Source organism: Salmo salar, chromosome 04 (assembly GCF_965601325.2).
Source record: "Salmo salar chromosome 04, fSalSal1, whole genome shotgun sequence".
NCBI classification, from domain to species: domain Eukaryota; kingdom Metazoa; phylum Chordata; class Actinopteri; order Salmoniformes; family Salmonidae; genus Salmo; species Salmo salar.
In genome coordinates, this window is record NC_138294.1 from 12532200 (window position 1) to 12604288 (window position 72089).

Below are 72089 nucleotides of genomic sequence, written 5' to 3' on the forward strand. Positions count from 1 at the left end.
CAGAGAGGTGCCTGGTGCTCCCTTAATCCAAGTCCACGTCAACAGCGCCCGGGGAGCAGGTGTTGTTGGGGAGGTTAACTGCCTTGCTAAAGGGCAGAACGGCAGATGTTTCCACCTTGCCGGCTCTGGGATTCAAACAAGCAACCTTTCGGTTACGGTCCTAACGCTCTAACCGCTAGTGGCGTCCTGACTCGACACATTGATGACCTGCTTGAGCTGACCGCCTCAGGAGTCTGAACAGAGCTCAGCCTGGATCCTAGTGAGGAGGTCTGTCCTATAGACGACACATACATCTAACTGCCTTACTTGTTTTCATGTTGATGCATGCATTGACATTCATATCAAGTCGTGGACCACTAAGGGCTAGGATACCTAGGGCCGGTCTCCCAGATTTAAACCTAATCCTAGACTAAAAAGCATGTTCAACGCAGATTCTCCATTGAAAGTGTTTATTTTTTGTCCATTACTAAGATCTAGACATAGTAAGGCTACGTTCATCAGTCAGCTGACTAAGTGGTTTCCCTTGAGTAACCTCTTGCCCTCAACCTCACACCCGTAGGAACAGAAAACCCCCAGGGTCTGGAAGAGTTTTACTGCCATTGTTTTAATAATCTCTGCATGTTTCCCTCTGTCACGAGAGACTGGCTTCGTAATAACATACTCCTCTGTCATCCCTAGCTCTTTCCTGGAATCCAGAAATAAACAGCCTTTTTGACACCGGCTGATATCGACTAGAAATTCCTTCTTTCCTTGAACTATTGATCATGGTGTGCATGTGGTGGATAATAGAGAGAAAGAGGGGGTGATAGGGAGGGAGAGAAAGAAAGAGGGAGAGGGAGGGAGGGAAAGAGGGAGGGAGAGAGAGAGGGCATGGGAGAGAGAGAGGGCATGAGAGAGAGAGAGAGAGAGAGAGAGAGAGGGCATGAGAGGGAGAGAGAGAGAGAGAGAGAGAGAGAGAGAGAGAGAGAGAGAGAGAGAGAGAGAGAGAGAGAGAGAGAGAGTGAGAGAGAGAGAGAACCAAAAACATAGAGACCCAGAAAACCTGAGTTTACGCCTTCACTATGGTCAATCACTAAAACAATACAGAAATACACTACAGAAAAAGAAGGAACAGCACGTCAGAAATCAGCTCAATGTAATTGAAGAATCCATAGACTCTAACCACTTCTGGGAAAATTGGAAAACACTAAACAAACAACAACACAAAGTATTATCTATCCAAAATGGAGATGTATGGGTAAACCACTTCTCCAATCTTTTTGGCTCGATAACAAAGAACAAAGAGCAAAAACATATACATGATCATATACACATCTTAGAATCAACTATTAAAGACTACCAGAACCCACTGGATTCTCCAATTACCTTGAATGAGCTACAGGACAAATAAAAACCCTCCAACCAAAAAAGGCGTGTGGTGTTGATGGTATCCTTAACCTGTTGGGTCTAGGGGGCAGCATTTGCACGTCTGGATAAAAAAAATGTACCCGATTTAATCTGGTTACTAATCCTACCCAGTAACTAGAATATGCATATACTTATTATATATGGATAGAAAACACTCTAAAGTTTCCAAAACTGTTTGAATGGTGTCTGTGAGTATAACAGAACTCATTTGGCAGGCAAAACCCTGAGACATTTTCTGACAGGAAGTGGATACCTGATGTGTTGTATTGACTTTAAACCTATCCCATTGAAAAACACAGGGGTTTAGGAATATTTTGGCACTTCCTATTGCTTCCACTAGATGTCACCAGCCTTTACAAAGTGTTTTGAGTCTTCTGGAGGGAGATCTGACCGAACAAGAGCCATGGAACGATGATGTCCCATTAGACACCTGGCGCGCTAGTTCATGTTGGGTACCCTCGTTCCAATACGTTATAAAAGAGTATGCATTCGTCCACCTTGAATATTATTCATGTTCTGGTTAAAAAAGGCCCTAATGATTTATGCTATACAACGTTTGACATGTTTGAACGAACGGAAATATATTTTTTCCCCTCGTTCATGACGAGAAGTCCGGCTGGCTTACATCATGTGCTAACGAGACTGAGATTTTTGGACATAAATGATGAGCTTTTTTGAACAAAACTACATTCGTTATGGACCTGTGATACCTGGAAGTGACATCTGATGAAGAGAATCAAAGGTAATGGATTATTTACATAGTATTTTCGATTTTAGATCTCCCCAACATGACGTCTAGTCTGTATCGCAACGCGTATTTTTCTGGGCGCAGTGCTCAGATTATTGCAAAGTGTGATTTCCCAGTAAGGTTATTTTTAAATCTGGCAAGTTGATTGCGTTCAAGAGATGTAAATCTATAATTCTTTAAATGACAATATAATATTTTACCAATGTTTTCTAATTTTAATTATTTAATTTGTTACGCTGACTTGACTGCCGGTTATTGGAGGGAAACGATTTCCTCAACATCAATGCCATAGTAAAACGCTGTTTTTGGATATAAATATGAACTTGATAGAACTAAAAATGCATGCATTGTCTAACATAATGTCCTAGGAGTGTCATCTGATGGAGATTGTAAAAGGTTAGTGCATCATTTTAGCTGGTTTTATGGTTTTGGTGACCCTGTCTTTGACTTGACAAAACATTACACACAACTCTTGTAAATGTACTGTCCTAACATACTCTAAATTTATGCTTTCGCCGTAAAGCCTTTTTGAAATCGTAAAACGTGGTTAGATTAAGGAGATGTTTATCTTTCAAATGGTGTAACATAGTTGTATTTTTGAAAAATTTGAATTTTGACATTTATTTGGATTCAAATTTGCCGCTCTTGAAATGCACCTGCTGTTGATGGAGTGCACCACGGGTGGCACGCTAGCGTCCCACCTAGCCCCAAGAGGTTAATGAAATGATCAAATATACAGACAACAAATACCAATTGGCATTACTAAAACTCTTTAACATCATCCTTAGCTCTGGCATTTCCCCAATATTTGGAACCAAGGACTGATCACCCCTATCCACAAAAGTGGAGACACATTTGACCCCAATAACTACTGTGGGATATGCGTCAACAGCAACCTTGGGAAAATCCTCTGCATTATCATTAACAGCAGACTCGTACATTTCCTCAGTGAAAACAAAGTACTGAGCGAATGTCAAATTTGGCTTTTTACCAAATTACCGTACAACAGACCACGTATTCACCCTGCACACCCTAATTGACAAACAAACAAACCAAAACAAAGGTAAAGTCTTCTCATGCTTTGTTAATTTCAAAAAAGCCTTCGACTCAATTTGGCATGAGGGTCTGCTATACAAATTGATGGAAAGTGGTATTGGGGGTAAAACATACGACATTATAAAATCCATGTACACAAACAACAAGTGTGCGGTTAAAATAGGCAAAAAACACACACATTTCTTCCCACAGGGCCGTGGAGTGAGACAGGGATGCAGCTTTAGCCCCACCCTCTTCAACATATATATCAACAAATTGGCACGGGCACTAGAAAAGTCTGCAGCACCTGGCCTCACCCTACTAGAATCTGAAGTCAAATGTCTACTGTTTGCTGATGCTCTGGTGCTTCTGTCACCAACCAAGGAGGGCCTACAGCAGCACCTAGATATTCTGCACAGATTCTGCCAGACCTGGGCCCTGACAGTAAATATCAGTAAGACAAAAATAATGGTGTTCCAAAAAAGGTCCAGTCGCCAGGACCACAAATACAAATTCCATCTAGACACCGTTGCCCTAGAGCACACAAAAAACTATACATACCTTGGCCTAAACTTCAGTGCCACAGGTAACTTCCACAAAGCTGTGAACGATCTGAGAGACAAGGAAAGAAGGGCATTCTATGCCATCAAAAGGAACATAAACTTCAACATACCAGTTAGGATCTGGCAAAAAATACTTGAATCAGTCATAGAACCCATTGCCCTTTATGGTTGTGAGGTCTGGGGTCCGCTCACCAACCAAGATTTCACAAAATGGGACAAACACCAAATTGAGATTCTTCACGCAGAATTCTGCAAAATATCCTCCGTGTACAATGTAGAACACCAAATAATGCATGCAGATCAGAATTAGGCTGATACCCACTAATTATCAAAATCCAGAAAAGAGCTGTTAAATTCTACAACTCCCTAAAAGGAAGCGATTCCCAAACCTTCCATAACAAAGCCATCACCTACAGAGAGATGAACCTGGAGAAGAGTCCCCTAAGCAAGCTGGTCCTGGGGCTGACCCAACCAAATCATGAGAAAACTAAAAGATAATTACTTGACACATTGGAAAGAATTAACAAGAAAACAGAGCAAACTAGAATGCTATTTGGCCCTAAACAGAGAGAACACAGTGGCAGAATACCTGACCACTGTGACGGACCCAAACTTAAGGAAAGCTTTGACTATGTACAGACTCAGTGAGCATAGCCTTGCTATTGAGAAAGGCCGCCGTAGGCAGACATGGCTCTCAAGAGAAGACAGGCTATGTGCACACTGCCCACAAAATGAGGTGGAAACTGAGCTGCACTTCCTAACCTCCTGCCCAATGTATGACCATATTAGAGACACATATTTCCCTCAGATTACACAGATCCACAAAGAATTCGAAAACAAACCCAATTTTGATAAACTCCCATATCTACTAGGTGAAATACCACAGTGTGCCATCACAGCAGCAAGATGTGTGACCTGTTGCCACAAGAAAAGGGCAACCAGTGAAGAACAAACACCATTGTAAATACAACCCATATTTATGTTTATATTTATGCTTATTTATTTTCCCTTGTGTACTTTAACCATTTGTACATCGTTACAACATTGTATATATATTTGTAATGTCTTTATTCTTTTGGAACTTCTGTATGTGTAATGTTTACTGTTCATTTTTATTGTTTATTTCACTTTTGTATATTATCTACCTCACTTGCTTTGGCAATGTTACAGTTTTTCTCAATTGCTAAAACACTAAAACCCATTGGCTGAACAAAGTTCTCAGTTGCCTGGACTCATTTAGCTAATTATGCAGTCTGTTGTCAATAACTTAAACCATTTCACATGGTAAAACACAATTTGCAGATCTCACTTAGACTTTTCAGCAAAACTCTAAACACATTCTCATTCTCAAAACACATTCTGCACTCTAATGCACATGTCATCCATACTGGTAAACACAAGTGGCAACAATCAAATACAAATAGAGAACACATGTAATTGATTGAACACAACCACTCAAAATTGATTTAACCTGTTTCAAATGATGCGACACAACCAATATAAGCCAGTTCAGAGAGCAAACAGGTTGTTAAAGGTGTGAAGGAGAAAGTCTGAGAATGGATAGAAGAAACAATGTGACAGGACGAGGACGAGTGTGTATGCGAGGTGGGCGACGAGGAGGAAGAGGAGGAGGAGGGCAAGAAAGAGCAAGAGGAGGACGAAGAGGAAGAGGAAGAGAAAGAGTGGAAATTTCTGATGAAATTCGAGCAACAGTTATAGACCATGTTCTTGTCCATGGACTGACAATGAGGGAAGCAGGACTTAGAGTGCAACCCAATTTGAGCCGATTTTCTGTGTCCACCATAGTAAGGACATTCAGAGAAAAGAACAGGTACAGTATACTACTGTATTTTTGTAATTACAAATGTACTGTACTACACTATATGCAGCTGTTTCAATAGACATTTGTAAAGTTAATCACTGTATGTATTGTACTGCATGAATATGTTTTGTAACTGCACAACTACTTTTTGTAGAATTGCAAGGCTGCCACATGCAGGTGGAAAGACAGCTATATTCACTCGGGAGCAAGAGGCCGTTATAGTTGGCATGGTCCTTCAAGATAATGCAATACGAGAAATCCAAGAACGAGTGATATAAGACAACACACACTTCCAGGGAATCGACAGTGTGAGCATTTCCACAATTGACCGTGTCCTCCATCGTAACAGGATGTGAATGAAACAAGTATACAGAGTACGTTTAGAGCGCAACTCACCAAGGGTGAAAGAACTGCGAGCTCAGTATGTGCAAGTAAGTGTACATTCAGAAACATTTACTGTAATCCAGATTGTCTACAGTACTAACACATACTATGTGAATGACATTACTCTTCAGTACATACAATGTATGTGAATCAGAAGTGCATACAGTAGGCCTAATTGTACTCTACAGTATAGCACTGTCTCTGCATGACTTACAAAATCCTACATACAGTATATTGTATTTCTACACAGACAATATTTGACTTGGAATCCTTGGACAGACCCCATGAGTTCATCTTTGTCGATGAAGCAGGCTTCAATCTAACAAAGAGGAGAAGGAGAGGCCGAAACATGATTGGACAGGGGCCATTGTTGAAGTCCCTGGTCAACGAGGTGGCAATGTCACTTTTAGTATTGTATACTGTAGTACAGTGCATTGTAGGCTGTATACTGTACAATGGACATTGTTTATGATTTGAGAGCAGTGTTTGATTTTGAACACAGGTAAAACTGTTTTGAGGTGAATGTTTCATTTTGCGAGAGGAGTCAGAGGTTATGTAAATAGTGCTTGAAGATGAGGAGGAGAGGAGAGGAGAGGAGAGGAGAGGAGAGGAGAGGAGAGGAGAGGAGAGGAGAGGAGAGGAGAGGAGAGGAGAGGAGAGGAGAGGAGAGGAGAGGAGAGGAGGAGTCAGAGGTTATGTAAATAGTGCTTGAAGATGAGGTTTTGTGTTTAATGTTTTCAGGAAATGGAGCAAGGTTTCAGAAATTGTGTTTTAGCAATTGACAAAAACTGTAACACATTTTTCCAATGCCAATAAAGCCCATGGAATTGAATTGATTTGAGAGAGAGATAGAGAGAGAGAAAGAAAGAATTGAAATTGAATTGAGAGAGAGAGGATAATCTGTCCATGCTGGGTGAAAGCAGAGTGGAGTGAACATGGTTCTGTGTTGTGTTGACCTGGCTCGCCTCCACAGGGATTAGAGATTCCACTATCTGTCTGCCTGTGTCCTAAATGCCCCTATTCCCTCAATGGTGCACTACTTGCAGAGAGAAAGAGAAAGGAAGAGAGCACGAGAGGGGCGCAAGAGAGAGGTGGAGAGAGAGAGAGGCAGAGAGAGAGAGGCGGAGAGAGAGAGGCAGAGAGAGACAGAGAGGCGGAGAGAGCGAGGCGGAGACAGAGGCAGAGAGAGACAGAGTAGTGGAGAGAGAGAGGCAGGGAGAGAGAGGCAGAGAGAGACAGAGGGCGGATAGAGAGAGGCGGAGAGAGAGGCGGAGAGAGAGAGGCAGAGAGAGAGAGAGAGGCGGTGAGAGAGAGGCAGAGAGAGACAGAGAGGCGGAGAGAGAGGCGGGGAGAGAGAGGCGGAGAGAGAGAAGCAGAGAGAGACAGAGAGGCGGAGAGAGAGAGGCGGGGAGAGAGAGGCGGAGAGAGGGGTGGAGAGAGAGAGGCAGAGAGAGACAGAGAGGCGGAGAGAGAGAGGCGGGGAGAGAGAGGCGGAGAGAGAGAGGCGATAGTGTTGATGAAGAATCTATTGAACATAATGCAAAAATCCCCATCAAAATCTGACAGTTTTAACTACACATATCAGTGGTTTGGAATACGTCTCAATCCTGTACCGGCCTTTCACATCTGAGGTGGAAAATAGCAGAGCTACAGCGCTGTTTATCAGACTAGAAGACATCCCAAAAACCGGACTCTTTGCCAAATGTCTAAAGCTGTCATCAAGGCAAAGGGTGGCTACTTTGAAGAATCTCAAATTTAAAATATATTTTGATTTGTTTAACACTTTTTTGGTTACTAATCAAATTCAAATCAAATGTATTTATATATCCCTTCTTACATCAGCTGATATCTCAAAGTGCTGTACAGAAACCCAGCCTAAAACCCCAAACAGCAAGCAAAGCATGTGTAGAAGCACGGTTCCATGATTACATGTGTGTTATTTCATAGTTTTGATGTCTTAACTATTATTCTACAATGTAGAACATAGTAAAAATAAAGAAAAACCATGGAATGAGTATGTGTGTCCAAACATTTGGCTGGTACTGTATTTCCTGAGCTTTCTTATATCTCCTAGATATAGGACAGACACATTAAAACCTTCTGTTTTGACATGATGAATGTGTTATTTAATGTGTTTCTATTAGTTTTAGTAGTAAAGGCCAAATTCAATACTTTATCAAAACCTTTTTTACATTATTTTACATTACCTGAAAGAGCCCCCAATGCCTTAGACATTTAGAGGTTAAGCAGAAAGCAATTGCAGGATGAAACAGGTAGAAGCTAAAGAGGATCATATGTTTAATTCATCAAAACCAATGGTGCTGAAATGTGATGAAAGGGTCAGCTGTTTGAACTGAAAGTGTTGTTGCACTAGAGGTCTGGGATGTGACAGGTCCTACTTGTATGTATCTACTGCTCTCTGGGTGTGATAACATCACAGTCACTTTATTTGCCAAGAACATTAACACAAACCCAGAGTGTGACTTAGTGACCAGGTGCTGCCAGCAACAGACAACGCACAGACAGAGTACAGACACGCAGTCAACATAGTCAACAGCATCATACACAATATAAATACAGAAAACAGACAGCTCTGGAGAGTGAAACTGCTGATGTAAAAAGGGATTGATAATCAAATTCTGATGGATTCCTTTATTGATAGACAACTGCTTTCAAGAACACACACACACACAATATCCACCAAAATGATTTCAGAGAATTAACTCTTTGTGAAGTGCCAGATCATTTTGTTATCATATTAATATTCTATAAATGGTCACAAAAAAATCTAATTCAAGTTAAACAGAATCAACTAGTTAAAGACTGCCAGTTATTGAGGAGCAGTTAAACATTAGGACAGGATGTAGTAACATACAGCACAGGAAGCACTCCTGGATGCCAGCAGAACAACAGAGGTGATTCTTATTGTCTCAGTTGATGTCAACAACGTTTTCTCATTCAGAGTATATAGTCAGTTCAGAGTGTCCTCTCCTTGCTCCAGGTGTCCACAACTGGCTTTGAAGTTGTGGTTGATGGAGGCAGATGCAGAGAGTCTGGAGTCCCCAGACAGCTTGGTGACGATGATGAGTTCCCCCCCATGCTCCCCCTTCCCTTCCTCCTCCCCTTCCTGATACTCAACCCCAGCCCCCCCCCTCCTGCTCCACCCATCCCTCCCTCCTCCACCAGTCCTTCCATCAGCGACCCCAGACTCTGTCTGATCCGGATGCAGAAGTTGGGACAGCTGAACGCGTACAGCACTGGGTTTAACACCGGGTTCAGGAAGGCAAAGGTTGTCGCCATTGGCAACCCCACCTCCACCAACACGACCTTGTTCGGCCAGTACTGGGCGGCAACCTCAATGAGGCAGAACACGTGATAGGGCGCCCAGCAGAGGGCGAACGTCGCGATGACTGATGTCACCATTTTGGTGAATCCACGGGATAGGCCGGGCTCGGTCCGTCTAGAAGACAACTTGATGGAGGTGGAGGTAGGGGTGGAGACTTTTGGGTTGGGGGTGGAGCTTTTGGTGTTTGTGTTGGGTTTTGACTCTCTGCGTTCCACGTTGGTAACAGTCAATGCCCCGGTGAGTCTACTACTGCTGTCCTTCCTCCTCTTCCTCCTCTGGCTCAGGCTGATGCCAAAGAGGGCGTAGCTCCCTGCAATCACCACTAGGGGGAGTAGGAACGCCAGGAACGTCTTGGACACGGCGGTCGCCGCCTGCCGTACCCTACAGTCCCTCTCTAGTGTCCCTGGCGACGAGTACAATCCAAAATGGTGGTAGCAGAGCTTCCTTCCGTCCGTCTTCTCCGTCACCGCCCGGAACAGGAAGTAAGGGAAGGTGTTGGCCGCCGCCCACAACCAGCCCAAAGCACACACCTTGGAAGAAGAGAAAGAAGATTAGAAGATGACTTTATTGTTCAGTGCATGGATGTCTCGCAGAAACTTGTCTTCTGCTTTATGCACTTTAGACATAGCTATTGTTAAAGTGTCTACAATATTACCACTACGGGCAACACCCTATTGCAGATTAAACACGGAGACACTGTAAACACTCACAGGTCATCATAATACATTATATAATTACATCATCAATGTACGAAAACAGAACTAATGACGTTACAAAACTAATGATGTAACAGAACTAATGACATAACAGAACTAATGACGTAACAAAACTAATGACATAACAGAACTAATGACGTAACAGAACTAATGACATAACAGAACTAATGACGTAACAAAACTAATGACGTAACAGAACTAATGACATAACAGAACTAATGACGTAACAAAACTAATGATGTAACAGAACTAATGACATAACAGAACTAATGACGTAACAGAACTAATGACTTAACAGAACTAATGATGGAACAGAACTAATGACATAACAGAACTAATGACGTAACAAAACTAATGACGTAATAGAACTAATGACGTAACAAAACTTATGACGTAACAGAACTAATGACGTAACAAAACTAATGACGTAACAGAACTAATGACGTTATAAAACTAATGACGTAACAAAACTAATGACGTAACAGAACTAATGACATAACAGAACTAATGACGTAACAAAACTAATGACGTAACAGAACTAATGACGTAACAAAACTAATGACGTAACAGAACTAATGACATAACAGAACTAATGACGTAACAGAACTAATGACGTAACAAAACTAATGATGTAACAGAACTAATGACATAAGAAAACTAATGACGTAACAAAACTAATGACTTAACAGAACTAATGATGGAACAGAACTAATGACGTAACAGAACTAATGACGTAACAAAACTAATGACGTAACAGAACTAATGACATAACAGAACTAATGACTTAACAGAACTAATGACGTAACAGAACTAATGACGTAACAAAACTAATGACGTAACAAAACTAATGACGTAACAGAACTAATGACATAACAGAACTAATGACTTAACAGAACTAATGATGGAACAGAACTAATGACGTAACAGAACTAATGACGTAACAAAACTAATGACGTAACAGAACTAATGACATAACAGAACTAATGACTTAACAGAACTAATGATGTAACAGAACTAATGACGTAACAGAACTAATGACGTAACAGAACTAATGAGATAACAGAACTATTGACCTAACAGAACTAATGACGTAACAGAACTAATGACGTAACAGAACTAATGACGTAACAAAACAGAAAGCAAAACCTTCCAGGCGGCGCTAATGGAGCGGTGGTTCTGGCTCCAGACGGGCCGCGCCACCAGGAGACAGCGGTCCAGAGAAATGGCCGCCAGGAGGAAGGCTGACACAAACATGTTGAGGAAGAAGACTGAGGACTGGGCCGTACACAGCGGACCTAGAGGATAGGATCAAGTTTATTGTTCCCGAAGGGAAAACAGTGCTGCTGTATAGTAAACAACAATGGCGTATCTCATGTGGGGCCGAGTGGCGAAGCAGTCTAAGGCGTCACTACAGACCCGGGTTCAATCACGGGCTGTATCACAACCGGCCATGATCAGGAGTCCCATCGGGCGCCGCACAATTGGCCCTGCGTCGTCTGGGTTAGGTGAGGGTTTGGTCGGGGTAGGCCGTCATTGTAAATAAGAATTTGTTGTTAACTGACTTGCCTAGTTAAATACAGGTTAAATAAAAAATGTGACACATACACTATTATTTAGCATATCTATCTATACACTACATGACCAAAAGTATGTGGACACCTGCTCATCAAACATCTCATTCCAAAATCATGGACATCAATATGGAGTTGGTTCCCTATTTGCTGCTATAACATCCTCCACTCGCACGGGGGCATTGTCATGCTGATACAGCAAAGGGCCTTCCCCAAACTTTTTCCACAAAGTCAGAAGCACAGAATTGTCTAGAATGTAATTTTATGCTGTAGCGTTAAAATTTCCCTTCACTGGAACTAAGGGGCCCGAACCATGAAAAACAGCCCTAGACCATTATTCCTCCTCCACCAAACTTTACAGTTTGCACAATGCATTGGGGCAGGTAGTGTTCACCTTGCATCTGCCAAACCCAGCAGGGCAGAAATTTGACACTGACTTGTTGGAAAGGTGGCATCCTATGACATTGCCACGTTGAGCTCTTCAGTAAGGCCGTTCTAATGCAAATGTCTATGGAGATTCCATGGCTGTGTGCTTGATTTTATAAACCTGTCAGCAACGGGTGTGGCTGAAATAGCCAAATACACTCATTTGAAAGGGTGTCCACATACTTTTGTGTATGTAGTGTACATTACCAATACCCATGTCATACATATATTGTACATACCGTATACATATATATTTAATGCACACTCTGTCAGTGGCTTACTAGTTTAGCTCCTACGTTTTTCTGTTAATGTATTTCAATGTAGGCGTACCTATAGACACAACAATGGAGAGGCTGATGTCATAAAGCCCCTAGTCATCAGAATGGCAGAATTTGTCAGCCATTTTATCTGGGACCCGCTATTACTAGGACGTCACATAGAAGAATTCACATCTACCCAACGCAGCGGTTAGAAAAGAAAATGCCTGAGCGGAGTTCCAACCTCTGGATTTGAGCAGAGAAGGAAGTTAGGTTGAATTAGCTATATCCCGGAAAACCGGATGCACCTGGTTGTTGGCAACTGCGCTAACGGCGACTGATATATGGTCTATGGGCATACCTCCCAGCTCCCAGCTGTGAGAGGAGTGCAGGTAGTGTGTAAAGAGAGGGAGGGTCAGCGTAGCCAGGAAGTCTGACAGGGCCAGGTTGAGAACCCAGACAGAGGCCACGGTCCTGTGAAGAAAAAAGAAGGGAATTCACGTTATTCCCAATGTTACTCCTGTCCCTCCGGACACCACACACACTGTCTACGCAGAAAACACTACACTGAGACAACCTGTGAACCAGGGTAGGATTGAAAGCAGCCAATTCAGGAAGTAAACTAAAATTACAATTCAATAGTATAAAATAATTACATTCATTTTCAGTAACTTCTCAATAAACTGAAAAGCAGAAGCTATTTCTTTCAGATGTTTTTACATTTCTGCATTATTTATTCAAATCACTTCCTGAATTGACTGCCTTCATTTAGAATTGAGCCAAACCCTGCTGTGAACACACGCACACACACACACAGTAACCCCCCCACCCCCACCACACACACAAAGAAACCCCCCACCACATACATACACACAGCAACACCCCACCACACACACACACAGCACTCCCCCACCACACACACAGCACTCCCCCCACCACACACATACAGCACCACCCCACCACACACACACACAGCAACCCCCCCCCCACACACACACAGCACCCCTCCCACCACACACACACAGCACCCCCCCCACCACACACACACAGCACCCCCCCACCACACACACACAGCACCCCCCCACCACACACACACAGCACCCCCCCACCACACACACACAGCACCCCCCACCACACACACACAGCACCCCCCCCCCCCACCACACACACACAGCACCCCCCCACCACACACCACCAGCCAACCTACCGGCGGCGCAGGCGGAAGCCGAGCACCCAGAGGACCAGAGCGTTCTCCAGGATACCCAGACAGGAGACCAGCCCGTGGACACACACCACCACCAGGTTGACCCCCGTGTTGTTGTTTACAGAGTGGTCCAGCATGGTCTGGAGGAGAGGACAGACCGCAGAGGAGGAGGAGTTGAACATCCTGGAGGAGAGTGATGAGGAAGTGGAGGAGAGTTGGAAGTCTTGGCTCTGGAGGGAAAGAGAGAGGGAGGGAGGGATGAATGGGTTGTATATATGCTGTTGTAGAAAGGGCAGACCAGAGAGGAGGAGGAGTTAGACATTATGGCTCTGGAGAGAGTGAGAGAGAGGGGAGGGGAGAGAGAGAGAGAGGGAGGAGAGAGAGGGGAGAGAGAGACAGAGAGACACAGATAAGGACAAAGAGAGAGTGACAGAAAGAGAGAAATAGTGAGGGAGAGAGAGTGACAGAGAGGGGTGGGAAGAATTAGATGAGTGACATGTAATGTCATTGTGACATCTGGTGACATTAACCATGAGTCTGTTCCATGTACAGGCAGACAGACAGGTACCATACAGTACTGTGTGGGCAGAAATCCACTACTGGGCCTATATTTTTTCCATTAAATGAAATAATCCACTTATGGCTTGTAAATAGGGTACTCATGACTCATGACATTAACTGTGATTACACTCATCTACAGTATTAACAACTTTAAGATCTTCATCATTGATGTGGGGTGGTCCAAGTCTTTTCCTGTTTATGTGTTTTGGAACCCTTATTATCCTGCTTGCAAAACCTTACTGGGAAGAATACTGTACTAAACAATGGCAAGTATTGTAGTCCTTCATGGGAATGACTGTGCCAACTGATTGCTCACACCTGTTACTGTTACTGCAAGTTTGGATGGCTGTTTCTTAAGCTTACTGTATGTTTTACATCCAAAAAAGTTTTCGCGTATATTCTGAAAACATTTTGTGATGTCTTTATTAGTATTGGTCTTCGGCTGTTTGTGCACATACATTTTTTTCGTTAGGGTTAGGGTTAGGAAACTGAAGTCATTGGTGATTGGTCAGAAGTACTACTCCTAGTAGGAGTGGGGGAACATGAAGTGTTACGTAGATGTAAATTTGCGCAACTAAGACCTTTTCGGCTAAAACGTCCAAATTAATGACAGATTTCTTGATTTAGCTTAGATTAATTTTGAGGAAGTGTTTCTGGCTATGCTGTTTCTGGCTATTTCTGGCTATGCTGTTGCTACGGTGTCTCAAGAGGGACAAACAACAGTAATATTGCTGCTTTTTTCAAATTTTACAAGCGAAGGTCTTCAGGGAGTATGAGACAGCCGCTTCGCCTAGCCAAGTTCTGCTAGGAGCAAACCAAATATATGTATGTGGCCGCCTTTAGTCCTACTGGAATATCTTTGGGGTTTCATCATGTGGATTATTTATTTTGGACATCTGTATACTGACTGACCAGAACTGGTGACATCCATACTTTTACAAATTATTTGCTGCTGGAATCATTGGAATTTCAGTCCTGATGGATTTTGAACAGAATTGAATGTAACATTTTAATTCATTGGAAGACAGACATTGTTGCCTAATTGCACCAGTGAGTTGATTTAATTTAGTGAGTCAGTGACACAGACACAGTCATGCACATCTGCACGTCCGCACGCTCAGAGACAGACCCATAGTCAGAGAAGAAGACAGAGAGGAGCATGATCACACTTTGCTCTCGAGAACCCATGGCACTAACGAGGCATTCTGCCTTATCCCAAGGGTTGTCAGCTGTGAGCTCTCCTTATCCGTTTGAACTATAGAAACGTCCGTAATCATTGGTTCCGATACAGTTTTAACTATAGAAACGTCATTGGTTGCGATACGGTTTCAACTGTAGAAACGTCCATAATCATTGGTTGCGATACGGTTTTCGAAACATATGAAACTCATGTTCCATATCAGCAATAAATAATCCTTCAAATAAGGAAGAGACACTTAACGTAGCAGGTTAGCACAGATCCATACAGCTGTGTGCCTCCAGCCGGCCGACTACACTTCCTCTACACTTCCTCTACACTTCCTCTCCAGTTAGCTTACACACAGGTTTTGGAGCTAGAGGGCTAATTAACACAGGTGGTCGTCTGTCTTCCATCTGTCTTTCTGTAAACCAGCACTGTAACGTGGCGATGTGGCTGTGTGGGAACACTTACCGTAACACTGTGAAGTTTTTTTTCCTTTCTTTCTCCCGCTTGTGTCTATGAATGACTGTGATGGATAGACATATGGTGGTGGTGGTGGTCAGTGGAGTGGTCCTACACTATGATAGATAGATAGATAGATAGATAGATAGATAGATAGATAGATAGATAGATAGATAGATAGATAGATAGATAGATAGATAGATAGATAGATAGATAGATAGATAGATAGATAGATAGATAGATAGATAGATAGATAGATAGATAGATAGATAGATAGATAGATAGATAGATAGATAGATAGATAGATAGATAGATAGATAGATAGATAGATAGATAGATAGATAGATAGATAGATAGATAGATAGATAGATAGATAGATAGATAGATAGATAGATAGATAGATAGATAGATAGATAGATAGATAGATGGTGGTGGTGGTCAGCGGAGTGGTCCTACACTATGATAGATAGATGGTGGTGGTGGGGGTCAGCGGAGTGGTCCTACACTATGATAGATAGATGGTGGTGGTGGTCAGCGGAGTGGTCCTACACTATGATAGATCGATGGTGGTGGTGGTCAGCGGAGTGGTCCTACACTATGATAGATAGATGGTGGTGGTGGTGGTCAGCGGAGTGGTCCTACACTATGATAGATAGATGGTGGTGGTGGTGGTCAGTGGAGTGGTCCTACACTATGATAGATAGATGGTGGTGGTGGTCAGTGGAGTGGTCCTACACTATGATAGATAGATGGTGGTGGTGGTCAGTGGAGTGGTCCTACACTATGATAGATAGATGGTGGTGGTGGTCAGTGCAGTGGTCCTACACTATGATAGATAGATGGCGGTGGTGGTGGTCAGTGGAGTGGTCCTACACTATGATAGATAGATGGTGGTGGTGATTGGAGTGGTCCTACACTATGATAGATGGTGGTGGTGATTGGAGTGGTCCTACACTATGATAGATAGATGGATAGATAGATGGTGGTGGTGGTGGTGATTGGAGTGGTCCTACACTATGATAGATAGATGGTGGTGGTGATTGGAGTGGTCCTACACTATGATAGATGGTGGTGGTGATTGGAGTGGTCCTACACTATGATAGATGGTGGTGGTGATTGGAGTGGTCCTACACTATGATAGATAGATGGTGGTGGTGATTGGAGTGGTTCTACACTATGATAGATAGGTGGTGGTGGTGATTGGAGTGGTCCTACACTATGATAGATAGATGGTGGTGGTGATTGGAGTGGTCCTACACTATGATAGATAGATGGTGGTGGTGATTGGAGTGGTTCTACACTATGATAGATGGTGGTGGTGATTGGAGTGGTCCTACACTATGATAGATAGATGGTGGTGGTGATTGGAGTGGTCCTACACTATGATAGATGGTGGTGGTGATTGGAGTGGTCCTACACTATGATAGATGGTGGTGGTGATTGGAGTGGTCCTACACTATGATAGATGGTGGTGGTGATTGGAGTGGTCCTACACTATGATAGATAGATGGTGGTGGTGATTGGAGTGGTCCTACACTATGATAGATAGATGGTGGTGGTCAGTGGAGTGGTCCTACACTATGATAGATAGATGGTGGTGGTGATTGGAGTGGTCCTACACTATGATAGATAGATGGTGGTGGTGATTGGAGTGGTCCTACACTATGATAGATAGATGGTGGTGGTCAGTGGAGTGGTCCTACACTATGATAGATGGTGGTGGTGATTGGAGTGGTCCTACACTATGATAGATAGATGGTGGTGGTGATTGGAGTGGTCCTACACTATGATAGATAGATGGTGGTGGTGATTGGAGTGGTCCTACACTATGATAGATAGATGGTGGTGGTGATTGGAGTGGTCCTACACTATGATAGATAGATGGTGGTGGTGATTGGAGTGGTCCTACACTATGATAGATAGATGGTGGTGGTGATTGGAGTGGTCCTACACTATGATAGATAGATGGTGGTGGTGATTGGAGTGGTCCTACACTATGATAGATAGATGGTGGTGGTGATTGGAGTGGTCCTACACTATGATAGATAGATGGTGGTGGTGATTGGAGTGGTCCTACACTATGATAGATAGATGGTGGTGGTGATTGGAGTGGTCCTACACTATGATAGATAGATGGTGGTGGTGATTGGAGTGGTCCTACACTATGATAGATAGATGGTGGTGGTGATTGGAGTGGTCCTACACTATGATAGATAGATGGTGGTGGTGATTGGAGTGGTCCTACACTATGATAGATGGTGGTGGTGATTGGAGTGGTCCTACACTATGATAGATAGATGGTGGTGGTGATTGGAGTGGTCCTACACTATGATAGATGGTGGTGGTGATTGGAGTGGTCCTACACTATGATAGATAGATGGTGGTGGTGATTGGAGTGGTCCTACACTATGATAGATAGATGGTGGTGGTGATTGGAGTGGTCCTACACTATGATAGATAGATGGTGGTGGTCAGTGGAGTGGTCCTACACTATGATAGATAGATGGTGGTGGTGATTGGAGTGGTCCTACACTATGATAGATAGATGGTGGTGGTGATTGGAGTGGTCCTACACTATGATAGATAGATGGTGGTGGTGATTGGAGTGGTCCTACACTATGATAGATGGTGGTGGTGATTGGAGTGGTCCTACACTATGATAGATAGGTGGTGGTGGTGATTGGAGTGGTCCTACACTATGATAGATAGGTGGTGGTGGTGATTGGAGTGGTCCTACACTATGATAGATAGATGGTGGTGGTCAGTGGAGTGGTCCTACACTATGATAGATAGATGGTGGTGGTGATTGGAGTGGTCCTACACTATGATAGATAGATGGTGGTGGTGATTGGAGTGGTTCTACACTATGATAGATAGATGGTGGTGGTGATTGGAGTGGTCCTACACTATGATAGATAGATGGTGGTGGTGATTGGAGTGGTCCTACACTATGATAGATAGATGGTGGTGGTGATTGGAGTGGTCCTACACTATGATAGATGGTGGTGGTGATTGGAGTGGTTCTACACTATGATAGATAGATGGTGGTGGTGGTGGTGAGTGGAGTGGTTCTACACTATCACATAATTGAATTTCCAAGGGGAAATCAACAAGATCCATGATCTCACAATACTTTTGGACAGATGTTATTTTTTTTTAAATGCTCCGTAGTTTAGAATTTTAGTGGCACCCAGAGACCTAACAACTGGGGAGAGTTAACAGAGACCTAACAGCTGGGGAGAGTTAACAGAGAGCTAACAGCTGGGGAGAGTTAACAGAGACCTTACAGCTGGGGAGAGTTAACAGAGACCTAACAGCTGGGGAGAGTTAACAGAGACCTTACAGCTGGGGAGAGTTAACAGAGACCTAACAGCTGGGGAGAGTTAACAGAGACCTTACAGCTGGGGAGAGTTAACAGAGACCTAACAGCTGGGGAGAGTTAACAGAGACCTAACAGCTGGGGAGAGTTAACAGAGACCTAACAGCTGGGGAGAGTTAACAGAGACCTAACAGCTGGGGAGAGTTAACAGAGACCTTACAGCTGGGGAGAGTTAACAGAGACCTAACAGCTGGGGAGAGTTAACAGAGACCTAACAGCTGGGGAGAGTTAACAGAGACCTAACAGCTGGGGAGAGTTAACAGCACGTTTCATTTGCTGTGGGCATTACTGTCAGTCCTCAAAAGATGAAATGACTCTACTGTTTGAGATTGTTTGAAATTTTCATCATGTTTTCTCATCAAAGTAGATACAAAACACCCATAGTCAGTGGATGATCTGATCTCTGTCAAAACATTTGTTTTATTCTGTCCTTGAAAACATTTGATTTTGTCTCATAAACTTTGAGACGAATTGATTATATTTACACATCTCACACTCTCTATTCTACCAATCCTAAAGCCTTTCATTGAGGTTGGCTGTGTGGTGGGATGGAGGCAGAAGTGCGCGCACCCCTTTTGGTCCCCGGGACTAGGATTGAGAAACACTGCCTTTGTACAATGTAAAAATGTCCATGACCTTGAGTGTCCATGACCCATCTAACTGTCTGCAACTGTACCAAGTAACCTGAATATGTAAATCATGACCCATCTAACTGTCTGCAACTGTACCAAGTAACCTGAATATGTAAATCATGACCCATCTAACTGTCTGCAACTGTACCAAGTCACCTGAATATGTAAATCATAACCCATCTAACTGTCTGCAACTGTACCAAGTAACCTGAATATGTAAATCATAACCCATCTAACTGTCTGCAACTGTACCAAGTAACCTGAATATGTAAATCATAACCCATCTAACTGTCTGCAACTGTACCAAGTAACCTGAATATGTAAATCATAACCCATCTAACTGTCTGCAACTGTACCAAGTAACCTGAATATGTAAATCATAACCCATCTAACTGTCTGCAACTGTACCAAGTAACCTGAATATGTAAATCATGTAATAACCTGAAACATGAAATATGCAAACTGGAAAAAGATCTACTCAGACAAAGAAATCAACAGCAGTGTGACAGTAAAAGGTGATTCAAGTATTTTTCTTACTCTGTATCTCTCGGGCTATGACGTGACTTCTTACTGTTGGCTACCGAGGAAGCAGGGAAGGAGTGTGTGACATGTTTTGACATGTTGTCACAGTGGGGAAAACCAAATATTTAAAAAAAAACTCCTTAAAAAGGTATGTTTTGACAGAGATCAGATCATTCACTGACTGTGGGTGTTTTGTATCTACTTTGATGAGAAAACATGATGAAAATTTCAAACAATCTCAAACAGTAGAGTCATTTCATCTTTGAGTACTTACAGTAATGCCCACTGCAAATGAAACATGTGCTGTTAACTCTCCCCAGCTGTTAGGTCTCTGTTTACTCTGATGATGTAGAAGTAGAGAAAACATGAGGAGTGTGTGAATATGAATCCCACCCCTCTACTATATATAGCCTCTTACTACTGTTGAAGCGCCACTTCCTGTCTCTATATCCTCCTCATGTATTCTCTAGCACTTCATTAGGAGTAGAATATCAGTGGATGATCTGATCTCTGTCAAAACATTTGGTTTTCCCTCCTGTGGCAACAACATGTCAGAACTTGTTGCTGAAGTATATCCCCTAGCTGCGTACCAGACCAGGTCTTGGTATGACTGAGCACTTGTGCAATTCTGACAGACAGAGCGTGTTAAAAACACACAGGCATGCAAAAGCCAAAGTCAGGGGGTGAAAGCCAGTGGTTTAAAGATACCATTTAATGTTTAAATCAGACTATGAAATCAACATAACAACAGTAGAACCGTGTCATGGCAAGTTCATTTGGGGTGAGGTGGGGATGGGATGGGGGGGGTGCGCACGCGGTTAGAGGTTAGATGTCAGCCAATCAGCATTGAAGGCAGCGTATATATAAAAAAATCTCACTTAGATTAAAACATATGAATATTAATTCTGTCACACAAGTCTTTCATCTCTCTCACCCCTCCCCCCCCCCCCTCCCCCAACACACACACTCCTGTCAAATTGTGGTATAAAGTACCCAGACTAAATACATGTTAGTATGCCATGCCTGTACATGAACAGCTAGACATCCTGGTTAGTTGACTTAAATAAATCCACCCACTCTGCAGCAACATGACATCACCCCTCTGGAACAACAACAACATGACATCACCACTCTGGAACAACATCACATCACCACTCTGGAACAATAACAACATGACATCACTACTCTGGAACAACATGACATCACCACTATGGAACAACATCCCATCACCACTCTGGAACAATAACAACATGACATCACTACTCTGGAACAACATCCCATCACCACTCTGGAACAATAACAACATGACATCACTACTCTGGAACAACATGACATCACCACTCTGGAACAATAACAACATGACATCACTACTCTGGAACAACATGACATCACCACTATGGAACAAAGTGACATCACTACTCTGGAGCAAGAGGACATCACCACTCCTGAACAAAGTGACATCACTACTCTGGAACAAAATGACATCACCACTCTGGAACAAAATGACATCACCACTCTGGAACAACATCACATCACCACTCTGGAACAACATCACATCACCACTCTGGAACAACATCACATCACCACTCTGGAACAACATCACATCACCACTCTGGAACAACATGACATCACCACTCTGGAACAACATGACATCACTACTCTGGAACAACATGACATCACCACTCTGGAACAACATCACATCACCACTCTGGAACAACATCACATCACTACTCTGGAACAACATGACATCACCACTCTGGAACAACATCCCATCATCCACACTTCTCCTAACCTGGCAGCAGCGTTGGAGAAGCTACTCTGAAAGTATAGTTTTACCAAGCTACAAATTTCTTCACACTGGAAGAGGATAAGCTACGGTAAAGCTACCCTTAAGAATAATATATACTGAACAAAAATGTAAATGCAACATGAAACAATTTTAACAATTTTAATGAGTTGCAGTTCATATAAGGAAATCAGTCAGTTGAAATAATTCATTAGGCCCTAATCTATAGATTTCATGACTGGGCATGGGAGCCAAACCCAGCCAACCATAATGAGTTTCTCCCCACAAAAGGGCTTTATAACAGACAGAAATACTTCTCAGTTTCATCAGCTGTCCGGGTGGCTGGTCTCAGACGATCCAGCAGGTGACAAAGCCGGATGTGGAGGTCCTAGGCTGGCGTGGTTACACGTGGTCTGCGGTTGTGAGGTCGGTTGGACGTACTCCCAAATTCTTTAAAACAACATTGTTGCCAGGGAATTGAATGTTCATTTCTCTACCATAAGCCACTTTTTATCGCTTATTGTACCAGGTAAGTTGACTGAGAACACATTCTCATTTACAGCAACAACCTGGGGAATAGTTACAGGGGAGAGGGATGAATGAGCCAGTCATAAGCTGGGGGTGATAAGGTGACAGTGTGAGGGCCACATTGGGAATTTAGCCAGGACACCAGTGTTAATACCCCTACTGTTACAATAAGTGCCATGGGATCTTTAGTGACCACAGAGAGTCAGGACACCCATTTAAAGTCCCATTCAAAAAAACAGCACCCTGCAATGTCCCCAATCACTGCCCTGGGGCATTGGAATATTAATTTTAGAACAGAGGAAAGAGTGGCTCCTACCAGCCCACCAACACCACTTCCAGCAGCATCTGGTCTCCCATCCAGGGACTGACCAGGACCAACCCTACTTAGATTCAGAGGAAAGCCAGCAGTGGGATGCAGGGTGGTATGCTGCTGGCTACCAATGCCCCCCAAGTTGCACCTGTGTAACGACCATGCTGTTGAATCAGCTTCTTGATATGCTACATCTGTCAGGTGGATAGATGATCTTGATAAAAGAGATATGCTCACTAACAGGGGCGTAAGCTTTTTTGTTCATTTGGAAAATTTCTGGTATCTTCTATTCAGCGCATGAAACACGGGACCAACACTTTACATGTTGCGTTTATATTTTTTGTTCAGTATAGTTTACTTCACTGAAAAAGTAGTTCACTACATCCAAAATACTCAGCGAAAGATTATCATATGTAAATCTGAAATGTCATACTATACAAATTGCAAGAACAGAACCCTTTGAGATCATCTGTTAACAGAACATGTAATTTAGCCTAAATAACTAAAAAAAACATGATTCGAGTGAGAATTTTCCAGTTCTGAAAGGAAATTCTTGCCTACTTCACCCATAAAGCAATTAACTACTGAAAACACTAACTAGATTTTAATTTACTATTTTAACTACCACCAAGCTACTGCAAAATGTACACTGCCTGGCATCCCTAATGAACTTCAGATGACGGAATACAGCACTGTACATGGTGTAGTGAGATTACAATGGCAGGATTGTGAGTTTGATTCCCATGGCCACCCACACGTACGCCTTGGATAAAAGCATCTGCTAAATGGCAGATATTATTGCATCATGTAATAGTTATTACATAACATCATGGTTCTCATTACAATAGGGTTATATTCAGTAGTTTATCAACCAGTTCATAGAAGAGCAGCCGGGTATCTAACGGGCCAGGGTGGAAATGCTACCAGATTTATATTAAATATTTGTGTTTTCTATATCTACAGATTGTTTATATGTTGTTCTAAATAGGTAGAATGAAAGTGGTACAATTCAGATTAATACTTGCTTATTAACAACACCTTAACACTGCTCTCCATAATACTGCTCTCTGGGAACTAACTACTGTTGATACTGAGACCTGGAATAATAACTAGTGTAGTCATACTAACTACTGTTGATACTGAGACCTGGAATAATAACTAGTGTAGTCATACTAACTACTGTTGATACTGAGACCTGGAATAATAACTAGTGTAGTCATACTAACTACTGTTGATACTGAGACCTGGAATAATAACTAGAGTAGTCTCTGTAAATGTAGCTACTGATGATGAGTTATCTCTGGTTACACTCACCAAGTAAACTGTAGTATTCTCAGTTGTAGGAGTGTTGTGTTCCTTCAGTCATTCCAGTATTCAGGTGGTTTGATTAAAGTCGTCCCCCTCCTCAGTGCATGGTGATCCTGCCCGCTCTGTCACAGACATCTATGGTTCCTGCTCTGTCTCTTTCTACTCCTCTGTCTCTTTCTACTCCTCTGTCTCTTTCTACTCCTCTGTCTCTTTCTACTCCTCTGTCTCTTTCTACACCTCTGTCTCTTTCTACTCCTCTGTCTCTTTCTACACCTCTGTCTCTTTCTACACCTCTGTCTCTTTCTACACCTCTGTCTCTTTCTACTCCTCTGTCTCTTTCTACTCCTCTGTCTCTTTCTACACCTCTGTCTCTTTCTACTCCTCTGTCTCTTTCTACACCTCTGTCTCTTTCTACTCCTCTGTCTCTTTCTACACCTCTGTCTCTTTCTACACCTCTGTCTCTTTCTACTCCTCTGTCTCTTTCTACTCCTCTGTCTCTTTCTACTCCTCTGTCTCTTTCTACTCCTCTGTCTCTTTCTACACCTCTGTCTCTTTCTACTCCTCTGTCTCTTTCTACTCCTCTGTCTCTTTCTACTCCTCTGTCTCTTTCTACACCTCTGTCTCTTTCTACACCTCTGTCTCTTTCTACTCCTCTGTCTCTTTCTACACCTCTGTCTCTTTCTACTCCTCTGTCTCTTTCTACTCCTCTGTCTCTTTCTACTCCTCTGTCTCTTTCTACACCTCTGTCTCTTTCTACACCTCTGTCTCTTTCTACTCCTCTGTCTCTTTCTACACCTCTGTCTCTTTCTACACCTCTGTCTCTTTCTACTCCTCTGTCTCTTTCTACTCCTCTGTCTCTTTCTACACCTCTGTCTCTTTCTACTCCTCTGTCTCTTTCTCTTACCCCGTTTCACACAGACACTCACTCATTATCTCAGGGCTCGTCACCATAAGGGGTGGAGTGAGAGAGGGAAGGAGGGGGAGAAAGGAAAGGAGGGAGAGAGACCAATGAGAGAATGAGGGGGTGGGTGTGTGAAAAGGGGTGAGGGGTGGGTGTGTGAAAGAGGGGTGAGGGGTGGGTGTGTGAAAGAGGGGCTGTGGTATGTGTGAAAGAGGGGGCGTGGTCTGTGTGGTTGGGGATGGGTAGAGATTGAAGGGGTTTAGAGGAAGTAAAAGCGTGAAAAACAAGGTAAGGATGAATGTTTGTGCATTTTAAGATAGAAAATGAACATGCTTTAATTCTGACAGATGGTGTGTAACGTGCACATGTGTGAAGGAGGGTTTTCAGGTTTCATGTGTCTTTTGAAGGGAGAAATAAAGACCGTGTGAATAATTTCATTTTAATTGTGTTAGTTGATGCTCGTCACGCATTTTTGCAAATGCCAAAATCAATGTTGTAAATGAATGCCAAAGTGCACTGCAGTCATATGACTTCAGTCCTGTTGCTCTAGGACACATTACAGTACAGAAACAAAATACTGGGACAGTTTCATGAGATTAAAGAGGCAGTCTGCCATTGTAAAAACAAAAAAACATATTTAAAGTAATTCTCATGATGATGTACCAATCGCAGAATTTAGCTTTAAACTTACATTTTGTCCCCTTTTCAATGTTCTCATCTTTACATTATGGGAACAGTAATGTGTACACACACTGTTGTTATACTAAGCATGGAAAATAAGCAGAACAAATGTTTATTTGATGCAAGACCAGATCATATGAGGGTCAGGAGATTTGAAAATCAATACACAGGAAGAAATACGTTCGTCAACAGTTTAAGAGGTTAAAAGGATGCATTATGAATTAAACATATTATTTATATGTGTCATTTAGAAAGAAGCAGAAAATTCCCCCCAAAAAAAACAACCAAAAACATGCACCACCACGCCCAGAAAAATTATACAGAAAAATGTCCTCTCTGACTCCATCTAGTGGTGGTTATCAGTAGCTTCACTGTATCAACTGAAATGAAAAATGTCCTCTCTGACTCCATCTAGTGGTGATTATTAGTAGCTTCACTGTATCAACTGAATATACTGTTATCAGTTATCAGCTGCTATCCCTGACCCTGTGACCTCTGACCCTGTGACCTGCCCAACACCATCCCTTATAAAATCCCCTTTGAGTCCTACTATGTTACCATGACAACATAACAGATACACCTCACTCAGGGGGCAGAACCCTCTGATACTGTCACCGTCTGCCTTGTGAAGTAAAGGAAACCATATTACACCATAAAGTATCCACCATAAAGTTGGAACCATCCACTCCCTGGTCATCGGTCTCCTCTCCCAAGTCATCGGTCTCCACTCCCTGGTTGAAGAATGATGTTACCATCCAGAGTTAGTTTGGTCACCATCGTGACACACAAAAAAATATACCCTTCATAATCAATGTAATCACGTTTCTCTAAAATCAATGGTAATCTCATCAGACTTCCTGTGAAATTAAAACCATAAATGTACCTTATTATGGATTTACAGTTGAGTAACAGTGTGCAAAGCTGTCATCAAGGCAAAGGGTGGCTACTTTGAAGAATCTCAAAAATGAAATGATTTGTTCAACACTTTTTTGGTTACTACATGATTTTATATGTGTTATTTCATAGTTTTGATGTATTCACCATTATTCTACAATGTAGAAAACAGTAAAAATATATAATAAACGATTAGGTGTTAGACAACAGACAATAGACAACAGGTGGAAATTATAGGCAATTAGCAAGACACCCCCAATAAAGGAGTGGTTCTGCAGGTGGTGACCATAGAGCACTTCTCAGTTCCTATGCTTCCTGGCTGATGTTTTGGTCACTTTTGAATGCTGGCGGTGCTTTCACTCTAGTGGTAGCATGAGACGGAGTCTACAACCCACACAAGTGGCTCAGGTAGTGCAGCTCATCCAGGATGGCACATCAATGCGAGCTGTGGCAAGAAGGTTTGCTGTGTCTGTCAGCGTAGTGTCCAGAGCATGGAGGCGCTACCAGGAGACAGGCCAGTACATCAGGAGACGTGGAGGAGGCCGTAGGAGGGCAACAACCCAGCAGCAGGACCGCTACCTCCACCTTTGTGCAAGGAGGAGCAGGAGGAGCACTGCCAGAGCCCTGCAAAATGACCTCCAGCAGGCCACAAATGTGCATGTGTCTGCTCAAACGGTCAGAAACAGACTCCATGAGGGTGGTATGAGGGCCCGACGTCCACAGGTGGGGGTTGTGCTTACAGCCCAACACCGTGCAGGACGTTTGGCATTTGCCAGAGAACACCAAGATTAGCAAATTCGCCACTGGCGCCCTGTGCTCTTCACAGATGAAAGCAGGTTCACACTGAGCACGTGACAGACGTGACAGAGTCTGAAGATGCCGTGGAGAACGTTCTGCTGCCTGCAACATCCTCCAGCATGACCGGTTTGGCGGTGGGTCAGTCATGGTGTGGGGTGGCATTTCTTTGGGGGGCCGCACAGCCCTCCATGTGCTCGCCAGAGGTAGCCTGACTGCCATTAGGTACCGAGATGAGATCCTCAGACCCCTTGTGAGATCATATGCTGGTGCGGTTGGCCCTGGGTTCCTCCTAATGCAAGACAATGCTAGACCTCATGTGGCTGGAGTGTGTCAGCAGTTCCTGCAAGAGGAAGGCATTGATGCTATGGACTGGCCCGCCCGTTCCCCAGACCTGAATCCAATTGAGCACATCAGGGACATCATGTCTCACTCCATCCACCAACGCTACGTTGCACCACAGACTGTCCAGGAGTTGGCGGATGCTTTAGTCCAGGTCTGGGAGGAGATCCCTCAGGAGACCATCTGCCACCTCATCAGGAGCATGCCCAGGCATTGTAGGGAGGTCATACAGGCACGTGGAGGCCACACACACTACTGAGCCTCATTTTGACTTGTTTTAAGGACATTACATCAAAGTTGGATCAGCCTGTAGTGTGGTTTTCCACTTTAATTTTGAGTGTGACTCCAAATCCAGACCTCCATGGGTTGATAAATTGGATTTCCATTGATTATTTTTGTGTGATTTTGTTGTCAGCACATTCAACTATGTATTTAATAAGAATATTTAATTCATTCAGATCTAGGATGTGTTATTTTAGTGTTCCCTTTATTTTTTTGAGCAGTGTATATATCTACATACAGTGCATTCGAAAAGTATTCAGACCTCTTGACTTTTTCCACATTATGTTACATTATGTTACAGCCTTATTCTAAAATGTATTAAATAGTCCTCCCCCCCAATCAATCCATACACAATATCCCATAACGGCAAAGCAAAAACTGTTTTTATTAAAAATAAAAAACTTAAATATTACATTTACATAAGTATTCAGACACTTCACTCAGTACTTTGTTTAAGCACCTTTGGCAGCGATTACAGCCTTGAGTCTTCCTGGGTATGACACTACAAGCTTGGCAAACCAGTATTTGGGGAGTTTCTCCCATTCTTCTCTGCAGATCCTCTCAAGCTCTGTCAGGTTGGATGGGGAGCGTCGCTGCACAGCAATTTTCAGGTCTCTCTAGAGATGTTCGATCGGGTTCAAGTCCGTGAGGAACTAAAGGTGTTCAATAAATAGCTATTCAGCTAAAGGATATTCATAGAGTATACCAAACATTAGGAACACTAATATTGAGATTCCCTCAGAACAACCTTAATAAGTCAAGGTGTGTCCTTTGGGTGTTGGACCATTCTTGATACACACCAGAAACTGTTGAGCGTGAAAAATCCAGCAGCATTGCAGTTCTTGACACAAGCCGGCGCACCTGGCATCTACTACCATACCCTGTTCAAAGGCACTTTTTTTGTCTTGCCCATTCACCCTCTGAATGGCACACATACACAATCCATGTCTCAATTGTTTCAAGGCTTCTTTAACCTGTCTCCTCCCCTTCATCTACACTGATTGAAGTGGGGTAACAGGGAATGTATTATGTGCCAGGACTATGTGCCAGGACAGGGGCTAAAAACCGGTCTCTAATTAGGTATGCCAATGTATTATTATATTTTAATCATGTTTCGTGAAGATGCTTCTGTCTACTAACTTTATTATAGGGCATGTTGGGATGTGGCCTAGAGCTTTAACAACAGGGGCTGTGTCAGGGATTTCCTTACAGTTGTTGATAATGAAATCCCACTTCCTGATGATAATGATGATGATGGCAGTCTCTCTCTCTTACGTACCCCCCCCCCCCCCCTTCTCTCCAACACAGACTGATGATGTCACCAGTGCTGGGTATGTCCTTCTTGGCTCTGGTCCTATCAGGAGGAGCCTGGGCGTTTGCTCCCATCGGGGGCGGAGCCTCCACCCACGTCAGCATCACGGAAAAAGCCGTGCTACAGAAGGTCACAGAGGTGTGCCAAGCCATCACCGAGTCAGAGGGACGAGACTTCACCCCCACGGTAAGTGTGTGTGTGTGTATGTGTGTGCGTGTGAGTGTGAGTGTGAATGTGTGTGTGTGTGAGAGAGAGAGAGAGAGAGGGAAGAGTTTTGTGTCAGAATGAGTGTTAAGATTTTCTTTTATCTAAATGTGATTTTCTTTATCTACCTTTCCCTCAATTCTGATTGGCTGATTTCTAACCTCTACCCTTTGACCTATGACCTTTCCCTGTAGGGCAATTCTGCAGAGGAGCTGGTCCAGGCCTGCCTGGGACCCAAAGCAACAGGTGAAGTGTCAGCAGCTAAGTTCAAATCTGCCCTGAACGAGATCTACATACAGAACGGACAGGTGGACAGAGACTTTGTCAACAGGTTGGTGCTACATTGAAAGAGGATGAGGTCCCCTTATTATGTCAACAGGTTGGTGCTACATTGATAGAGGATGAGGTTCCCTTATTATGTCAACAGGTTGGTGCTACATTGATAGAGGATGAGGTTCCCTTATTATGTCAACAGGTTGGTGCTACATTGATAGAGGAGGAGGTTCCCTTATTATGTCAACAGGTTGGTGCTACATTGATAGAGGAGGAGGTTCACTTATTATGTCAACAGGTTGGTGCTACATTGATAGAGGATGAGGTTCCCTTACTATGTCAACAGGTTGGTGCTACATTGATAGAGGATGAGGTTCACTTATTATGTCAACAGGTTGGTGCTACATTGATAGAGGATGAGGTTCCCTTACTATGTCAACAGGTTGGTGCTCCATTGATAGAGGATGAGGTTCACTTATTATGTCAACAGGTTGGTGCTACATTGATAGAGGATGAGGTTCTCTTATTACGTCAACAGGTTGGTGCTACATTGATAGAGCATGAGGTTCTCTTAATATGTCAACAGGTTGGTGCTCCATTGATAGAGGATGAGGTTCACTTATTATGTCAACAGGTTGGTGCTACATTGATAGAGGATGAGGTTCCCTTATTATGTCAACAGGTTGGTGCTACATTGATAGAGCATGAGGTTCCCTTACTATGTCAACAGGTTGGTGCTACATTGATAGAGCATGAGGTTCCCTTAATATGTAAGTAGCAAAGGAAAAGCAACATAAACTCAGCAAAAAAAGAAACGTCCTCTCACTGTCAACTGCGTTTATTTTCAGCAAACGTGTAAATATTTGTATGAACATAACATTTTTCAACAACTGAGACATAAACTGAACAAGTTCCACAGACGTGATGAACAGAAATGTAATAATGTGTCAAAGCAGGGGTCAAAATCAAAAGTAACAGTCAGTATCTGGTGTGGCCACCAGCTGCATTAAGTACTGCAGTGCATCTCCTCCTCGTGGACTGCACCAGATTAGCCAGTTCTTGCTGTGAGATGTTACCCCACTCTTCCACCAAGGCACCTGAAAGTTCCCGGACATTTCTGGGGGGATTATTCTAGACCTCACAGTCCGATCCAACAGGTCCCAGACGTGCTCAATGGGATTGAGATCCGGGATCTTTGGTGGCCATGGCAGAACACTAATATCTTCCCTGTAACGCACAGCGTTGAGATTGCCTGCAATGACAACAAGCTCAGTCCGATGATGCTGTGACACACCGCCCCAGACCATGACGGACCCTCCCCATCCAAATCGATCCCACTCTAGAGTACCAGCCTTGGTGTAACGCGAATTCCATCGACGTTAAACACGAATCCAACCATCACCCCTGGCGAGACAAAACCACGACTTGTCAGTGAAGAGCACTTTTTGCCAGTCCTGTCTGGTCCAGCGATGGTGGGTTTGTGCCCATAGGCGGCGTTGTTGCCGGTGATGTCTGGTGAGGACCTGCCTTACAACAGGCCTACAAGCCCTCAGTCCAGCCTCTCTCAGCCTATTGCGGACAGTCTGAGCACCGATGGAGGGATTGTGCGTTCCTGGTGTAACTCGGGCAGGTGTTGTTGCCATCCTGTATCTGTCCCGCAGGTGTGATGTTCAGATGTACCGATCCTGTGCAGGTGTTGTTACACATGGTCTGCCACTGCGAGGATGATCAGCTGTCCGTCCTGTCTCACTGTAGCGCTGTCTTAGGCGTCTCACAGTATGGACATTGCAATTTATTGCCCTGGCTACATCTGCAGTCCTCATGCCTCCTTGCAGCATGCCTATGGCACATTCACGCAGATGAGCAGGGACCCTGGGCATCTTTCTTTTGGTTTTTTTCAGAGTCAGTAGAAAAGCCTCTTTAGTGTCCTAAGTTTTCCTTGCCTACCGTCTGTAAGCTGTTAGTGTCTTAACGACCGTTCCACAAGTGCATGTTCATTAATTGTTTATGGTTCATTGAGCAAGCATGGGAAACAGTGTTTAAACCCTTTACAATGAAGATCTGTGTAGTTATTTGGATTTTTACGAATTATCTTTGAAAGACAGGGTCCTGAAAAAGGGACGTTTCTTTTCTTGCTGAGTTTACGTTTTTTTAAATCTTAATTTAACTAGTTTAACTAGTATTCCTAAGCTCATTATTGTAAACATTTAGGATGTGCATCCCTCCTACACCCTTCTTCTAACGTATGTAATATATGAACTATTTAAACAATTAATCATTGTCATTATTGTGCCAGTCCAAGTGAACATTTGGTATATCACTCCTACAGCCGTTTTCTATATAAAAGAAATTGATCATAATCTTTATTATAACAGCCCAGCCCATCATTTTAACTCTGAGGCGTTTGCTCTGGGCCGACGCCTTATCACTGATGGGGTGGCCAGCATCAAGGCCAACATACAAAAGGAGAACTTCCTGGCTGCCAGAGAGACACTGGGGAGAGTACTACACACACTACAGGTAAGAGGAGCGAGAGGGGGAGAAGGGGGGGGGTGAAAGAGGGGATATGGGTATATGCAACAGTACTGTACACAGTACAGGTAGCTAGAGAGACACTGGGGAGAGGACAGTACACAGTACAGGTAGCTAGAGAGAGACCGGGGAGAGTACTGTACACAGTACAGGTAGCTAGAGAGACACTGAGAGAGGACTGTACACAGTACAGGTAGCTAGAGAGACACTGGGGAGAGTACTGTACACAGTACAGGTAGCTAGAGAGACACTGGGGAGAGGACTGTACACAGTACAGGTAGCTAGAGAGACACTGGGGAGAGGACTGTACACAGTACAGGTAGCTAGAGAGAGACACAGTACAGGTAAGAGGACAGAGAGAGGGAGGGGGGGTGTTAAGGGTTATGAAATATTCTGTGAATGAAGGGCGGGTGGGGGGTGGGCGGGGTGACTAAGGAGAAAACTGTACCATAAAAATGCCGTAAATGTGTAAATCGCATGAAATGTATATCTGCAGGTTACATTGTATACAGTCCTTTTAGCATGATATATTATGTTTCATATGTCCTTCATCCATTTGGTATGATGTGTTACAAATTACAATTCATATGATATGTTACGAATTTCAATTTGTTATTGCTAACGTTAGCTAGTGGGCTAATGTTAGCTAGGCTAGTGGTTAGGGTTAGGGGTTAGGGTTAAAGTTAGGGTTAAGGTTAGGAGTTATGTCAAAGGGTTAAGGTAAGGGTCAGGGATAAGGGAAGGGTTAGCTAAAAGGGTTAAGGTTAGGGTTATAAGGTTAGTTAACATGCTAAGTAGTTGCAAAGTAGCTACAAAGTAGTAAGTAGTTAAAAAATTGCTAATTAGCAAAGATGTTAAAGTTGTCCGTGATGAGATTCGAACACACAACCTTTGGGTGGCTAGATGTTTGCGTTATATGCCCGGCCAACCACTCTCTGTTCATTGTCGCCTTAAGTAAACTTCTGTCTCATGTAACCATACCAAATGTAATATGTGTTCATTGTGTTCATTTCAGTGTCCAGGATAAATGTTAAAATTTACGCCATTTAGCAGACACTCTTATCCAGAGCGACTTACAGGATGCCACGCCCTGACCTGAGAGAGCCTTTTTTATGTCTCTATTTAGGTTTGGTCAGGGTGTGATTTGGGTGGGCATTCTATGTCCGTTTTTCTATGCTTTGTATTTCTTTGTTTTGGCATGGTATGGCTCTCAATCAGGGACAGCTGTACATCATTGTCGCTGATTGGGAGTCATACTTAGGCAGCCTGTTTTCCTTTGGGGTTTGTGGGTAGTTAATTTCTGTTTAGTGTTTTGCACCTGACAGAACTGTTTGGCTTTCGGTTTCTTGTTTTTTTGTTTAAAGTGTTCTATCTTTAATAAATTCATGATGAGCACTAATCACGCTGCGTCTTGGTCTACTCTCTTCAACGACGGCCGTTACAGAACTACCCACCAACAGAAGACGAAGCAGCGTGGTTTGGAGCATCAGGGGGAAGGATGGACATGGGAGTTGGAACGTCAACTCTGGGAGGACAAGCGAAGGGAGCTATGGGAACCTGAGAGGCAGCCCACCAAAAAATGTTTGGGGGGGGCACACAGTTAGTTTGGCATGGCCAGGGTTGAACCCTAAGCCAACTCCCTGTGCTTACCAGAGGCAGCGTGGTACTGGTCAGGCCCCGTGCTATGGGGTGATGCGCACGGCGTCGAGGCCGAGTATCCACAGGCCGGTGTGCTCGGTGCCAGCGTCCTGCTTTTGCCGGGGGGAAGTGGGCACCCAGCCAGTACGGGCAGTGCCAGTCCTGCGCTCGAGACCGCCAGTGCGCCTCTACGGTCCAGTGTATCCTGCTCCCCACACTAGCCCTGAGGTGCGTGTCTACAGTCTGGTACCTCCAGTACCAGCCCCACGCATCAGGCCTCCAGTGCGTCAGCCCAGTCTGGTACGTCCTGTTCCCGCTCCTCGCACTAGCCTTGAGGTGCGTGTCTCCAGTCTGGTACCTCCAGTACCAGCCCCACGCACCAGGCCCTCAGTGCGTCAGCCCAGTCCAGCTCGTCCTGCTCCTGCTCCTCGCACTAGCCCAGTGGTGCGTGTCCCTAGTCTGGCGCTTCCTAAGCCAGCCCCACGCATCAGGCCTTCAGTGCGCAGTCCCCATCCAGAGTGTCCGGCAACAGTGCCTCGTCCAGAGTGTCCGGCGACAGTGCCTCGTCCAGAGTGTCCGGCGACAGTGCCTCGTCCAGAGTGTCCGGCGAAAGTGCCTCGTCCAGAGTGTCCGGCGACAGTGCCTCGTCCAGAGTGTCTGGCGACAGTGCCTCGTCCAGAGTGTCCGGCGACAGTGCCTCGTCCAGAGTGTCCGGCGACAGTGCCTCGTCCAGAGTGTCCGGCGACAGTGCCTCGTCCAGAGTGTCCGGCGACAGTGCCTCGTCCAGAGTGTCCGGCGACAGTGCCTCGTCCAGAGTGTCCGGCGACAGTGCCTCGTCCAGAGTGTCTGGCGACAGTGCCTCGTCCAGAGTGTCCGTTGACAGTGCCTCGTCCAGAGTGTCCGGCGACAGTGCCTCGTCCAGAGTGTCCAGTGACAGTGCCTCGTCCAGTGTGTCCGGCGACAGTGCCCCGTAGAGAGACGGCCCACAGTCCGGAACCGAGAGAGTCGCCCAACAGTCCGGAGCTCCCAGAGTCGCCCTACAGTCCGGAGCTCCCAGAGTCGCCCGCCTGTCCTCCGGCGCAGCCAGAGTCGCCCGCCTGTCCTCCGGCGCAGCCAGAGTCGCCCACCAGTCCGGGGTCCGCGGCGAGGGACCCCGCTCTAGAGGCGCCACCTAAGTGGGGTGAGCCAGTGGTGGAGCGGGGTCTGCGTCCCGCTCCAGAGCCGCCACCGTGGAGAAATGCCCACCCAGACCCTCCCCTATACTTTCAGGTTTTGCGGCCGGAGTCCGAACCTTTGGGGGGGGTACAGTCACGCCCTGACCTGAGAGAGCCTTTTTTATGTCTCTATTTAGGTTTGGTCAGAGTGTGATTTGGGTGGGCATTCTATGTCCGTTTTTCTATGCTTTGTATTTCTTTGTTTTGGCCTGGTATGGCCCTCAATCAGGGACAGCTGTACATTGTTGTCGCTGATTGGGAGTCATACTTAGGCAGCCTGTTTTCCTTTGGGTTTTGTGGGTAGTTCATTTCTGTTTAGTATTTTGCACCTGACAGAACTGTTTGGCTATCGGTTTGTTGTTTTTTTGTTTAAAGTGTTCTATCTTTAATAAATTCATGATGAGCACTAATCACGCTGCGCCTTGTTCTACTCTCTTCAACGACGGCCATTACACAGGAGCAATTTGGGTTAACTGCATTGCTCAAGGGCACATTACTATGTAAGTGGACATTATAAAGCGTCATATTTTTCAGAATAAAACTATGGCCAGTTTGGGTAGCAGTTGTATTCAGGTTTTTTTTTTTTGTTGGTAAAAACAAACAATAAGCTATGTATGTCTGGCTCGCAAATTCCTTTCGTTTTTTCAATACGGCCCATTTCCTGATTGACTTTGGCACCCCTGATGTAGAGCCATGACTACAGGAAAGGGAGAGAGAGAGGGAGCGGGAGAGAGAGAAAGGGAGAGAGAGAGAGAGGAGGATGGAAAGAAAAGAAGGGGGAAGTCCAACACTTTCAAGAATCAAGGGAGATAAGATCAGGAGCTGCAGACCAGCCACCAACACCCTGAGATAAATCAGACATTTCTTTAGACCTGCATCTGATGGCGCCTCACAGAGACTGGAGAACAGCCAGCAACACTGCCCCCCCACCACTTTTCCCTAATTAACTGCATGCAGATACAATGAGCTATGCCCAAGCCGCACACAGTCAAAGAGGCCCCTCTACAGTACCCTCTTCAAATCCCCCTACAACCTCCCTCCCATGCGACCAGACCAGACCTGCCTCTGACATGGTCAACCAGACCTGGCCCATCACAGCAAAGCTCTATCAGACCAGGCCCACCTCAACTCAGCCCAGCTCTACACAGCACCGACCACTACCCTAGGGTCTGGTAAAACAATGTTAAGGGTAGTGCACCACATGATGCAGTCCACAACATGTATCATTCCTGCCCCCCATGGCAGCTCCAACCCTGCAACAGGAGCCACACCCAGGCCTCCTGTGCACATCCAAAATGGAGCATTGGCAGCCACTCCGGTCCCCTGCACCCACTCCGGTCCCCTGCACCCACTCCGGTCCCCTGCAGCTACTCCGGTCCCTTGCAGCTACTCCGGTCCCCTGCAGCCACTCCGGTCCCCTTTCAGATAATTCAGAGTCAAAGATAAATCTAACCCTTGGTTTCTTCTGAGCTATCTGAGCTCATTCAGATGAGAAATCAGGCCTGGGCCAAAGCAAGGAAAAGTGACTGTGTAGTTGTCTGGCAATCTCTCAGACAACTGAGAAACAGACGTACTATCTCGGTTAAGAAAGCTTGTTCAGCTCTATCTCTGGCTCTGCTGGTGATCGTAATGTTTTTTGTTGAAAATAGTAAATGTACTGAAACGTACAAATTCCTCTTCTTTCCTGCCTCAGCAAGTTCTGTCTGACTCTGGCGTCATAACGGAGAACATTGGGATACGTGGTGCTTTTTTATCATAATTTTATCTCGGCAGGCTTTTTATTTTGAGAGAAACTGTGGTTTAATTTACACTGGTCAATCAATCGACTGCTCTTCCCTCTTCCAGCCCTCTAGCTGACTTGACTGTTAACCCGTCAACTTCTCGTAAATATTTTGTTGTCATTGCAACAACTCACTGTGATGTGCTAGATGCCTTGCTTAAGATTCATGTAAAATAATCCACTGGGCTGATATGCTTGATCCATCCACTCTGCCCCCCTGATTGTTGAATCATTAACCTATATTTTGAATCTGATGGACTCCCGAGTGGTGCAGCGGTCTAAGGCACTGCATCTCAGTGCTACAGGCGTCACTACAGACCCTGGTTTGATTTCAGGTCGTATCACAATCCGGCCATGATTGGTAGTCCAATAGGGTGGCTCACAATTGGCTCAGCGTCGTCCGGGTTTGGCCGGGGTAGGCTGTCATTCTAAATAAGAATTTGTTCTTAACTGACTTGCCTGGTTAAATAAAGGTTAAAAATGAAAGATTATATATGATACTATCCCCCAAGGTTTGGAAGGCGGCCCATGTGCTCCCCTTTCACAAAGTGATGGCCTTGTGAGCTAAATAATGAATCGCCCTATCCCTAAACGTTCTTGCCTAGCTAAAAATGTTAGAATCCTTGATTCATTCTCAAGCCAAGATCTTTCTTTGAAACGTACATCAGTCAGGTTTTAGACCAGGTCATAGCACTATCTCTGCTGCATCCATGGTTCTAAATGATGTGGCTAACTGTATGGATAAAAGGCAACATTGTGCTGCTCTCTGTCATCAACCTGTCAAAGGCTTTTGATCCTTTTGACCAGTCACTGCTCATTCAGACGCTTTCCTTAACTGGCCGTGAACAGGCTGCATGGAATTGCTTTCAAAACCACTTAACAGATTGAACTTAATGCATACCTACTCAGGTTTCCTGGATATTAAGAAAGGGGTCCCGTAGGGGTTGATTGAATTGTCTATCTTATATCTAGAAGATAAAAGAAAGCTCAGGAAATATGTATTTTTTATACATATTAAACCGCTTTTTTGGGGGGCATGCACAAAACTACCTCCATACTGACATTATTTATTTGAACCGGTAACGAGTCCCGTGACACGTGGGGTCACATTTGTTTGTAGCCCAAATGGTTCAGACGCTACCAACAGAAGTTGGTACATCAATGGTACCGACTTCAGATGAGTCTCGTGGGGCAAAATGGAGACTGCCATTATGTTCGTGAGAGTCTCATCTTTTCATAGTATGGTTATTATAGTAAGTAAGCCAAACCGTTCGGACGCTACAGACATTTTCCTGAGAAGACCGATTTTCGGGATGTCTCTTGGTCTGACAAACACCTTTGACCACAGATAGGCGGATGCAGTGGTTTGAGAGGCAGCCCATGCAGTGGTTTGAGAGGCAGCCCATGCAAAAAACAGATATCTCTACCTTAAACTGACGGATTTTGATGGGGATTTTTTATTATGTTACTTAGATCGATGCAACCGTCCTTCAATAGACTCTAGTACAGGGGTGGGCAAACTTTTTGGCTCGAGGGCCACATCGGGATTTTGAAATTCAACTGAGGGACGCATTTTCTGAGGGTCCAATTGTTTGTTAAAATGTATTTGAATTGGCCTCCCGAATGGTGCAGTGGTCTAAGGCACTGCATTGCAGTGCTTGAGGTGTCACTACAGACCCAAGTTCGATCCCTGGCTGTGATGGGGAGACCCATAAGGTGGCGCACAATTGGACCAGTGTTGTCTGGGTTAGGAGAGGGTTTGGTAGGCTGAGATTTCCTTGTCCCATCGCAACTCCTGTGGCGGGCTGGGAGCATGCATGCTGACATGGTCACCAGGTGTACGGTGTTTCCTCCAACACATTGGTGCGGCGGGCTTTGTGTCAAGAAGCAGTGCGACTTGGCTAGGTCATGTTTTGCCTCTCTCGAGTCCGTAAAAGATTTACTGCAATGGGACAAGACTGTAACTACCAATTGGATACCACGAAATTGGGGGTACATTTTTTTAAATATATATTTATGTCTCCTTGCCTGTGCTTAAACAGATTATTCAACTGATGTTCCTATCGGTCCTAGACTATGGCGACATCATCTATATGAATGCAGCTGCCACTTCATCAAAGCCATTAGATGCAGTTTATCATAGCGTACAGCGCTTTATTACAAGTGACAATTTTACTACTCATCAAAGTATTCTCTACAAGAAAGTTGGTTTGACCTCTTTGATGTCACATAGGTTGATACGTTGCTATGTTTTAATTTCTAAAGCCCTTTTACAAAAAATTCCCACTATACCTTACATCATTACTAAACTTTAGACATACGAGTTACCACACCTGGTCTCAGGGATGGCATACTGTCCTTTGGTCTCTACTGAGTTAAGTTAATCAGCATTTTGTTTTATTCTAAATGTTGTTAAATGTGATGTTTTGGTGCCTCTAGGTCAGTTCAGAAAGCTGATTGAGGACCTTATTACTGATGAATGTGTTTTTTTTTATGACCATGTTTTTGATTTAGGGGAGCATATAGAAGTGGTTTAATAAGTGGGGGGGACATCAAATTAATATTATATTTACATTTTTTGTCGGATAAACACTCCAAACAACCTACTGACCGCTCGGAGGTGTCCGCATGGTCCTAAAGTACACCGTTGCCAAGTTTTTGTATCACATTCCAGTGATAAAACTGGGGGGGACAAAATATAATTTCAGAATGTGGGGGGGACATGTCCTCCCTTCTCCAGTAAAAGTTGTGCCCCTGTTTTTGATGTGTGGATTTTCTGTAATTTATGTAATTTAGGGCTGATCTGTAAAAGTGACATTGGTCTCAGTTTGAGTCCCTGATAAAATAAAGGTTAAATACAATTTAAAAGAATAAAAAGGTAAGGAATAAAAGGATAGAGGGAGAAGGGGGGAGAGAAAGAAAACATCTATCTCACCACTCATCTCTCGTTTCATATTTAGCCTTGGCTCAAGTGTTATCATCTGAACCAAGTATACTTCTATCTTGAGGTGTCTGTAATAGGGAATTAGATAGATATCTTTCCCACAGACACAGACTTGGTAAATAATACATGCTTGTGTTTTGTCAGGACTTCTACAGCCACAGTAATTGGGTGGATCTGGGATACACTGAACCCTACGCCAACCTGATCCGCCCCGATCTCCCACTGGAAAACCTGGCAGGTAGGGAGGGCTTGTGTTAATGCAGCAACGAGGACAGCTAGGAACCAACTGGAGGGAGGGAGGGAGGGCTTGTGTTAAAGCAGCAACGAGGACAGCTAGGAACCAACTGGAGGGAGGAAGGGTGGTAGGACAGGGAGGGAGGGAGGGAGGGTGGTAGGACAAGGAAGGAGGGAGGGTGGTAGGGAATGATGGAAGGAAGGGGGGAGGGTGATATGGAATGTGAAGAAAAAGAACGATAGCAGATAAAAACAGGAGACGAGATAAAGAGATAAATCTGAGGACGCATGACTTGACCTTCGCCTCTCCCGAGCCCGTTGGGGAGTTGCAGCGATGAGACAAGAAGGTAATTGGAACGCAATTGGATATCAGGAATTTGCGGAGATAAAAAGGGGGATAAATACAAAAATTAAATATAAAGAAAAAAAAATGTAAATGCCAAAAATATAACAAATGGAAGTCCTTTATACTGCAACACATCTACACTATTTATATAAGGGGATTAGGCTATTTCACCACACCCGTTGCTGACAGGTGTATAAAATCGAGCACACGGCCATGCAATCTCCATAGACAAACATTGGCAGTAGAATGGCCTTACTGAAGACTTCACTGACTTTCAACGTGGCACCGTCATAGGATGCCACATTTCCAACAAGTCAGTTTGTGAAATTTCTGGCCCGCTAGACCTGCCCAGGATAACTGTAAGTGCTGTTATTGTGAAGTGGAAATGTCTAGGAGCAACAATGCGAACTGGTAGGCCACACAAGCTCACAGAATGGGACCATGTGCTGAAGCGTGTAAAAAATGTATGTCCTCGGATGCAACACTCACCACCGAGTTCCAAACTGCTTCTGGAAGCAACTACTGCACAATAACGTTTCGTAGGGAGCTTCATGAAATGGGGTTCCATGGCCGAGTAGCCTCACACAAGCCTAAGATCACCATATGCAATGCCAAGCGTGTTGTAAAGCTCGCCACCATAGGACTCTGGAGCAGTGGACATGCATTCTTTGGAGTGATGAATCACGCTTCACCATCTGGCAGTCCGACGGACTAATATGGGTTTGACGGATTCCAGGAGAACGCTACCTACCTCATTGCATAGTGCCAACTGTAAAGTTTGGTGGAGGAGGAATAATGGTCTGGGGCTGTTTTTCATGGTTTGGGCTAGGCCCCTTAGTTCCAGTGAAGGGAAATCTTAACGCTACAGCATACAATTACATTCTAGATGATTCTGTACTTCTGAATTTGTGGCAACAGTTTGGGGAAGGCCCTTTCCTGTATCAGCTTGACAACGACCCCATGCCACAAAGCGAGGTCCATAGAGAAATGGTTTGTTGAGATTGGTGTGGAAGAACTTGACTGGCCTGCACAGAACCCTGACCTCAACCCCATCGAACACCTTTGGGATGAATTGGAACGCTGACTGCGAGCCAGGCCTAATCGCCCAACATCAGTGCCCGACCTCACTAATGCTCTTGTGGCTGAATGGAAGCAAGTCCCGCAGCAATGTTCAAACATCTAGTAGAAAGCCTTCCCAGAAGAGTGGAGGCTGTTATAGCAGCAAAGGGGGACCAACTCCATATTATTGCCCATGATTTTGGAATGAGATTTTCGACGAACAGGTGTCGACATACTTTTGGTCATGTAGTGTATTTGTATGCGTTGTAGAAACTACTGGGGGCTAGCAAATTGGCTTGTCTCACTGGTGATGTGTTGAGGTGTAGTGATATGTTTTGGGGAATTTAGAGATATCTTTCTATTATTTTGAATGACAGTGAACAAAAGTATTTCATATATTGTATAGATCAATAAAAACAAAGAAGTTTAATAAAATACTTATTTTATTATGAATATAATGTGTGTCCCTCAGTTTTGTCATTTGTGTTACCCCCTTGAAAATCACAGATGAAACAGATATACAATGACCTTGAGCGTTCGAGCCTAGTGGTTAGAGCATTGGGCCAGTAACCAAAAGGTTGCTGGATCGAATCCCTGAGCTGACAAGGTAAAAATCTGTCATTCTGCCCCTGAGCAAGGCAGTTAACCCGCTGTTCCCCGGGCCCCGAAGACGTGGATGTCGATTAAGGCAGCCCTCCGCACCTCTCTGATTCAGAGGGTTTGGGTTAAATGTGGAAGACACATTTCAGTTGAATGCCTTCAGTTGTACAACAGACTAGGTATTCCCCTTTCCAGTGGCAAAGGGTTATCTGGGGAGGATTTATGTTTAAAAAAATATTAGCTAATCACACCCTTTTAGTATGTCATACATTTGAGGATTCAAATGTGTCTCATTCCATTGTGTCACTTGGTGTTAGCCAATTTAAATGAAGGGAAATAACACTGTGAGCAAAATCATTAATCACATAACTAGTAAATAATTTTTTAAGATTTGATGACATTTCAGCATTTGTGGCCTCCATTTCAGAAAATCCACATTTACTTAAAATGTCTTATTGGTGTTACCATCATTGATGTTACTACTCCTACTGGTGGCAGAATGTTATTATAATGGTAAAAAATATTTTAAGTTAGTTTAAGGTCCCATATTAGTTCATTTAGAATGGGAAGATGTACCCAAATGCATTCATATAAAAATACATCTAATATTTTTTTTGTCACCGTAATTTAAGAATGACCCTTGAAAATTGAGTTTTGATTTTGTAGATGTTAAAACCCCGACCTGCAGTGACTGTGCCAATGGGGGGTTCTGTTCCAACTCCATCCTGCCCAACATTCTTAATGAGAAGAAACTCACCTCTGGATACATGGGGATCTTGTCCTCAGCTAAGCCTAAAGGTACACACACGTACACGTACACACACACACACATACACATACACATACACACACACTACCTTCCCCAGATACCCACACACTCTCTGTATAACACCCATCATCACCTCTCTTCTCCCAGGTAAGTGTAGTCATGGCGGTGCAGCTGACCTGACCAGCTCCAAGGCTCCTCGCGGGGGCATCAGCAAGGATGAGCGTCGCTCTGACAACGTGGCCCTGCACACCGCTGCTGTCACCGTGGCAACGAAGGCCACCCTCCAGCTGCTGGACGACATCCGGGGCGCCGCCGGTGACAACAACTACCTACGGTACGGAGAGGGGTAGAGGGGGGTGAAGGGGAGGAGAGGGGTAGGGTGGGGTGGAGGGGAGGAGAGGGGTAGAGGGGGTGAAGGGCAGGAGAGGGGTAGAGGGGGGTGAAGGAGAGGAGAGGGATAGAGGGGGGTGAAGGGGAGGAGAGGGGTGAAGGAGAGAATAGGGGTAGAGGGGGATGAATTGGACAGGTAGAGGGGGGAGAGGAGAGGGGTAGAGAGGGGTGAAGCAGAGGAGACGGGTAGAGAGCGGGTAAAGGGGAGGAGATGGGTAGAGGGGGGTGAAGGGTAAAGGGGGGTGAAGGGGAGGAGAGGGGGGGAAGAGGGAAATACCCATGTTGAAGTTACTCACACTCTCTCTCTTTATCTCTCTCTCTCTCTCTCCCACAGCTTCATGGGCGTAGCGCGTTCGTCAGTAGTTGTTTTTGTGATCGACACCACGGGGAGCATGAGTGATGACATCCTTGAAGCCAAGAGAGTCGTCTATGAGATCATCGACAGCAAGAAGGGAACGCAGGATGAGCCCTCCCAGTACATCCTGGTCCCATTCAACGACCCAGGTAAAGCTGGCTTTACACTCCACCAAGCATTCTCCTTAGCAAAACCTCATTGACAAACTCTGGCATTCATCGAAATGCTGGTGCGGTTTGTGGTTAAGTCAGGAAGTGGTTAGTGAGCACTGTGTGTGTGTGTGTGTATGTAGAGTTCGGACCCCTGATAAAAACGACAAACCCTGATGTAATGAAAGCAGAGATCGCTAACCTCACGGCTGATGGAGGCGGAGACCTCCCTGAGATGTGCCTATCAGGGCTCCAGGTACAGTGATTGACATGACTATCTTCCAATCAGGTTTCAGATATAATACCTTTCTCTATAGTGCACCTGACAATAAATAAAGACATGAAATACTCTCTCTCTCTCTCTCTCTCTCTCTCTCTCTCTCTCTCTCGCTCTCTCTCTCTCTCTCTCTCTCTCTCTCTCTCTCTCATTTCAATTCAATTCAAGGGGCTTTATTGGCATGGGAAACATATGTTTACGTTGGATAAAAAAAGTGAAACAAACAATAAAAACAGTAAATATTACACTCACACAAGTTCCAAAAGAATAAAGACATTTCAGACGTCATATCATGTCTATATACAGTGTTGTAACGATGTGCAAATAGTTAAAGTACAAAAGGAAATATAAATCAAAGTAAATATGGGTTGTATTTACAATGGTGTTTGTTCTTCACTGGTTACCCTTTTCCTGTGGTATCAGGTCACAAATCTAGCTGCTGTGATTGCACAATGTGGTATTTCACCCAATAGATACCGGAGTTGATCAAAATATGATTTTTTTAGAATTCTTTGTGGGTCTGTGTAATCTGAGGGAGAAGTGTGTCTCTAATATGTTCATACATTTGGCAGGAGGTTAGGAAGTACAGCTCAGTTTCCACCTAATTTTGTGGACAGTGTTTACATAGCCTGCCTTCTCTTGAGAGCCAGGTCTGCCTACTGCGACCTTTCTCAATAGCAAGGCTATGCTCACTGAGTCTGTACATCGTCAAAGCTTTCCTTAATTTTGGTTCAGTCACAGTGTTCAGTTATTCTGCCACTGTGTACTCTCTGTTTAGGGACAAATAGCATTCTAGTTTGCTCTGTTTTTCTGTTAATTCTTTCCAATGTCTCAAATAATGATCTTTTTGTTTTCTCATGATATGGTTGGGTCTAATTGTGTTGATGTCCTGGGGCTCTGTGGGGTCTGTTTGTGTTTGTGAACAGAGCCCTAGGACCAGCTTGACTAGGGGACTCTTCTCCAGGTTGATGGCTTTGTTATGGAAGGTTTGGGAATCGCTTCCTTTTAGGTGGTTGTTGAATTTAACAGCTCTTTTCTGGATTTTGATATCTCTCTCTCTCTCTAGTTGGCGCTGACCGGTGCCCCTGCGTCGTCCAACATCTATGTTTTCACAGATGCCATTGCTAAGGACATTGAATTGAAGGAAACGATTGTGGCCCTGATCAGGAGCACTAAGTCAACCGTGAGCACTTCCTCAAATACTTCCTGTTTTAGAAGAAAACATTTCCTGCAGTTCAGGATTGTATTCATTAGGCCACACAGTAGCAAAATGCAGCAAAATGCGCAATTCTTATTGGACAAGTAGTCACTGCCTTTTTTCTTTCTTTCTTCATTTGGTGCCTAATGAATACGACCAGGCAAACTCTCTCAAACACACCTATGTGTCTCTCCAGGTGTCTTTCTTCATGACTGGTGATGGTGATGGTGCTAGAAGGAGGAGGCGTGGAGTAGAGTCCAGCGAAGCTACATTCGAGACCTACAAGGACCTGGCGCTGGCGTCTGGTGGTCAAGCAATCAGTGTCACCAAGGAAAATCTGCCCCAGGCCACTGACGTCATCATCGACTCCTCCACCTCCGCTCTGGTGAGTCGACACTGGCGGCCATTTTGTTTTGGATCCGTTTTTTATTTAAAATCATTCAAAACTTGATGAATGAAAAACAAATATGTGCTTAATGAACTTTTAAAATGCCTAGGCATGTCAAAATAACATAACATAATATCATAGCATAACATAGCATAGCATAACATAGAACACTGTAGCATAACATAAAATAACATCACATAACATAAAATAACATAGCATAACATAGCATAGCATACTGTAGCTTAACATAAAATAACATAGCATAGCATAACATAGCATACTGTAGCTTAACATAAAATAACATAGCATAGCAAAACCAGTAATCCCAGCCCCGTCCCGCAGGAGGCCTTTTGCCTCTTGGTAGGCCGTCATTGTAAATAAGAATTTGTTCTTAACTGACTTGCCTAGTTAAATAAAGGTTAAATAAAGGTTCAATAAAATACATTAAATGAAAACAGTAGGTAACTATTTATGTTACTTCCACTTTCTCTCCTCTCTCATTCTGTCCTCCTCCTCCTCAGGTGATAGTCCTACAGCGAGCGAGGAACCCAGGCAGAGCTGAGACATTCTCCTTCCTGCTGGACGAGTCTCTGAACAACATCACCATCTATATCACTGGAAAGTCCCTCACCTTCACCCTGAAGAACCCTGCAGGTAAGAACCTCAAACATCACTGGAAAGTCCCTCACCTTCACCTTGAAGAACCCTGCACGTAAGAACCTCAAACACCTAGACAGATCTAAGGTAAGGTTTTAGGTAAGGGTTCACCTCACAGAGTAGGATGACTTTTCCTCTGGACACTGACCTAAGGTCAGAAGTGGAGAATCTTGGTTGCTGCCCTATAGCCAGCCGGTGCGATGGGGATGTGTGAGCAGTGGTGGAAAAAGTACTCAATTGTCATACTTGAGTAAAAGTAAAGAAACCTTAAAAGAAAATGACTCAATTAAAAGTGAAAGTTATCCAGTAAACTTGAGTAAAAGTCTAAAAGTATCTGGTTTTAAATATACTTAAGGACAGTAGGAGAAAAAGTAATCAATAGTCATACTTGAGTAAAAGTACAAAGTAAAAGTAAATGCTATACATCAAATTCCTTATTAAGCAAACCAGATGGACAGACACGGGCACACTCCAACATAATTTACAAGCACAGTATTTGTGTTTGTGAGTCCGCCAGATCAGAGGCAGTAGGGATGACAAAGCGTTATATTGATAGGTGCCATAATTCTGTCCTGCTTGAGCATTCTAAATGTAACGAGTACTTTTAGCTGCAGGGAAAATGTATGGAGTAAAAAGTACATTATTTATTTTAGGAATGTAGTGGAGTAAAAGTAAAAGTTATCAAAAATATGAATAGTACATTAAACTACAGATACCCCCAATAAACAACTTACTTAAGTACTTTACACCCCTGTGTGTGAACCAACCAGGCTTGAATGTGTTCCACCAGGTATGTTTGACTGGCATCCTGCAATAATCCCATTTCACCCTCCTTGCCCCTACAGGTGTGACCCAGAAACAGAATGAGGCCAACGGGGAACTGGGGACTGTCCAGACGGTGGGCAACCTCTACCGGGTCCGTCTGGCCCCCGACAAACATACGGGATTATGGGAAATCAGCATGAACTCCAACCAGCCCTACACACTGAAGGTCACGGGTGAGTTACCATAGAGATAGCCTATTCTGTTTAATTATGTGTGTCATGCTCATGCTCAACACTAGAGGGCAGCCATACAGTACCCAGACCTGGGTTCAAAAACTGTTTTTAAATCATTTAGAATACTTTAAAATACTATTTAAAACCATGTCAAAACGATTTAACAATTTGAACCCAGGTCTGGAAGAGCCATATAGAGAAGGGAGAGAATACAGCCCTCACTCACTGTGTCTGTCTGCAGTCTGGTCTCATAGACTAGATGTAACATAGTAAAAGTAAATATTGGAAACTCAAGTTAGTATGATATGTTACGTTTACATTTTGGTATACGTTTGGTATGGTTACATAAGACAGAAGGTTTCTTAAAACCTCTCTAAGTTATGTGGGACGAAATCGTCCCACCTACTCAACAGCCAGTGGAATCGAGTGGCACGATATTCAAATACCTTAAAAATGCTATTACTTCAATTTCTCAAACATATGACTATTTTACACCATTTTAAAGACAAGACGCTCCTTTATCTAACCACATTGTCCGATTTCAAAAAGGCTTTACAATGAAAGCAAAACATTAGATTATGTCAGGAGAGTACCCAGCCAGAAATAATCACACACCCATTTTTCAAGCTAGCATATAATGTCACAAAAACCAAAACCACAGCTAAATGCAGCACTAACCTTTGATGATCTTCATCAGATGACACTCCTAGGACATTATGTTATACAATACATGCATGTTTTGTTCAATCAAGTTCATATTTATATCAAAAAACAGCTTTTTACATTAGCATGTGACGTTCAGAACTAGCATTCCCACCGAACACTTCCGGTGAATTTACTAAATTACTCACGATAAACGTTCACAAAAAACATAACAATTATTTTAAGAATTATAGATACAGAACTCCTTTATGCAATCGCTATGTCCGATTTTAAAATAGCTTTTCGGTGAAAGCACATTTTGCAATATTCTGAGTACATAGCCCAGCCATCACGGGCTAGCTATTTAGACACCCACCAAGTTTAGCCCTCACCAAAGTCAGATTTACTATAAGAAAAATTGGATTACCTTTGCTGTTCTTCGTCAGAATGCACTCCCAGGACTTCTACTTCATCCACAAATGTTGTTTTGGTTCAAAATAATCCATAGTTATGTTCAAATATCCTCTGTTTTGTTCTTGCGTCCAGACACTATCCGAACGGTGACACGCGGACGCATGTCGTGACAAAAAAATTCAAAATATTCCATTACCGTACTTCGAAGCATGTCAAACGCTGTTTAAAATCAATTTTTATGCCATTTTTCTCGTAAAATAGCGATAATATTCTGACCGGGAGACGTCTTTTTCGTTCAAAGACTGAAAATGTAAAATGGACTCCGTCTCTTTGTTCTCAGATCGACCACTATCCAAATGCGCTACTGTTTTTCAGCCTGGGACTGCAAAGTCATCATTCAACGTTCTGGCGCCTTCTGAGAGCCTATGGGAGCCTTAGAAAGTGTCACGTTACAGCAGAGATCCTCTGTTTTCAATAAAGAGGGTATAGAAGGCCAAGAAATGGTCAGAGAGGGCACTTCCTGTATAGAATCTTCTCAGGTTTTGGCCTGCCATATGAGTTCTGTTATACTCACAGACACCATTCAAACAGTTTTAGAAACTTTAGGATGTTTTCTATCCAAATCAAACAATTATATGCATATTCTAGTTTCTGGGCAGTAGTAATAACCAGATTAAATCGGGTACGTTTTCTATCCGAATGTGAAAATACTGCCCCCTACCCTAGAGAAGTTAAGGCAAAAACAAAAAGAGGGTAGATGGGTGTATAATGCAAATTGTCTAGCAAACCAAAGGTTACGTGTTCAAATCTCACCATGGACAACTTTAGCATTTTAGCTAATTAGCAACTTTGCAACTACTTAGCATGTTAGCTAGACCTAAGCCGAACCTTAACCCTTTTAACTAACTCTTCCCCTAACCCTAACCGTAGCTATTTGACCTAACTCCTAACCTTAACCCTAATCCAGGGGTCTCCAACCTTTTCTAGCATGAGTGTTACTTAAACAAAAAATGTAAATGTCACAAGCTACAACATTTTTATATAGCTTTCAAATAGACGCATTCTTGTCATGTCCCCTGTGACTCTTCCCCGGGCCTTTAATGTACAAGAGAAAGTAAAGCACTGTGTTCTGTCAATGTATCTGGTAAAATAATGGTTAATAAACAACTGTCAATAATTTATTTATTTATTATTTATAGATTATTTTCCAAATTATGTTTTTTCAGTTTTATTTCTTCTAGTTTTAGAGTATACTTTTTTTCACTCTCAAAATTACAATTGTTCATAGAGAAACAACAAAGGGGAATGTTCTGAGTCCATGCCAACGAAATAACAAAGGGGAATGTTCTGAGTCCATGCCAACGAAACAACAAAGGGGAATGTTCTGAGTCCATGCCAACGAAATAACAAAGGGGAATGTTCTGAGTCCATGCCAACGAAATAACAAAGGGGAATGTTCTGAGTCCATGCCAACGAAATAACAAAGGGGAATGTTCTGAGTCCATGCCAACGAAATAACAAAGGGGAATGTTCTGAATCCATGCCAACGAAATAACAAAGGGGAATGTTCTGAGTCCATGCCAACGCTTGAATCACATCTGAATTTTCAAAAATATTTGTAATATATTTGTGTTGTGTAATTCCACTTTAATTGCGCATCTGGCCCTTTAATTGCATATCTAGCAAGTGAGGAATGTGCCATCTAACTGGTCGGTCTAATGATGGTTCTGTACTGCTACTGCTCATTTCATGGCAAAGTTTGCAAATAACAAATTATAGATACATGTTTTTAGTTAATGACAGTTTGCAGTGGAACACTGCAAATTGCATATACTTTCAGAATTGTTTGGCGAGCTACTCTTAGGTGGGCTGCGAGCTACTGGTATCCCTAACCCCTAGCCTAGCTACCATTAGCCAGCTACTTAACGTTGTTAAGTTCTCATTTTACAACTGCGACCTGGCCAAGATAAAGCCAAGCACTGCGACACAAACAACAACAAAGTTACACATGTAATAAACAAACGTACAGTCAATAACACAACAGAAAAAGTTGATATACATTGTGTGCAAATGGCGTGAGGAGGTAAGGCGAAGTAATTACAATTTAGCAAATTAACACCAGAGTTATAGATGTGCAGATGATGATGTGGAAGTAGAAATACTGGTGTGCAAAAAAGTAAATAAAAACAATATGGGGATGAGGTAGGTAGATTGGATGGGCTATTTACAGATGGGCTGTATACAGCTGTAGCTATCAGTAAGCTGCTCAGATAACTGATGCTTAAAGTTCGTGAGGGAGATATAAGTCTCCAACTTCAGTGATTTTTGCAATTTGTTCCAGTCATTGGCAGCAGAGAACTGGAAGGAAAGGCGGCCAAAGGAGGTGTTGGCTTTGGGGGTGACCAGTGAGATATACCTGCTGGAGTGCGTTAACCACCTAGCCAACGTTAGCCACAACAATTTGGAATTAGTAATATATCATAGGTTTTGCAAATTTGTAACATATTGAATGTTTTGTAATTTCGTAACATATTTACAATTCGTAACATATTGTACCAATTGCAATTTGTAACATATAATCCGAAATGGATGATGGACATCCACAAATTAATACATAACATAGGAAATATAACACTAAATGGAGTGTCTCGGATTTACGTACAGAATAATACAAAATTGTGCGACCAAGTCGATGTGTGTTCATGCGTCCGTGTGTTTGTCTCCAGGTCAGAGTACCATTTCCTTCATTTATAACTTTGTGGAGACCTTCGATGGACCTCACCCAGGATACGCCCTCATCTCTGGCCGTCCGCAAGCAGGTAAACACAACAACATCATCATCATAACATCATTATCATATCAAGCAGCTAATCTGTCAATCATAATTTTACTCTGGCGATGTCATGGCGACATAATCTACTTGAATGCAGCTGCGACTTAAAACACTAGAACCGCCTGGCCTTTCAGCATATAAATACCCGCTAGAGAACGTTGCCGGGCGTCCATTTTAGCATATGCATCAGATGCATATCAACCTGCAAGGTGTCCAAACATAAGCTCCAACGCTTGTTAAATATTGCATAAACTATTGTAAAGTATTAATTACATTTAGAAATATTTGTGAAAATATATATATTTCTGTAGTTATTTGTTTAGATAGAGTCCAAGGATATGTTTTGTATTATTCTACAAAGTCCTCCAAAAAATGTAGGCCTATAGCCTATTTTCGTTTCCCTTACAAAAAAAACATTACAGTGTAATCCATTTTTCTACTTTATTTGTAGATTCGACTATTAATAGAGTTATAATAATTAATAAAGTCCAGTTGTATTTTTTTTTGGTCAAAGTAGAAACCAAAAAGCTTCTGCTGATGAAAATAATAATAATAATATAACTAGCCAGGTGCACATGTGAAATTATTTTCTGTATTCCTAAACAAAAGCACCAGCGCATGAACAATTGTAAAGGATGAATTGCATAAAGAAATATTCATGAAAATATATTAATGACAAGATATAAAAACAGTCATTTGTTGATTGTATCAGACACAGTATTGTGCCCGTATACCCGTGCCTTTAGCATGAATCAACCTCGTCCTCTCTTTATGCTTCAGGTCCACAGACCTCACACAGCTTGCAAACAAATCGGTTGCAGTGAACAATGTTTTCACGGGCCTTGTTTCGTGTGCACCTGCCTACTTGACAGTCTGTCTTCTTTTTCCCAGTGGGAGCTGGGGAGCTTGGGGAAGAGGGAGAGCAGGACACGCTGCGGCCTTGGCAGCCTGCTAGGCGGCTGTAGCTTCTTACTTAGCGTTCATGTGGTTCTCACGAAGCACACATGCCAGATCCATGATGAAATCTCTCTTGCTGACTGTCTTGTCAAGGCATTGTTTGTACAACACGTGCGCGTTGATAGCAGTCACGTCGAGCACGTTGTAGAACACCTCAACAGGCCAGCGACGAGTACCTCCTTTTACAGAGTACAGTCTTGTCATCTGGTCGAGTGCATCCACACCAACCTATTGCATTAAATAAAATAGAATAGAAAATGTTAGAATTATATAATAATAATAATAACAATAACAATAATATGAATGTAATATAATATTTGGTGTTTGGCTATCTGTATATGGAAGAGATACATACCTTTGTGCAATTGTAATCTGTCAATGTCTCTGTATTCTTCTTCTGGTCACTGCCAATGGCAACAGTGGGATGCATGGTGCTGAAGATGCAAACACTCTTATTTCTTTACCACCTGTACACCGTGAGTGTTGCTTTGCCACTCTCCATCACTGATGTGAGGACAGCTCTGCTGGTGTGTTGTGTTGCGCAGAGGGGGGCAGCTCCCGCCTTTGTTTGTTCATTGTTCGGAGCAGCCTAGTCTTCTTTGCGATCAACTTTTCTGCCAGGGAAATTGATTTGAAGAAGTTGTCCATGGTCACATTTCTACCTTTGCCCATGTAAGGCTGCACGAGTCTCAAAACCACAGTCTCAGACAGTCGCTCACCGGGACTCTGAAGCGGTTGCGTGGCATCTCTCGGGAAAAAGTCCACCCCATCCATACCTATCAGACCAAAATGACTCCACATCCATGCTCTCTACGCCATATGCTCCGCGGACATACAAGAGTGCAATACATGTCCTACGTACTGTTACATTTTCATCATTCAACTGATCATTATACTATTAAATTAAACCAACCTCTTCACCCTCCTTACCATTCAGTTAGGCCTAATTTAAAAGCAATTGTAAAGTAAGGTGCACAGTTATTGCCCATTCCATCCATTTGTCACTCATTCAGTAGGCTGGCATTAATTGCTTCTCTGGATAGAGTCAAGGATATTTATGTTTAGCATTATTCTAAAGGCCTACTGCATTTAAGTCATTTAGCAGACGCTCTTATAAAGAGCGACTTACAGTAAGGAATGCATACATTTCATTTCATGCATTATTTCTTAATTTTTTATTTTTTTGTACTGGCCCCCCGTGGGAATCAAACCCACAACCCTGGTGTTGCACACACCATGCTGGACTTGCAAATACCATGCTCTACCAACTGAGCCACAGGGAAGACCTGTAGCATGTTTTCGTTTCCCTTACAATACAGTTGATTAGTAATATTAAACAGTCCCATAACAGCTTCTTTTTACAAAGTTTTTTTGTGTGTGTGTTAAAGCCGTTACATGCAGTTATACCAAAGCGCACATCGTTTTATCACGGGCGACAAGTTTTGCGTTCACTGCATTCTCTATCGGAAGGTAGGCTGGTCCTTTTTGATGTATTGTAGGTCAAAACATTGCATTCTGTTAATTTATAAAGTCAATTTGCAAAAACTGCATTTACCTCTAGACATATCACAGGTACTGTATGACCTGCTCTTGATAACTCTTGAAATTCCTTCCTTCAATCTTCAGAACACTGTACAGATGGATGCATTGGTGCCCTTCGGGCAACTCAGATTGTTGGTTGAGGAACTCTACTGAGCAAAGGGGGTGTTTTTCATGATTCATGTTTTGTATTTAAAAAGCATTTGTTAGTGTATTTCCTATGCTCCCATGCTGCCTTGATTGTGCAATTTTTGTCATGCAGGGATCCCTTGTAAAAGAGATCTTTACTTTTCATAAACATAACAAGTCGTTACTACCTATAATCAGTCATAAAACGTCATTACTACCTATATTCAGTCAAAAAACGTCGTTACTACCTATAATCAGTCATAAAACGTCATTACTGCCTATATTCAGTCATAAAACGTCATTACTACCTATAATCAGTCACAAAATGTCATTACTACCTTTAATCGGTTACAAAACGTCATTACTACCTATAATCAGTCACAAAACATAATTGCTACTTATAATCAGTCATAAAATGTAATTAATTCTAATTTGTCATAATGTATCTGAACCTAGAACAGTTACATAGCCACACCCTTCAAGATAATTTTCCTCCTCTCTCTCTTCCTCTTTTATCTCTCTATCCTTATACTCGTCCTCCTCTCGCTTTCCCTCCATTCCTTCTCTCCTCTCAGGTATGCCTGCCATGTTGTTGGTATCGGTGTTGGGCAGGAAGGGCCCAGCCTCTGTCAAGGTGGCTGACATTGCCTTGGTGACAGTGTCAGGGTCAGAGGTCGTTGGCGGTACCCTGGAAGACATGGGCAACGGGAACTTCCTAGTTACGGTAACCAAGGTCCCTGCGGGGGAGTTTGTGGTGCTGTTGAACGGGACAGACGTGGTCTCCTCCACCGTGTTCCAGAGACAGTCCACCACTCAGATGTCTGTCTCCAAGGTTACCATCAAGGTAAGTGATGCTGACACACTTCCTGTTTACATTGAAAATCGGATTTCATTTGTAAATCGTGAAGGAGTCTATATTGCATATTGGGATAGTGTTAGACAAAAACCATGGTCATAGACATTTTCAAAAGTGGACCTCACAACAACTCCTCAACAATTCCTCTTTCTTGTTCTTCTTGTCTTTTCAGACCGTGGTGGACAGAAGCATGGAGCCTGGTAAACCCTTCACCCTTCCCTTCACCGTCATGACCGACGCCACTGGAGGCAGCTACAAAATTAATGCCAGAAATGACCGAGACTTCAAAATGAACATCCCTGGCAGGTAGGGATCACGGCTGGAATATATCAAAGCCAGAGGCTGATTCCAGATCTGTTTGTACACATTGGCCATAGGAGCAATTTCAGCATAAACAGATTAGGGACCAAAACAGATCTGTTCAAAATCAGCTTCTCCTCTATGCTGGCAAAAACCTTAATAAATATTGTCCTCTCTTGGCATAATTTGTATTGACAATTAATGCTATCTTATCAGCATCGCTGTGACCACCGGAGGAAACGCCACCGGTGAACTGACCATCACGGTGCCCGCCAACACACCTTCGGGAACAGATGTCACCTTAACCATCGAGGCTGTGGCCCCCGGGGCATCCGACTCCAACTACGCCGTCCTGCGCCTCTCTGTTGTCACCAAGGTAACCTCAGATATATGTACAGATATAGTAGATATGCTAGAGAGTAGAGGTATAGATAAAGATACACTAGAGACCTGAGAGGCCTATATGAGCTTTGTCCACCATATGGGCTGTCTCCACTATGTGGGCTGTCTCCACTATATGAGCTGTCTCCACTCTATGGGCTGTCTCCACTCTATGGGCTGTCTCCACTCTATGGGCTGTCTCCACTATATGGGCTGTCTCCACTATATGAGCTGTCTCCACTATATGGGCTGTCTCCACTATATGGGCTGTCTCCACTATATGGGCTGTCTCCACTATATGGGCTTTCTCCACTATATGGGTTGTCTCCACTATGTGGGCTGTCTCCACTATGTGGGCTGTCTCCACTATATGAGCTGTCTCAACTATATGGGCCTTCTCCACTCTATGGCCTGATCATGGTGTCTGTCTCTCTCTCTTTCTCTCTCTGCAGGTGACAGATTTCACCCCTCCCCAGTGTGAGGTGGTTAGCGTCTCGGTGGTCGACTGCCCAGCTGACCCAGCAGCCTGCAGCTCCGCCTTCTGGCAGCTCTCTGCCAACCTGACCGACAGTGTCAACGGCACGGGGATCGCCAGCCTCAGACACCGCCAGGGAGTGGGCAGCCTCACCCACACGGACCTAAAGCAGACGGTTGTTACAGCAGCGTTCAACGCTTCGTGCTGCTCTCTGACAGTGGAGCTGGTGGCGGTGGACAAGGCCATGAATGTCGGCACCTGTCGGTTTTCCATCGTCCGCAACGCGGGACCGCCCTCCATCGCTCTGTCCCTCCCACTGTTGGTGTGTCTGCTGGTCTCTGCCCTCTTCACTACGTCCCTCAGAGACCTACTTTTCTGATTTTAACCTCATGGACTGACTGACTGCCAACCCGATACTACCTCTTAAACTTAAAGGAGAAGATACATTTCTCAACCAAATTTCTATTTTTGATGTAAATGGCATGTTATAGAAGGGTTCAGAATACCTGTTTTGTGATTTCACATGTTTTTGAGAACTTACCCCAAATAGCAAATCACTTCCTCATCCTCGTTGTGTAGTATGGGGCTCTGAAAAGGCTCCAAAAACACCCAAATATGTCCTTTTAGAAACGGCAAAGCTCTCAGTATAGTGATGCAGGTCTTTAAATGTTGTACACATGAAATTGTGCCTTTCATATTATATTCCCTTTTTTTCAAACTTTCTTTATTTCATCAAACGATGATGAAAATTGATTTTTTTTATATATAAATGATGATTGCCAAATAATGTTGAAGGTATACAGGGCACGTGATGTTATCACTTAACTATAAAGCTCCCCTCTACATTTAATTCTAAATGCCTACTGCTTGCTTAAGCTATTTCTCAACTATAAACACCATGTGTCTTTGCAGGATCCTTGTCCTGACTTTCCAGAATCCCTGAATTGCTTCGCCTTGCTTTTCTGTTAGGCTGGATACAAGTTTCAACATCCAATTATTTCAGATATACTAGAGTGCAAGTTTCACTATGGCACCCTGGCGATATGTTGGCACATGATGATAATTATTAGAATATGACAAATATCAGTCAATTCTTGCATTCAATTCATGCTGGCTTTTGCCTGAGACATGAAACAGATAGGTCGGAGGGCATACAGGCTATCACCAATGTATTCATTGCCAATTTGCATAAATGGGTAATGGAAACACTTCAACCACAACCTTTTATTCAACCCTATAGGTGTGATGTCATTACGTCCAGCTGTTTTTATCGACACAAGACAGTTCAGTGGAAACGCGCCGTAGCAGGCAACTTTCTAAATGTCTACAAAACATCACTGGACAAGTTAATGGAAACATAGCTAGTGATGGCGCAATTGGGCATCAGGTCGCTGTATGATATAAGGAAAGCTAATATGTTTATTAACACATATCCAGGTGTTGTTAGATCTGGCAGGCATCTGCAAAGTTTTCATCTGGGAACGTGCCCAAGGCCACCATGAAAATGAATGCTTCTTGTGTAAAAAAGTGCCAGCAACTTCTCTCTAGGCAATTACTCAACATGTCATTAGCACTGTAATATTAATGTTTTAATTTTTGTGTCCAGTTTACCTCTCTGGCATGAATAAAAAGCTCTGCTTTCCTGCTGCATTTGTGACTCATGTTATTTGTTTTGTTATGATACGGAGGTAGTTTAGTAGCCTTGTGAAACTAGCCAGGGCCCGGTTTCCCAAAATAATCTTAAAGCTAAGTTCATCTTCAGAACCTTCGTAGGAACATTGTTTAATCCCAGCTGTTTCCCAAAACACGTCGTTATTAACGTTGCACTTGAAAACACTGGTAGTCTAAGGCCTGCCTCGGACCACACGTACAACAGCTAAGTGCTTCATGAAATGTTTTGTTGCTCTCCCGTGTCACTTTATACACCAAAGATGACTGCTAAACAGAATCACGTGTTTTGTCAATTTCTCTGTGAGTGCCAAAACTTTAGAACAAAGTTGACTACAAATATAAAGATGACTGCATTCAAATATAAATACATTAGGTTACATGTCTATTTCAATCATATATTCATGTTCAATCTATTTTCATACTTGTAGCCTATGCTACTGTCTGTCATTTGTCTCATATTTAATGATGTGTAGCTTAATTTGCGCAATGATGTACCAAATCTGTGACATCACATCACCACTCTGGAACAACATGACATCACCACTCTGGAACAACATGACATCACCACTCTGGAACAACATCCCATCACCACTCTGGAACAACATGACATCACCACTCTGAAACAACATGACATCACCACTCTGGAACAACATGACATCACCGCTCTGGAACAACATGACATCACCACTCTAGAACAACATGACATCACCACTCTGGAACAACATGACATCACCACTCTAGAACAACATGACATCACCACTCTAGAACAACATGACATCACTACTCTGGAACAACATCACATCACCACTCTAGAACAACATGACATCACCGCTCTGGAACAACATGACATCACCACTCTGAAACAACATGACATCACCACTCTGGAACAACATGACATCACCACTCTGGAACAACATGACATCACCACTCTAGAACAACATGACATCACCACTCTAGAACAACATGACATCACCGCTCTGGAACAACATGACATCACCACTCTGGAACAACATGACATCACCACTCTGGAACAACATGACATCACTACTCTGGAACAACATCACATCACCACTCTGGAACAACATCCCATCACCACTCTGGAACATAAGGGCCATGTCATGGAGTCCAAAATACCAATGTCTTTATCCAATAGACATTCACTAAATGTAGCATTCTAGCTTCATAAAATATTCTCTACTTCCTGATTGACTACTATAAATCCACCCACTCTGCAGCATCAAATCATCACCCTGACCACTTATCCTAGCCTGTCGGCCCTAGTAAACTGCAGATGACGGAATACAGCCCTGTACATTGTGTAGTGTGGTCCTCTGTAGCTTGGTTTGTAGAGCATAGTGTTTGCAATGCCAGGATTGTGGGTTTGATTCCTGGGACCCACATGTGAAATCTTTACACACGTGACTATAAATTGCTTTGGATAAAAGCGTCTGCTAAACGGCATGTATGATTATATCATGTAATAGTTACTTAATAAAAGCATGGTTCTCATTACAATAGGGTTGGATTCTGTTATCAACCAGTTTATGAGGGCAGCCGTGGGGGGTCTGTGATAAAAAAAAAAAAATGATGTCATTCATTTACAAGTCCAAAAATGTATGTACCAATCGCAGACTGTAGCTTCAAACTTTATTTTTAATCCCCTCTTCAATGTTCCCAGCTTTTCCATTATGGTGACATTAATGAAGTCCATACATCCACTATTGTAATAAAGATGGAAAATAAGCAGAACTCATGTATGGTTAACATAATGAACAGATTATATGAGGATCAAGAGGATGGAACATTAAAACACATGAAGATACACGCATTATGAGTTTAAATGGATGTATTATCGGTTTAATGCATTATCATTTTTGTTATTCATATTTTTTTAATATTTCATTTAGAAATAATAAAACATTCAAACGCAAAACACAAACACAGATTGGACTCTACCTACATGTGTATTTATCCTGCTGTTTTTACCAAACCAATGTCAATTATCATGATAAAGAAACACGTCCTCTCTGACTCCATCTAGTGGTGGTTATTATGATCTTCACTGTATCAACTGAATATACTGTTATCAGTTATCAGCTGCTATCCCTGACCCTGTGACCTGTCCAACACAATCCCTTATTAACCCTTTAGAGTCATATAATATTACCATGACAACAGAACAGATACACACCTCACCAAGGGGGCCTGGGCAGAACCCTCTCATACTGTCCTTGTCCCCTCCCCTCTGTCTCCTGCCCCCTCCACTCCCAGGGGTACAGCAGGTACTGTGTGTGTGTGTGTGTGCACGTGTGCGTGCGTGTGTGTGTCTGCAGACTGGGGTCAGAGTCAAAGAGGTGAATATGGGTTGGTAATCTGTGATCAGGGCAGTGACAGGACAGGGTTTCCTAGGGACATCATAAGGGGCTTCGCCCTTCAACTGCTGTTATAAAACTAAGCTGCGCTTCCCAGCTAAGCAGAAAGCATGAGACTGTGAACTTGTAAATACAGTATAGCCCATATTAAAACACACACACACATATTAAAACACAAGCAAATACACACATGTAACCTGTGAACATATGATGTTGCCATGGAAACTGTTAGGCAAAAAAAAAGGCTAATCCTTTTGCAATTATGTTAGCACAGCTGAAAATTGTTGTTCTGATTAAAGAAGCAATAAAACTGGCCTTCTTAGACTAGTTGAGTATCTGGAACATCAGCATTTGTGGGTTCGATTACAGGCTCAAAATGGCCAGAAACAAATAACTTTCTTCTGAAAATCGTTAGTCTATTCCTTTTCTGAGAAATGAAGGCTATTCCATGCGAGAAATTGCCAAGAAACTGAAGATCTCGTACACCGCTGTGTACTACTCCCTTCACAGAACAGCTCAAACGTGCTCTAACCAGAATACAAGGAGGCCCCAGTCCACAACTGAGCAAGAGGACAAGTACATTAGTGTCTAATTTGATAAAGCTGCCATGAAATACTGACTTTTTCATTTGTAAATCATTATTATAACCCAAATGAAACCTTTGGTTTATACGTGTCTACAACTCACAAGTATTATTAAACTGTGTAAGAAAATGAAATACATAATATATGTACCCCATCTCAATTTTCCCAAGAGACATATTCTGAACTTTTAAACAAAATTGTAAACTCTTTACACATACTTATGCTACTTTCACATAACAAAATACAATGTCCGTGTCAGTATATTCATCCTTAGATGCTGTGGGGAATGTGTTATATCATGTACATGTTCCCCGCTGTAGACAACTGCTGAAGGCTCTGGGCTGAGGAGCGTCGCTGGAGACCTCGGGCTGAGGAGCGTCGCTGGAGACCTCGGGCTGAGGAGCGTCGCTGGAGACCTCGGGCTGAGGAGCGTCGCTGGAGACCTCGGGCTGAGGAGCGTCGCTGGAGACTCAGGGCTGAGGAGCGTCGCTGGAGACTCAGGGCTGAGGAGCGTCGCTGGAGACTCAGGGCTGAGGAGCGTCGCTGGAGACTCAGGGCTGAGGAGCGTCGCTGGAGACTCAGGGCTGAGGAGCGTCGCTGGAGACTCAGGGCTGAGGAGCGTCGCTGGAGACTCAGGGCTGAGGAGCGTCGCTGGAGGCTCAGGGCTGAGGAGCGTCGCTGGAGGCTCAGGGCTGAGGAGCGTCGCTGGAGGCTCAGGGCTGAGGAGCGTCGCTGGAGGCTCAGGGCTGAGGAGCGTCGCTGGAGGCTCAGGGCTGAGGAGCGTCTCTGCAGGCTCCGGACTGTGGGCCGTCTCTGCAGGCTCCGGACTGTGGGCCGTCTCTGCAGGCTCCGGACTGTGGGCCGTCTCTGCAGGCTCCGGACTGTGGGCCGTCTCTGCAGGCTCCGGACTGTGGGCAGTCTCTGCAGGCTCCGGACTGTGGGCAGTCTCTGCAGGCTCCGGACTGTGGGCAGTCTCTGCAGGCTCCGGACTGTGGGCCGTCTCTGCAGGCTCCGGACTGTGGGCCGTCTCTGCAGGCTCCGGACTGTGGGCCGTCTCTGCAGGCTCCGGACTGTGGGCCGTCTCTGCAGGCTCCGGACTGTGGGCCGTCTCTGCAGGCTCCGGACTGTGGGCCGTCTCTGCAGGCTCCGGACTGTGGGCCGTCTCTGCAGGCTCCGGACTGTGGGCCGTCTCTGCCGGCTCCGGACTGTGGGCCGTCTCTGCCGGCTCCGGACTGTGGGCCGTCTCTGCCGGCTCCGGACTGTGGGCCGTCTCTGCCGGTTCCGGACTGTGGGCAGTCTCTGCCGGTTCCGGACTGTAGAACGTCGCCGGAAGCACTGGACGGGGAACTGTCGCCGGAAGCTCTGGACGGGGAATTGTCGCCGGAAGCACTGGACGGGGAATTGTCGCCGGAAGCTCTGGACGGGGAACTGCGCTGGAAGCTCTGGACGAGGACTGCACACTATAGGCCTGATGCGTGGGGCTGGCTTTGGAGGTGCCAGAATATTAACACGCACCACAGGGCTAGTGCGAGGAGCAGGAACAGCATGTACTGGGCTGGGCAGGCGCAATAGAGACCTGGTGCGTGCGGCTGGCTTTGGAGGCGCCAGACTAATAACACGCACCTCATGACTAGTGCGAGGAGCAGGAACAGGACGTACTGGACTGGGCAGGTGCACTATAGGCTTGATGCGTGGGGCTGGCTTTGGAGGCGCCAGACTATTGACACACACCTCAGGGCTAGTGCGAGGAGCAGGAACAGGATGTACTGGACTGGGCAGGCGCACTATAGGCCTGATGCGTGGGGCTGGTTTTGGAGGCGCCAGCCTAGTAGCACGCACCTCAAGGCTAGTGCGACGGCCGGAACAGGACGTACTGGACTGGGCAGGCGCACTGGAGGAAGAGTACGAGGAGCAGGAACAGGATACACTGGGCCATGAACCCTCACCGACAGTCTGATGCTTGCAACTTGCATTACTGGTCCTGGCTCGATGCTGGCTCTAACATGGCACCTGTGATGAGCTTTCACCAAGCGCACCGGGCTGTGTACGCGAATGGGCGAGACCGTGCGCACTTCTGCATAGCACGGTGCTCTCCACGCCAAACGCTCCCCATAATAAGCACGGGAAGTTGGCTTAGGGCTCACCCCTGGCCCAGCCAAACTACCCGTGTGCCCCCCCAAAAAAATATTTTGGGGCTGCCTCCTCTCCTACTGAAATGGATGAGATGGAGGATATAATGCCTCATACCTCCGTTGTTCTGCCTTAGCTGCCTCCAGCTCCTCCTTCGGGCGCTTGTACTCCCCAGCCTGGTGCCATGGTCCCTTTCCATCCAATATCTCCTCCCATGTCCACGACTCTAAGTAGCTCTCCTGTTGCTCCTTCCTCCGCTGCTTGGACCGTCTTTGGTGGGTGGTTCTGTAACGGCCGTCGAAGGGAGTAGACCAAGGAGCAGTGGGTTGAGTGCTCATAATTAACTTTATTTTAGAACACTAAACAAAACAAGAAACGAACGACAACCAAACAGTTCTGTCAGGTACACGAAACACTAAATAGAAAATAACCACCCACAAACACAATGAGAAAAAAACCCTGCTTAAATATAGTCTCTAATCAGAGGCAACGAGATACAGCTGCCTCCAATTAGAGACCAATCCCAAACACTACCAACCTAGACATAGACAACCTAGAATCAACATAGATATAGACTAACATAGAACATGACCCAAAAACCCCAAAACACACAAAACAAACACCCCCTGCCACGCCCTGACCAAACTACAATAACAAATAACTCCTTAACTGGTCAGGAGGTGACATTAGCTGCTCGGTATTCCGCTGTTCTGGGCTGGTGGCTGGTGTTTGGAGTTAGGGTAAAGCCGTTAGTACAAAACCGGAGAATAGCATCCGTTTCATCTGCTCCTCCGAAGTTGTTCAGAGTCCCTAATGCATCATGTACCCCTGTTTGTTGGCTGTCCGCTGTAAACACAAAAATAACTTTTAAAATAGGGTGCCCACTTTTAGTTTTTAATGTATAAATATTATTATGGATTTTATTTTTGGACTTACGTCGAAAATAGTGTGATGGTGAAGGGCTACGTAAAGGACCGGGCGCAGTTTGCTTCTGAGAATCCCCGTCTAACGCTGTCGGTTGCCAATCAATTATGCCCAGGTAGCCTCTGGGTATCATACATACGTTAGATAGTATTAACAGGTATTTATACGAAATATATACATTTTAACTTATAAGAATACGTGCATTTGACATATTACCTAAAAATCATTGTCCATCCATTTTAGAATATCGGTAAAAAACAACAACATATAACTCCTGTTTAATATTACAATAATATCAAATGTTTAATATCCATACAATTCCCTGAAAATACCTCTCCAAATCTAATATATTATTTTCACTAACTCACCTTCAGAAAGCTCCATTAGGACGGATTCATCGATTATCTTTTAGCTGTTCGGGGCTGATAACTCTTCGGGGGCTGTTGGCCTGGAGTCTTGAGTTGCGCTTATAGCCTTTCGTACTCTAACGCTTTGAACACACCGACTCTGTCTTTCCATCACTGCTGCATAACATTTTGCGCAGCTAGGCAACAATACTGATGCAGATATCTTTTGCAGATGGTCGCATGTGGTTGGACACATGGAGAGAATCATTTTCGCAGTATCCTCAAAACCGTGTCTTTTTGACACAACTGCTGACAGCTACAGGGACATAAACACAAAAAATGCTGCTTGGAGACAAGTGTCCACGATAGTAGGATTGCCAGGTCAGTTTAGTAGTGAGCTTGTGCTTGATGTGGCTAGTTAACGTGAGCTAGCTAGCTAGCTAACCTTGCTTGCTAACCTAGCCAATGAGGTGTGTGCGTGAAAGAAATAGTCATATAAATTATGCTAGTTCCTACCCCTGATAACTTTACCAAATAATCATGTTTGAAAGAGTGTGAGTGAGTATGTCAGATAAATAGTAATAGAAATTGTAGATACTACTCTACCCCTGATAATTTGGTCAGATAACCGTGTGTGTGTGTGTGTGTGTGTGTGTGTGTGTGTGTGTGTGTGTGTGTGTGTGTGTGTGTGTGTGTGTACAGTAGGTGACATGTCCATGATAGCTATCGAATAACTATAGGTATGCTAGGTAATGGTTTGGCTTATCATGTTCATGTAGAAGAAGACTGTAGGAGGAAGTGGAGAGGACTCAGGGGACAGGTATCAGAGAGAGAGAAGGGCAGAGAAAGAGAAGAAGAGGTCTGGGTCAGCAGCTTCAGGCCAGCAGCCTTGGCGCTTCTGCCACATTCTTTCTTTTCTGCATCCATTTGTTGTGCCTATGGCAACGAGTGGCAATTTTACAGCCAGACCCTCTACTACGTCTACGTCATCCACGAGTATGACCACCACCGGTGCAGCCATGGAAGACATGGCGGCAGCGATGAAGACAATGAAATGGAGAAAGCACCTCTGGATCTCGGACCACCTGAGATTATTATGAACCCCACAGAAGTGACCACTGAGGACCTCGTTGAACAGGATGTGGCCGTGGAGACAAACGAGGAGAGAAACACAAAGAGAGAAACGAAGAGGAACATCGTCACACCAGGCGTCATCGGAGGTACCAGCCCCCAGAGCCACTCAACTCATTTCAGCAGAGGCTCTTCCAAGCCGTCGAGAGGGATGCAGCACAACCTGATGCTCACAGGAAGGAGGATGAAGAGACCCTCTTTGCCATGGGCCTGGTGCCAACCCTGAAGAGGCTGCCTCAGCAAAGAAAAGCAGCAGTCAAGGTTAAAATGTATCAGCTGCTTTTCGAAGCCGAGTTCAAAGGTACGTTTTCTTTCTTCTCCACATCACAGGTAGTGTCATAAGTGTTGCGACAGTGAAGTAAAGTAGGTAATTCTTTACAGTATACACATGTAGGCTAATTGCTATTTCAGATCAAAGTATTAATATGAGGCAATTGTACAGCTGTTGTTTCTAGGTTAGAAAATATCCCAAAACAACAGTTTACTGTCTAAATATTTGCCTGTCATATTCATCTTTATCTCTGAAACACAAATTCCATGAGTAAACAGTGAGTAATACATTACATTTACATTTACATTTAAGTCATTTAGCAGACGCTCTTATCCAGAGCGACTTACAAATTGGTGCATTCACCTTATGATATCCAGTGGAACAACCACTTTACAATAGTGCATCTAAATCTTTAGGGGGGGGGGGGGGGGGGTTAGAAGGATTACTTTATCCTATCCTAGGTATTCCTTAAAGAGGTGGGGTTTCAGGTGTCTCCGGAAGGTGGTGATTGACTCCGCTGTCCTGGCGTCGTGAGGGAGCTTGTTCCACCATTGGGGTGCCAGAGCAGCGAACAGTTTTGACTGGGCTGAGCGGGAAATGTGCTTCCTCAGAGGTAGGGAGGCGAGCAGGCCAGAGGTGGATGAACGCAGTGCCCTTGTTTGGGTGTAGGGCCTGATCAGAGCCTGAAGGTACGGAGGTGCCGTTTACTTCACAGCTCCGTAGGCAAGCACCATGGTCTTGTAGCGGATGCGAGCTTCGACTGGAAGCCAGTGGAGAGAGCGGAGGAGCGGGGTGACGTGAGAGAACTTGGGAAGGTTGAACACCAGACGGGCTGCGGCGTTATGGATGAGTTGTAGGGGTTTAATGGCACAGGCAGGGAGCCCAGCCAACAGCGAGTTGCAGTAATCCAGACGGGAGATGACAAGTGCCTGGATTAGGACCTGCGCCGCTTCCTGTGTGAGGCAGGGTCGTACTCTGCGAATGTTGTAGAGCATGAACCTACAGGATCGGGTCACCGCCTTGATGTTAGTAGAGAACGACAGGGTGTTGTCCAGGGTCACGCCAAGGTTCTTAGCACTCTGGGAGGAGGACACAATGGAGTTGTCAACCGTGATGGCGAGATCATGGAATGGGCAGTCCTTCCCCGGGAGGAAGAGCAGCTCCGTCTTGCCGAGGTTCAGCTTGAGGTGGTGATCCGTCATCCACACTGATATGTCTGCCAGACATGCAGAGATGCGATTCGCCACCTGGTTATCAGAAGGGGGAAAGGAGAAGATTAATTGTGTGTCGTCTGCATAGCAATGGTAGGAGAGACCATGTGAGGATATGACAGAGCCAAGTGACTTGGTGTATAGCGAGAATAGGAGAGGGCCTAGAACAGAGCCCTGGGGGACACCAGTGGTGAGAGCACGTGGTGCGGAGACAGATTCTCGCCACGCCACCTGGTAGGAGCGACCTGTCAGGTAGGACGCAATCCAAGCGTGGGCCGCGCCGGAGATGCCCAACTCGGAGAGGGTGGAGAGGAGGATCTGATGGTTCACCGTATCAAAGACAGCAGATAGGTCTAGGAGGATGAGAGCAGAGGAGAGAGAGTTAGCTTTAGCAGTGCGGAGAGCCTCCGTGACACAGAGAAGAGCAGTCTCAGTTGAATGACCTGTCTTGAAACCTGACTGATTTGGATCGAGAAGGTCATTCTGAGAGAGATAGCAGGAGAGCTGGCCAAGGACGGCACGTTCAAGAGTTTTGGAGAGAAAAGAAAGAAGGGATACTGGTCTGTAGTTGTTGACATCGGAGGGATCGAGTGCAGGTTTTTTCAGAAGGGGTGCAACTCTCGCTCTCTTGAAGACGGGAGGGACGTAGCCAGCGGTCAAGGATGAGTTGATGAGCGAGGTGAGGTAAGGGAGAAGGTCTCCGGAAATGGTTTGGAGAGGAGAGGAGGGGATAGGGTCAAGCGGACAGGTTGTTGGGCGGCCGGCCGTCACAAGACGCGAGATTTCATCTGGAGAGAAAGAGGTCAAAGCACAGGGTAGGGCAGTGTGAGCAGGACCAGCGGTGTCGTTTGACTTAGCAAACGAGGCTCGGATGTCGTCGACCTTCTTTTCAAAATGGTTGACGAAGTCATCCGCAGAGAGGGAGGAGGGGGGGGGGGGGGGGGGGGAGGAGGATTCAGGAGGGAGGAGAAGGTGGCAAAGAGCTTCCTAGGGTTAGAGGCAGATGCTTGGAATTTAAAGTGGTAGAAAGTGGCTTTAGCAGCAGAGACAGAAGAGGAAAATGTAGAGAGGAGGGAGTGAAAGGATGCCAGGTCCGCAGGGAGGCGAGTTTTCCTCCATTTCCGCTCGGCTGCCCGGAGCCCTGTTCTGTGAGCTCGTAATGAGTCGTCGAGCCACGGAGCAGGAGGGGAGGACCGAGCCGGCCTGGAGGATAGGGGACATAGAGAATCAAAGGATGCAGAAAGGGAGGAGAGGAGGGTTGAGGAGGCAGAATCAGGGGATAGGTTGGAGAAGGTTTGAGCAGAGGGAAGAGATGATAGGATGGAAGAGGAGAGAGAGAGCGAAGGTTGGGACGGCGCAATACCATCCGAGTAGGGGCAGAGTGAGAAGTGTTGGATGAGAGCGAGAGGGAAAAGAATACAAGGTAGTGGTCGGAGACTTGGAGGGGAGTTGCAATGAGATTAGTGGACGAACAGCATCTAGTAAAGATGAGGTCAAGCGTATTGCCTGCCTTGTGAGTAGGGGGGGAAGGTGAGAGGGTGAGGTCAAAAGAGGAGAGGAGTGGAAAGAAGGAGGCAGAGAGGAATGAGTCAAAGGTAGACGTGGGGAGGTTAAAGTCACCCAGAACTGTGAGAGGTGAGCCATCCTCAGGAAAGGAACTTATCAAGACGTCAAGCTCATTGATGAACTCTCCAAGGGAACCTGGAGGGCGAAAAATGATAAGGATGTTAAGCTTGAAAGGGCTGGTAACTGTGACAGCATGGAATTCAAATGAGGAGATAGACAGATGGGTCAGGGGAGAAAGAGAGAATGTCCACTTGGGAGAGATGAGGATTCCAGTGCCACCACCCCGCTGGCCAGATGTTCTCGGGGTATGCGAGAACACGTGGGCAGACGAGGAGAGAGCAGTAGGAGTAGCAGTGTTATCTGTGGTAATCCATGTTTCCGTCAGTGCCAAGAAGTCGATGTGCTGGAGGGTAGCATAGGCTGAGATGAACTCTGCCTTGTTGGCCGCAGACCGGCAGTTCCAGAGGCTGCCGGAGACCTGGAACTCCACGTGGGTCGTGCGCGCTGGGACCACCAGGTTAGAGTGGCAGCGGCCACGCGGTGTGAAGCGCGTGGCACTGTTCCAATATTTATGCCTCTAACTACACTATACAAGCAGTATTTAGTTAACATAAATCTCACCTTTTATGGTGTTCTATTATGTTAAGCTTGTATGTGTTGTCTTTCTCTTCCCTTCCAGAGATGGAGTCCATTTAGCCGACCAGCTCACAGGAAGGACAGGAAGAGGAGAGTCGTCGTCTGGTTGTTGATTTGACCTCCCTCATTGTACCTTTCTTTCACACACGTCCATTCCGTTTAAATTCAGTAAATTAATAAAGTAATTTGTTTATAAAGTCTTAGGATAGCATTCATTATTAGTGTTACATAGATTTCTGAATTGACAGAATTGAAACTCATACAGGGGAGAATTTACAGATGCTCTTGTTGGTCTCTTACGAGAATAAAGGTCAATATATTTCTTTCATTTAAAACCACCTGAAAACCAGGGTGTTGAAACTTTTCGTGAAGTTATTTTCCATCGACTGGTCCATGACGTCCAGGGACCATTTGTTTGTTTAGCTGTGTTATGGCTACACATTGTTTTCTTTTTTTCAGAGACAGAGACACACACACACACACACACACACACACACACACACACACCTCTCCTCCACTCCTGTCTGTACCTCAGATATCCAGTGCCCAGCCCTCTCTCTCTTCATGGCCATGTTCCCCTACTACGTCTAGGCTTTATGAGTAGTCCCTGTATCTGTCTGCAGTTGTGCCAAAAAATACATGCTCTTGTTCTCTTACAGATTACAGGCTACACATTCATTTTTTTTTTTAAATGTTTACATGCACACACACCTCTTTCAATAGTTGTATTCTTTTTAAACATTTTTACAACACACATACCTGTCATGTTCTTTCCTGTACTTGAATACTTATACAATTATAATGTTTTCATAGTCAGTTGTTTCAGTTGTTTATTAATATCTCATTTAGACTTAATCTGCTAATTTCTTCCCTACACCTTCGCAGATCTAAGACAAGATGAAAGTAAAAACACATTCTCTTCCTAATTCATTTTTTTCCCACCTGTATTTTGTCAGGCCAGTGAACATGATGGTAAACTGTACTATTTGTATGGACCCTAGGTTACCCTTTCCCTTAGTTAACATACGAACTGTATGTCGTATAACCTTAATTAGTGCTCCTGCTCACCTGATGTATCATGCCAGGTGTGTATAATACTGACGTTAATGAGAGAGGGAAGGGGTTTTAAGGTGTGGTCTTTACTCCCAAATGTCACTTAAATATAGCTTCCAAATGAAGAGAGACAATGATACATAAAGGAATCTGGGGGAAAAATTCAATTTTATGGACAATGGTGGATGGTTCTTAAAATAACCTTTGTGTTATTGGGCTCTTCAAAGAGCTGTTTCACTCCATGGCATACTGCCATGGGACTTCACCTGCTGGCGATGAGAAGTAGGTGGTCAGCTTCTCTCTCACCTGGAGTGCCTGTCTGGGGGCATTGTTGGCACCTGCATCCGGAGCGGCTCCTGGAATGACCTCCGCAGGTAGTTGTGGAGAACACATGTAGCCTTCACGCAGGCATCGACATTTGAGGGGCTGAGACCAATCACTCTCCGATACATTCTCCACCGGGCTGCCAGAATCCCAAAGGCGCATTCAACAACTAACCTTGCCCTGGACAGTCGTTTGTTAAAGACTTTGGCAATGGCAGCTGGCGTCCAGCGTAGGGCCTCATGAGGTTGGGTCTTAAAGGGAAGGCCTCATCGCCGACGAAGACGTGGGGAACAGGTCCCAGGTCTTCAGCTCCAGGGAGTGGTGCAGGTGGTGGAATCTCCAGGGTGCCATGCTGAAGTGCCTGGCCGAAGGCAGAGTCCCGGAGGGTCCCGCCATCACTTCCCTTGCCGTAAGCACCAACATCGACAACACGGAAACAGTAGATGGCATCTACTACAGCCAAGAGTACAATTGAATATGTACCCTTGTAGTTGTAGAATTGCGAACCTGAGCACGGTGGAGCCTGAATTACTACATGTTTCCCGTCAATGGAGCCAAGACAGTTGGGGAAATTCCACCTCTCCAGGAACTCGGCAGCGATGGCCCTCCAGTCTTCCTCCTTGGGGACAGGCATGTATTCACCAACCAGACAGTCCCAAATGGCTTGTGCCACAGAGGGGACAATGCCTGCCACCGTGGACCGTCCAACTCGGAAGCTGAATCCGGTGGTCCTGTAGGAGTCCCCTGTCGCCAAGAATCTGAAATATAATTCAAAATAATGATCAATATTGTGTGTAACTTAAATTCCACCCACATATTCTATCTACTCATATATCTACAGTGAGGGAAAAAAGTATTTGATCCCCTGCTGATTTTGTACGTTTGCCCACTGACAAAGAAATGATCAGTCTATAATTTTAATGGTAGGTTTATTTGAACAGTGAGAGACAGAATAACAACAAAAATCCAGACTATTATGCATTTCGCTCCAAAGCTGCATTGGAGGGAAATTATATTATAGGCTCTCACAATTAATTTGTGGATGTCATCGAATAAATAATATACTTGGCAAATAAATGAATAAAAAATGTAAGACATTCTCCAGTCAAATATATTATGTATTTTTTTACTGGATATGTGTGCAACAAAAATTCAACATTCACATTTTCCTACTTTCTGTCAAGTCTACGCATACAATTTGATGCATACATTCAATAAATCGAACGTATGCACCACACAGAACGCACTGCAACTGCCTCTGCAACGCAATGCTGCAAGGCAAACGCAGCGTTCCATTAGAAATGAAAGTACTTCTGGTGTATCGAAACACAATGACGCAGTCGGTGTGTTTGAAGCGTAAGGGAAAAGTGCAACTGCCAACACCAGAGTCCAAAGGGATACATTCTAATGACAAGTATCTCACATAAGCATATTATGCAAATAAAACATCTTAATTATCTGTTACCCAACTAATTCTGATTCATCCGCCACAACACAAACTATATTTTAATAATTTGACATGCCACCATAAGTGCAGCTTAAGTCACGATTTCACATTTCAACTTTAAGCCCCTGTTACCATGGGAGCCCCACAATTTATATCGTTGGGGGTGGTGAAAAAGCCACTACTCAAAGCACAGAGACTTGAAGAGGAAATGGCCGTTTCTACACCATATCCCCTCCTCTTCAGCAGAAATATTACTTCCCCTTTATGCGTTATGCTACCGTCTCTTTGAGTGTGATTTAATAGCCTAAGTCACATGATTTCATAGAAAATGGGTCTTTACATGGAACTCCCTGCCCTCTAGACACTTGTGTTGACTCAAGTGTCAGTAATTCATCTAGTTTCTAAGTTCATACAACATGAGGCAATACATTGACAGTAGTGGATAATGAGGCTTTTTTAAAATTATGATCTGTGAGGTCCTAAGGATAACATAATAACATAATATAACATAACATAATACGAAATAACACACGGATT

At 44.2% G+C, this 72089-nt stretch overlaps 2 protein-coding genes across 2 annotated transcripts; one reads left to right on the forward strand and one right to left on the reverse strand.

Moving 5' to 3' along the window:
* Positions 1-8596: 8596 nt before the first annotated feature.
* Positions 8597-25046, reverse strand: LOC106610527 (prostaglandin D2 receptor 2). The gene is made up of 5 exons (XM_014209912.3): positions 24154-25046; positions 13483-13709; positions 12637-12749; positions 11168-11316; positions 8597-9835 (listed from the first exon to the last, which is right to left on the reverse strand). The coding sequence occupies exons 2-5, from the start codon at positions 13659-13661 to the stop codon at positions 8936-8938; spliced, it is 1341 nt and encodes a 446-aa protein (XP_014065387.3). The 5' UTR covers positions 13662-13709; positions 24154-25046; the 3' UTR covers positions 8597-8935.
* Positions 25047-25238: 192 nt separating this feature from the next.
* Positions 25239-57535, forward strand: vwa11 (von Willebrand factor A domain containing 11). The gene is made up of 18 exons (XM_014209910.3): positions 25239-25336; positions 29351-29540; positions 29753-29889; positions 32207-32351; positions 40084-40177; positions 42845-42976; positions 43095-43281; positions 43672-43841; positions 43985-44097; positions 45185-45301; positions 45513-45701; positions 46226-46358; positions 47207-47359; positions 51142-51234; positions 54449-54717; positions 54902-55035; positions 55246-55405; positions 55863-57535. Exons 2-18 carry the CDS (start codon positions 29355-29357, stop codon positions 56262-56264), a joined length of 2814 nt encoding a protein of 937 aa, XP_014065385.2. The 5' UTR covers positions 25239-25336; positions 29351-29354; the 3' UTR covers positions 56265-57535.
* Positions 57536-72089: the final 14554 nt, after the last annotated feature.

What these genes read in the sequence shown, in the direction of transcription:
- LOC106610527 (XM_014209912.3), bottom strand. Translation starts at nt 13,661, where the DNA reads ATGTTCAACTCCTCCTCCTCTGCGGTCTGTCCTCTCCTCCAGACCATG. An exon ending in TCACAGCTGGGAGCTGGGAG is followed by an intron (nt 11,317 to 12,636) that starts GTATGCCCATAG and finishes CCTATCCTCTAG; the next exon opens with GTCCGCTGTGTACGGCCCAG. An exon ending in CCATTAGCGCCGCCTGGAAG is followed by an intron (nt 9,836 to 11,167) that starts GTTTTGCTTTCT and finishes TCTTCTTCCAAG; the next exon opens with GTGTGTGCTTTGGGCTGGTT.
- vwa11 (XM_014209910.3), top strand. Translation starts at nt 29,355, where the DNA reads ATGATGTCACCAGTGCTGGGTATGTCCTTCTTGGCTCTGGTCCTATCA. An exon ending in CTACACACTGAAGGTCACGG is followed by an intron (nt 47,360 to 51,141) that starts GTGAGTTACCAT and finishes GTTTGTCTCCAG; the next exon opens with GTCAGAGTACCATTTCCTTC. An exon ending in GCCTCTCTGTTGTCACCAAG is followed by an intron (nt 55,406 to 55,862) that starts GTAACCTCAGAT and finishes CTCTCTCTGCAG; the next exon opens with GTGACAGATTTCACCCCTCC.